Genomic DNA, 71,053 nt, shown 5'->3' with positions numbered 1-71,053 from the left:
CCCAAAGCTTCCCTGGAAATGAACCGTGACATTGGATTTGCATTTCATAGAATCATAGAACCATAGAGCTGGAAGAGACCTCAGGAGGCATCAAGTCCAGCCCCTGCCCAAGGCAGGACCAATCCCAACTAAATCAACCCAGCCAGGGCTTTGTCAAGCTGACACTTAAACACCTCGGCTGTGTCTAGACTGGCCGCTTTTCCGGAAAAACTTGCCAGCTGTCGACACTGGCCGCTTGAATTTCCGCAAAAGCACTGACGATCTCATGTAAGATTGTCAGTGCTTTGGCGGGAATACTATGCTGCTCCCGTTCGGGCAAAAATCTTTTTCTGAAAAACGTTTGCGCAAGAGGGCCAGTGTAGACAGCAGAGATTTGTTTTCCACAAAAAAGCCCTGATCGCGAAAAAGTGCTTTTGCGGAAAAGCGTCCTGCCAATCTAGACGTGCTTTTCCGAAAATGCTTTTAACAGAAAACTTTTCCGTTAAAGGCATTTCCGGAAAATCATGCCAGTGTAGACGTAGCCCTCTAGGGATGGAGACTCCACTACTTCCCTAGGTAACCCATTCCAGTGCTTCACCACCCTCCTAGTGAAATAGCTTTTCCTAATATCCAACCTGGACCTCTCCCACCACAACTTGAGCCCATTGCTCCTTGTTCTGCCATCTGTCACTACTGAGAACAGCCTCTCTCCATCCTCTTTGGAACCTCCCTTCAGGAAGTTGAAGGCTGCTCTCAAATATCCCCTCACACTTCTGCAGACTAAATAGATCCAACTCCTTCAGCCTCTTCTCGTAGGTTATATGCTCCAGCCCCCTTATTTTGGTTGCCCTTCACTGGACCCTCTCCAATGCGTCCACTTCCTTCCTGTAACTGGGGCACAGAACTGGACACAGTACTCCAGATGTGGCCTCACCAAAGCCGAATAAAGGGGAATAATGACATCTCTGGATCGACTGGCAATGCTCCTCTTAATGCACCCTAATATGCCATTAGCCTTCTTGGCTACAAGGGCACACTGTTGACTCATCTCCAGCTTCTCATCCACTGTAACCCCCAGGTCCTTTTCTACAGAACTGCTACTGAGCTAGTTGGTCGCCAGCCTGTACCAATGCTTGGGATTCTTCCGTCCCAAGTGCAGGACTCTACACTTGTCCTTGTTGAACCTCATCAGATTTCTTGTGGCCCAATCCTCCAATTTGTCTAAGTCACTCTGGACTCTATCCCTGCCCTCCAGCGTATCTACCTCTTCCCCTAGCTAAGTGTTATCCACAAACTTGCTGAGGGTGCAATCCATCCCCTCATCCAGGTCATTAATAAAGATGTTGAACAAAACAGGTCCCAGAACCGAACCTTGGGGCACTCCACCCATTTCCCTGGCTGCTGGCCAGGTGCAGACGGGATTCAGATGTACAGAAGAAAAGCTCTTTGAAAAGCTCTCCTCTCCCCCTTCACATTTGTAGCAGAGCATCCTGGCTTAGATTGGACCCCTTGCAAAAAACCATAACAACCGACCATCCACGCTCCATTACACTACCCGGTCAGTTACAGCAAGAGCTGCCTGTTCCCGCTTCCTTGCTCTCTCAACAGCCTCCAGTTTGCCTGTCTCTCTCTGGCTGGAACGCACTGACTAGAAGTGACTAGACATTCCCAGGCCGGGACGCAGCAGCACTCCCTTTGGGCCGTGTGAACCAGCACAAGTATGTTTACACATGGATTGGGATGTGCTCCTGCTCTGGGATGGCTGGGCTTTCAGGCTGGGGAGGCAAGGGTTAATAGCAACTGCCCATCAGCCTCCCAAGCAGCTGTAGGGGAGAGGAAGTCGCTGGGGGCTGGATGGGTCAATAGCCTGGCTGGCACCTAGAGGGCAGCTGCTTCTGTAACCCACACACCTAGGGTGGGTCACAGTCCGGTGCAGTGGCACTTAGAACACAGATAAGATGGAGAGACCCCTACAGCATGGGCTGGGAGCCAGCTGACTTTCAGCGGAAAGGGTAAAGGCTCCTATACCAGGCTCCAGAGGTCCCAGGTTCAGATCCACCCCAGGCCCTGTGGGAGCCGTCTCAGCCATCCCGTGGATGGGTGCCAGAGTGGCCAGCAGGATTACTGGGGGCTGCGGGGTGGCAGCAGGCGTTGCCGCTCTCACACTCACCACAGGGCCAGGATACTGTTGCCATGGTGAAAGCACAGCAGGCTGGAAGAAGGCAGTGGGGCGGGGCAGGGCAGACCGCAGGGTTGCTCCAGCTCCTGCCGCCATGGTGAATTCAGGAGGGGGCGACCCTGCTGCTCCCCCACATCAGGCACCCAGAAACCCCCCGGCTCACATTGCTCAGGGAAGGGGGCTTCGGGCAAGGGGGCCAGTGATGGTGAAGCAGAGGCTGGAGGGGGTGGGACGGGGCAGTGCTGTATGGTGTGTGTGTGGGGGGGTTACCCTAGGCCCTGTGGTCCCCTAGGAAGTGCTCTGTACCTGGGTGTTCCTGGCCAGGCAGGAGCTGGGCGAGTGCTCATCTCCCATCTGTGCTGACCTCTCCCCTCTCTGCAGGCCCCTTTCCGAGTGGTGCTGGGCAGCCACAGTGGCTGCAGGGGGCCATGCTGGGGACAAGGCCTGTGAGAGATGAATACAGCAGCAGCTCCCAGCCTGCACCACCTTCTGCCTGGGCCACGCTGGCCACCACATCCCCCAGCAGGGGCGGATATAGGGCAGGGCGAGTGGGGCAGCCGTCCCGGGCCCCGTGCTTCAAGAAGCCCCGCGCATGCTCCATGTCAAAGGGGGGGGGCCCACAAAATTGTGCTGCCCTGGGCCCCGCAAAATCGTCATCTGCCCCTGTTCCCCAGCCTGGCTAGGACAGGCCCTCCCCAGCAGCGATGACTCCCACAGTGACACACCTCATTGCCCAGGCATGTCCTCTCCAGAGCTTCAGCCAAAAGGTCTCCTTCCCTCTGGTCACCCCTCCCCAGCATTGCTGAGAAAACCCCACAAGGAGGGTGCTGCCATAGGCAGGCATGATGCAGACACAGCCTCACTGCAGAGACTTTATTTAAAAGAGAGAGGAGTTCACCTGTGGAACTCACTGCTACTAGATATTACTGATAGGTAAAACTTGGCAGTTTCAAACTCCAACACACCATAGATAGTTATGGGAATGACAACAACATCCACAGTTCCACCACTGGATCAGAGTCAACAGCCCCATCACCAGACCCAGTGTTTCTGCTTCTCTTCCCACTTGATGACATGAACCCTTTGTCATCACCTACAACCCCCAACTTAAACCTGTCCAACACATTATCAATAAACTACAGCCTATATTGGAACAGGATACCATACTCAAAGAGGCTCTGGGAGACAAACCCATAGTCTCCTATAGACAACCACCTAACCTCAAGATGATTCTTACCAACCACCACAGGACATACCACACTAATACCAACCCTGGTACCTTCCCTTGCAACAAACCCCGTTGCCAGCTTTGTCCACATATTCATTCTGCTGATACCATTATTGGACCTAACCAAGTGAGTTATAAGATCAAGAACACATATTCCTGCGCATCCAGAAATATAATCTATGCTATCATGTGCCGAAAGTGTCCGTCTGCTATGTACATTGGACAAACATCTCAGACACTTCGCCAAAGGATTAATGCCCACAAAACAGATATCAGACAAGATCACAAAGAGAAAACAGTTTCTTGCCACTTTAACCAGAAAGGACACTCTCTAAATGACTTAGCCACCTGCATTCTGCTACAAAGACCTTTTACATCTGCACTTGAAAGGGAATCCTCTGAACTGTCATTCATGTTAAAATTCGACACTTCCAACAAGGACTTAACAAGAATTTGAACTTTCTCATCCATTACCAAGACAGTTTCCCCAATTATCACCTGTAATACCATTAACTCACAAACATCCCACTCTCCCTACCTTTAATATCAGCAATTCACAGACACTTACCTTCCTTCCTCCCCCTTCCCCCCCCCCACCCGCATCCCCCTTCTGTTCTGCAATGTGATTTGTCCTTTTCATATTTGTTCATTTTTTTAATTGTATCCTTTGGTATATATGGTTGTGACTACTTTCTTCCACTATTTGATCTGAGGAAGTGGGTCTGGCCCACGAAAGCTCATCATCTAATAAACCATCTTGTTAGTCTTTAAAGTGCTACATTGTCCTGCATTTTGCTTCAACTACCCCAGACTAACATGGCTACATTTCTATCACCTTTGGAGGCTGTGAGCTTGGGCAGTGAGTGAAGATAGGGCTGGGAGAGGAATGCTACTAGTCCCACCCCTTCTGCCTAGGCCCCGCCCTCTTACAGGAGCCAAGTCTTCTCACCTCCCGCCACAGCCTCAAGGGGAGGTGGCGCAGCATGCAGCCCCAGCTTCTCCAGCCCGGAGCACTGGAGAGGGAGGAGGCCACGTGGCCCCAGCCTGCCCGACCCTGGAGCACTGCGGAGGGAAGCCACGTGGCCCCAGCCTGCCAGATCCCGGAGCACTGGGGAGAGAGGCCACGTGGCCCCAGCCTGCCCGACCCTAGAGCACTGGGGAGAGAGGCCACGTGGCCCCAGCCTGCCCGACCCTGGAGCACTGGGGAGAGAGGCCACGTGGCCCCAGCCTGCCCGACCCTGGAGCACTGCGGAGGGAAGCCACGTGGCCCCAGCCTGCCCGACCCTGGAGCACTGGGGAGAGAGGCCACGTGGCCCCAGCCTGCCCGACCCTGGAGCACTGGGGAGAGAGGCCACGTGGCCCCAGCCTGCCTGACCCTGGAGCACTGCGGAGGGAAGCCACGTGGCCCCAGCCTGCCAGATCCCGGAGCACTGGGGAGAGAGGCCACGTGGCCCCAGCCTGCCCGACCCTAGAGCACTGGGGAGAGAGGCCACGTGGCCCCAGCCTGCCCGACCCTGGAGCACTGGGGAGAGAGGCCACGTGGCCCCAGCCTGCCCGACCCTGGAGCACTGGGGAGAGAGGCCACGTGGCCCCAGCCTGCCCGACCCTGGAGCACTGCGGAGGGAGGCCACGTGGCCCCAGCCTGCCCGACCCTGGAGCACTGCGGAGGGAGGCCACGTGGCCCCAGCCTGCCCGACCCCGGAGCACTGGGGAGAGAGGCCACGTGGCCCCAGCCTGCCCGACCCCGGAGCACTGGGGAGAGAGGCCACGTGGCCCCAGCCTGCCCGACCCCGGAGCACTGGGGAGAGAGGCCACGTGGCCCCAGCCTGCCCGACCCCGGAGCACTGGGGAGAGAGGCCACGTGGCCCCAGCCTGCCCGACCCCGGAGCACTGGGGAGAGAGGCCACGTGGCCCCAGCCTGCCCGACCCCGGAGCACTGGGGAGAGAGGCCACGTGGCCCCAGCCTGCCCGACCCCGGAGCACTGGGGAGAGAGGCCACGTGGCCCCAGCCTGCCCGACCCCGGAGCACTGGGGAGAGAGGCCACGTGGCCCCAGCCTGCCCGACCCCGGAGCACTGGGGAGAGAGGCCACGTGGCCCCAGCCTGCCAGATCCCGGAGCACTGCGGAGGGAAGCCACGTGGCCCCAGCCTGCCTGACTCTGGAGCACTGCGGAGGGAAGCCACGTGGCCCCAGCCTGCCCGACCCCGGAGCACTGGGGAGAGAGGCCACGTGGCCCCAGCCTGCCTGACCCTGGAGCACTGGAGAGGGAGGAGGCTACATGACCCCAGCCTGCCAGACCCTGGAGCACTGGGGAGAGAGGCCACGTGGCCCCAGCCTGCCCGACCCCGGAGCACTGGGGAGAGAGGCCACGTGGCCCCAGCCTGCCCGACCCCGGAGCACTGGGGAGAGAGGCCACGTGGCCCCAGCCTGCCCGACCCCGGAGCACTGGGGAGAGAGGCCACGTGGCCCCAGCCTGCCCGACCCCGGAGCACTGGGGAGAGAGGCCACGTGGCCCCAGCCTGCCCGACCCCGGAGCACTGGGGAGAGAGGCCACGTGGCCCCAGCCTGCCCGACCCCGGAGCACTGGGGAGAGAGGCCACGTGGCCCCAGCCTGCCCGACCCTGGAGCACTGGGGAGGGAGGAGGCCACGTGGCCCCAGCCTGCCCGACCCCAGAGCACTGGGGAGAGAGGCCACGTGGCCCCAGCCTGCCCGACCCCGGAGCACTGGGGAGAGAGGCCACGTGGCCCCAGCCTGCCAGATCCCGGAGCACTGCGGAGGGAAGCCACGTGGCCCCAGCCTGCCTGACTCTGGAGCACTGCGGAGGGAAGCCACGTGGCCCCAGCCTGCCTGACTCTGGAGCACTGCGGAGGGAAGCCACGTGGCCCCAGCCTGCCAGATCCTGGAGCACTGGGGAGAGAGGCCACGTGGCCCCAGCCTGCCTGACCCTGGAGCACTGGAGAGGGAGGAGGCTACATGACCCCAGCCTGCCAGACCCTGGAGCACTGGAGAGGGAGGAGGCCACGTGGTCCCAGCCTGCCCGACCCCGGAGCACTGGGGAGAGAGGCCACGTGGCCCCAGCCTGCCCGACCCCGGAGCACTGGGGAGAGAGGCCACGTGGCCCCAGCCTGCCCGACCCCGGAGCACTGGGGAGAGAGGCCACGTGGCCCCAGCCTGCCCGACCCCGGAGCACTGCGGAGGGAGGAGGCCACGTGGCCCCAGCCTGCCCGACCCCGGAGCACTGGAGAGGGAGGAGGCCACGTGGCCCCAGCCTGCCCGACCCCGGAGCACTGGGGAGAGAGGCCACGTGGCCCCAGCCTGCCCGACCCCGGAGCACTGGAGAGGGAGGAGGCCACGTGGCCCCAGCCTGCCCGACCCTGGAGCACTGGAGAGGGAGGAGGCCACGTGGCCCCAGCCTGCCCGACCCTGGAGCACTGGGGAGAGAGGCCACGTGGCCCCAGCCTGCCCGACACTGGAGCACTGGGGAGAGAGGCCACGTGGCCCCAGCCTGCCTGACCCCGGAGTACTGGGGAGAGAGGCCACGTGGCCCCAGCCTGCCCGACCCTGGAGCACTGGAGAGGGAGGAGGCCACGTGGCCCCAGCCTGCCCGACCCTGGAGCACTGGGGAGAGAGGCCACGTGGCCCCAGCCTGCCCGACCCTGGAGCACTGGGGAGAGAGGCCACGTGGCCCCAGCCTGCCTGACCCCGGAGTACTGGGGAGAGAGGCCACGTGGCCCCAGCCTGCCCGACCCTGGAGCACTGGAGAGGGAGGAGGCCACGTGGCCCCAGCCTGCCCGACCCCGGAGCACTGGGGAGAGAGGCCACGTGGCCCCAGCCTGCCCGACCCCAGAGCACTGGGGAGAGAGGCCACGTGGCCCCAGCCTGCCCGACCCCGGAGCACTGGGGAGAGAGGCCACGTGGCCCCAGCCTGCCCGACCCCGGAGCACTGGGGAGAGAGGCCACGTGGCCCCAGCCTGCCCGACCCCGGAGCACTGGGGAGAGAGGCCACGTGGCCCCAGCCTGCCCGACCCCGGAGCACTGGGGAGAGAGGCCACGTGGCCCCAGCCTGCCCGACCCCGGAGCACTGGGGAGAGAGGCCACGTGGCCTGCACCTTTCCGGCCCACAGGACAGGGCTCAGGGGCAGCTCACTCCGCCCACCTGTACTGTTACAGCAGGGGTTCTGGGGGCTGGTTGTGGCAGGGCCAGGCTGGTTGTTTGGGAAGAGCCGCCCCTCCCATCCCCTCACACACCCGCCGCCCACGCCTGGCAGGCTGGAGGATGCTGGCACTAGGCGGGATTAGCAGTCACAGCAGCAACTCCTCTGCTCTCGGTCCCGTCTCTGCTCGCGGTTGCTGGGGCGGCTACGCCACGACCCCGGTGCCCAGGACCAGCACCAGCAGCAGGCCCACGTGGCCGTAGAACAGTGACGAGGCCAGGGATGGTTGTGATGCGAAATCTAAACAAAGAAATGCGATGGGTCAGTCTCTGTAGGGGCACCCTGGGGCATGGCGGGGGCTGGGTTACCCGGGGGTTGAGCAAACAGGGCTGGGCCCGGGCAAGACTGTGCCAGCCCAGGCGCCGGTGTCTCCTTTGGGGAATTGGAGTCAGTTCCGCCCATGCGCCCTCCGTCCCGGGAGCTCGGTGCTTGAGGGCTCCGACACGGAACAGGAGGAGGAAAGGGCGGTGAGGGGGCTCAAACCTGCCCCTCAGTTCCTCCATTTCCGTCCCCTTCTCTGCCGGATCCTCCCCACAAGCAGCTCATCAAGCAACACTACAGATGTGACCCCTTCCCCGGCCCTGCCATGCTGAGGTTCCAGACCCTCCCCTTGGGCCCTCCCCCAGGCCGGAGCCTCCTCAGAGCAAAGACGGGGGCAGGAGCAGCTCGCCATGCTGGGCAGCCCTTCACTGGCGAGGGGGTTACCTGGACACAGCTCCATGGAGGAGACGGTCCTGGAGCTGTTACTCGCGGGGTGCCGGGCTGTGCAGGTGACGGCCGGGAGATCCTCGAAAGGTCTGAGAGAGAATTGTAGAACAGGTCCGGTGGATACGACCGCCCCGCGGGGGCCCCGAGTCCAGGTGTAGCCTACGTTTCCCCCTCGCTCCCTGGCAATGCAGCGCAGCGTGTAGTTACAGGCTCCGTGGGCACAGCGCACTGAGTCGCAAATGATCATAGTCTCCGGCACTTGCTCTGCACGGGAAGGACAGAAGCAGGATAAACCCCTGGCGCGACTTCCTAGCCACTGCAGGGAGCCACTGGAGGAAGCTGAGTTGAGGTAGCCCTCTGCATCTGGGGTGGGTGGAGCAACTGACCAGTCCAGAGACGCTTGATCAATGGACCAGTCAAAACTGGTCACATATCGTCAAAAATAGTGTAAAGCATGGATAGATCGGCACAGGAGCACCGGGAACAAAGCAAGGTAAGACCTCATGGTCTCCAGCAGGCTGAGCCTTAGAGATCTCTGCTCAATTTCCAAAACAAAACCCCCTCGTTACTGAACTGTACGCCAATGCATTGGGGTTTGCATTTTTATGAGTTAAAATAACTGAAGCTGGAAACAAGGAAAGACTAATGATTGCCATGACCTTTACCAGCGACATTCGGTCACCACTGACAAGGGAATGGCATCCAAGACCGAACAGTTACAAAAGCAAAGGAAAATGAAATGGAAATAAAAGAACCAAAGGAATACAAACAAATAACAGAAGTTTTCAGGGGGGTAAATTAGAAAGGCCAAGACACAAAATGAGCACAAATTAGCTAGAGACAAAAAGGATAACAAGAAAATATTCAATAAATATATAAGAAGCAAAAGGAATGTAAGCAGAGGCTGAACTGCTGCTTGCTATCAGCCAGCTAAAAGCAGGGGTGGGTGCGCCCGCTACAGGGCTACGTCTAGACTGGCATGATTTTCTGCAAATGCTTTTAACGGAAAAGTTTTCCGTTAAAAGCATTTGCGGAAAAGAGCGTCTAGATTGGCACGGACGCTTTTCCGCAAAAGCACTTTTTGTGGAAAAGCGTCCATTCCAATCTAGACGCGCTTTTGCGCAAAAAAGCCCCGATAGCCATTTTCGCGATCAGGGCTTTTTTGCAGAAAACAAATCTGAGCTGTCTACACTGGCCCTTTTGCGCAAAAGTTTTGTGCAAAAGGGACTTTTGCCCAAACGGGAGCAGCACAGTATTTCCACAAAAAGCACTGATTTCTTACAACAGGAAGTCAGTGCTTTTGCGGAAATTCAGTGGCCAGTGCAGACAGCTGGCAAGTTTTTCCGGAAAAACTGGCCAGTCTAGACACAGCCGTACAGTCTATAGCTTTGGAGGTGTGACTTAGCCCTGTGTTTGTTTTGCAGCAGGTTAGTTTATATGACTCTACAAGGCAGGGCGCTGGGGACCCAAGCTGGCAGGAAAAACAGGCTAAGTGAGGATCTCAGCACATGGGTAGTAGTTCAAGGGGTGTCCTAAATTGTCACGGTGGTATTGTCTGTCTTAAGCTGTCTCGATGTCTGTCTCGATGTCAGGATGGCGGTCGGTTTCTAGCGGAGTGCCCCAAGGTTCGGTTCTAGAACCGGTTTTGTTCAATATCTTTATTAATGATCTGGATGAGGGGATGGATTGCACCCTCAGCAAGTTTGCAGATGACACTAAGCTGGGGGGAGAGGTTAAGGGCAGAGATAGGGTCCAGAATGACTTAGACAAATTGGAGGATTGGGCCACAAGAAATCTGATGAGGTTCAACAAGGACAAGTGTAGAGTCCTGCACTTGGGACGTGTGAGGGGGTCACTCACCACCGTAGCGGGGGTCCGTCATCTGTCCCCGGAATCAGTCCATTCCGCCCGCACAGGCCTCCGCTCACGTGGCGTTTCCCCTCTGGAATCTTCTAGTCGCGTTGCTCTCTTCGCCACACTGCCCTCCGGCAGTGCCCAAGTCACTCGCTCTGAGCCTCCCTTCCGGGGGTTTGGTGTCTCTCCAGCAGGCCTGTCCACAGGCCTAGCAGGCTGGCCGATTGGCTGTCCGAGCCCCTGGCCCAGCCTAACTCTCTAGCCCTGCCCTAGCTCCAGAGAGCGTCCTGCTCCCTCGGCAGCCAGGCTCACAGCCTTGACGCAGGCCTAGCAGGCTGGCCGATTGGCTGTCCAAGCGTCCTGGCCCAGCCTGACTCTCTAGCCCTGCCCTAGCTCCAGAGAGCATCCTGCTCCCTCGGCAGCCAGGCTCACACTGCCTTGGCTGAAGCAGCCCTGCCCTTTTATAGCCCCCAGCTGGGCCTTAATAGGCCAATGCCGCCCAGCTGGGCTGAACTCCCCCCCGGCCTGCTCCAGGCTGGGGTTTGGCTCTTAAGGGGCCAGTACAGGGCAGCTGCCCTGTTACACACCCTCCCCCTTAAATATCTCCGGGGGGGGGGGGTTTCCCTGCTGCCTGCCCTGTTCCGCAAGCCCCAGCCCCCATCTCGCTATGAGGCAGGGCCACAGTTCCCGGCGTGTCCATATCAAGTCCTCCTCCCGGAGTGAACCCGGGACGGCCCGGCCGGGGGTGAGGGGGGGGGGAGGGGGCGCAGGCCCACCCGTCTCACTGCGCCCCGGCCCAGGGACCCTGAGTGCAGCCGCGTCGCTGCGATTGGCTCAGTCCGGGCCTTGCTGGCCGTGGCGGCTCTCCCGCCTGAGCGATCCCTGGGCCCCTTCTTCTCCCCCCCTTCCCGGGTACCTGTTCCTCTGAGGGCTCGTCGGGCTGTCGCGCTGTCCCAGTCATCCTAGTAGGGTCCGGGTGGCCCACTCCAGGGGTCCAGGGTTGGGTCCTGCGAGGTCCCGCCGGTGGGTCGGCCGCGGCGTTCCAGCACCCATCGGGGATCGAGCTGGTCCAGCCCATCGGGGTCGTCCTCGGGATCCAGGGGTGCTCCGGCCGCTGGTCTGGGCCAGGTCTCCGTGCCCCAGTCTGGGGCGTTTCGGCCGGCCTCCAGGAACTCAGCTGGGTGCCGCCCAGCCCGGACCTCGGCCTCCCCGGGCAGGAGTTTGGGGTCTGCCTCCAGCTCCTCCAGCGGCTGGGCCCTGACTGCCCTCTCCCGCCGTCTTCTTATCCTCCCCGCCCCACCCTCTGGGTTCCGGCCAGGTGACGGGGTGGGGTCCGCCTCCGCCCACCCGGGTGTCCTGAGGGGTTCCTCCTCCTCTGGGTCAGTGGGCGGCCAGTCCGCCCTGCTACTTGCCCTCCCCCACAAGTCCAGGTCCCCCACCTCGGGATTGGATCCCGGCTCCTCGGCCAGGCGGGACAATGCGTCCGCATTGGCGTTGGCTTTGCCTGCCCTGTGGCGTATGGAGAACACATAGGGTTGAAGGGCTAAATACCACCTCATGAGGCGGCTATTGGTGTCCCGCATAGTGTGTAGCCACTTTAGCGGGGCATGGTCTGTCCATAGCGTAAACTCCCCCCCTAGCAGGTAGTACCTTAGGGCTTCAACCGCCCATTTGATCGCCAGGGCCTCTCTTTCTATTACGGAGTACTGGCGTTCTCGGGGAAACAGCTTACGGCTGATAAAGACCACCGGATGCTCTTCTCCATCGACTTCCTGGGAGAGTACGGCGCCCAGCCCAGTGGCGGAGGCGTCTGTCTGTAGACAAAAAGGTTTATCGAAGTCTGGGCTAAGCAAAACGGGCTCGCTACACAGGACTTCTTTAAGTTGTTGAAAGGCCGAGTCACACTCTGTGTCCCACCTCACTCTCTGAGGTTTGTCCTTTGTGAGCAGAGAGGTGAGCGGCGCCGCTATGCTAGCAAATTGGGGAACAAATCGGCGGTAATACCCCGCCAGTCCCAGAAATTGTCGGACCTTCCTTTTCATGGTCGGTGTGGGGTAACTTCGTATGGCCTCTACCTTCCCCACCAGGGGCCGGACTAGCCCACGCCCCAAACGATACCCCAGATAGGTGGTCTCTTGCACGCCGATTTTACACTTTTTGGGGTTGGCCGTGAGACCCGCGTCGCGGAGCGTCCGTAACACGGCCGCCACTTGGTTTATGTGGTCCTCCCAGTCGCGACCATAGATGACCACGTCATCCAGGTAAGCTGCGGCATATTCCAGATGAGGGGCGAGCAGGCGATCCATCATCCGCTGAAAGGTGGCGGGTGCCCCATGGAGGCCGAATGGCATGCGCACGAAGTGGAAGAGCCCGGACGGGGTGGTGAACGCTGTCTTCTCCTGGGACTCCCGATCCAGCGGGATCTGCCAATAGCCCTTGGTCAAGTCGAGGGTTGTTATGAACTTGGCTTTTCCCAGGCGCTCCAGCAGTTCATCCGTCCGGGGCATCGGATAGGCGTCAAACTTCGATATCGCGTTCACCTTTCGAAAGTCGATGCAAAACCTAATGCTTCCATCTGGCTTAGGGACCAACACGACTGGGCTCCTCCACTCACTTCTGGATCGCTCGATCACTCCCAGCTCCAACATGGTGCGAACCTCTTGTTCCACGACGTCGCACATCCGTCGGGGAAGAGGTCGGTTTCCCTCGCGAACAACCTGTCCGGGCGGGGTTCGGATGGTGTGCGTTATCACCGAGGTTCGGCCCGGACGCGAAGTAAAGGTCCTGGTGAACGTTTCGATGAGCACCTGGGCTACCCGCCGTTGGTCCTTAGACAGGGTATCCGCGAGCTGGGGTATCTCCTCCTCCTTGGCGTCAGGGACCCGGGGACCTAACACGGGCTCCGACGGGTAGGGCGCGACCAACATGCCTTCTCGCCCTCGCCAAGGTTTGAGGAGGTTCACGTGGTAGATTTGGTTTTTCCTTCGCCGGTCTGGCTGATGAATTTCATAGGTAACCGGGCCCACTCGTCGGGAGACCTCATACGGCCCCTGCCAGCGGGCCAGCAATTTTGACTCCTCTGAGGGGAGTAACAGCAACACCCGATCCCCGGGTTCAAACACTCTTTCCTGGGCCCCCCGGTTATACGCTCGCTCCTGCGCTTCCTGGGCCGCCTGTATGTTTTCTTGAGCCAAGGCCCCCACCTGCGTGAGTCTCTCCTGAAGCCGGAGTACGTACTGCAGAAGCCCAACCGAGGAGGAGGGGGTCCGTTCCCAGGTCTCTCTGACCAGATCGAGGACGCCCCGAGGTCGTCTGCCGTACAGGAGCTCGAAGGGGGAAAATCGAGTGGAGGCCTGTGGCACCTCCCGCACCGCCATCAAGAGCAAGGGGATGAGCTGGTCCCAGTGCTTCATGTCCGGTGGCGGAAATCTTCTCAGCATCCCCTTCAGGGTGCGGTTGAACCGCTCTACCAGCCCGTCGGTTTGGGGGTGGTAGACGGAGGTCTGTAGTTTGTGAATACCCAGGAGGTCGCAGACCTGACGCAGCAACCGGGAGGTAAAGTTCGTTCCTTGGTCGGTCAGTAGTTCCCGAGGTAGCCCCACCCAGGCAAAAATCCTCACCAACTCATTCGCGATCGTGCGGGCACGGGTGTTTCGAAGGGGGACGGCCTCAGGGAACCGGGTTGCATAGTCCATGATCGTTAAAATATATCGAAATCCCGCCGCGCTCCGCGGAAAGGGCCCCACTATGTCCAAGGCGATCCTTTCGAAGGGGGTCCCTACCACAGGCAAAGGGACGAGGGGAGCCTTCGGCACCCCGGGGGCTGCGGCGAGCTGGCAGGCTGGACATGACTGGCAATAGTCTTTGACCTCTTTGTACACCCCGGGCCAGAAGAAGCAGGCCAAGACTCGGGCCAGGGTCTTCTCATGCCCGAGGTGCCCGGCGGCCGGAAGGTCGTGCGCCAACCTCAGCACGGTTCGTCGATGGACCCGGGGTACCAACAACTGGGCCTCTTCTTCCTGCGTCTGCGGGTTCCGCCCGACCCGATAGAGCCGGTCGGCTCGTAGCTCAAACCGGGGCCAGTGAGCCGCCCTCTGTGGATCCACCACCGTCCCATCCACACAAGCAAGCTGGACGTAGGCCTCCCGCAGGGTGGGATCCTCCCGCTGGTCACGGGGAAAGTCTGCCGAGTCCAGTGTAATCGGCACGTCCTCCATGTCTGAGCGCCCTGGGTCGGCCGGGTCAGATGCATTGCGCTTGGCGGGGCCTTCCCGGTCGAGCGACCCCTGCGGTCGGACTGCCTGGAGTTCCTCCCCTAGGAGTTCCACATGGGGCTCGGTCGGCGCTGGTGAGTCTGTAATGAGAGCTGTAAGACCTGGCCAGTCGCGACCCAGCACCATAGGGTATGGTAGGCGCGGCACCACACCCACTCGCATCATTCGGGTGACTCCCCGCACCCTCAAGGGGAGCCGGACCTGAGGATAGGTCTTCACATCCCCATGGACGCACCGCAGCTGCATCTCCCCCTCGGGCACCGCGGTGTCAGGCAGTACATCGGGGCGGATAAGCGTCTGGCTGCATCCCGAGTCGAGGAGGGCAAACACCGCGGGGTCCCCCGCGGGTCCCCGCGTGGTCAGGGATGGGGAGCTAGCCGGTGGAGTCGGGGCGGCCCCCATACCGGCCTGGTCCAGCTCCGCCACCTCCTGAAGAGCCTGGCGGTACTGCGCGTCCAGCTGCTGTACCAGCCTCTGCTGTTGTCGGAGCTGCGCCGCCAATCGTTGGGCTCGCAGCTTCACTGGCGGCAGTCGCCCCTTAGTCAGTCCTTCGGGCATTGCCTCTCCCACCATGGCCCTCCCGCCCGAGCTCACCAAGAGGGGAGGAGGGAACCCCGCAAACTTCTCTCTCTTTGCGTGAGGGGTTTTTTTTTTTTTTTTTTTTGTATTAGGGTCCACTGAGGCACACGCGGAGCCCTTACGTCAGGGCCAGGATCGCGTATCTTCAAGTGTCCACATTCTCCACCATCTGTGAGGGGGTCACTCACCACCGTAGCGGGGGTCTGTCGTCTGTCCCCGGAATCAGTCCATTCCGCCCGCACAGGCCTCCGCTCACGTGGCGTTTCCCCTCTGGAATCTTCTAGTCGCGTTGCTCTCTTCGCCACACTGCCCTCCGGCAGTGCCCAAGTCACTCGCTCTGAGCCCCCCTTCCGGGGGTTTGGTGTCTCTCCAGCAGGCCTGTCCGCAGGCCTAGCAGGCTGGCCGGTTGGCTGTCCGAGCCCCTGGCCCAGCCTAACTCTCTAGCCCTGCCCTAGCTCCAGAGAGCGTCCTGCTCCCTCGGCAGCCAGGCTCACAGCCTTGACGCAGGCCTAGCAGGCTGGCCGATTGGCTGTCCAAGCGTCCTGGCCCAGCCTGACTCTCTAGCCCTGCCCTAGCTCCAGAGAGCGTCCTGCTCCCTCGGCAGCCAGGCTCACAGCCTTGCCGCAGGCCTAGCAGGCTGGCCGGTTGGCTGTCCAAGCGTCCTGGCCCAGCCTGACTCTCTAGCCCTGCCCTAGCTCCAGAGAGCGTCCTGCTCCCTCGGCAGCCAGGCTCACACTGCCTTGGCTGAAGCAGCCCTGCCCTTTTATAGCCCCCAGCTGGGCCTTAATAGGCCAATGCCGCCCAGCTGGGCTGAACTCCCCCCGGCCTGCTCCAGGCTGGGGTTTGGCTCTTAAGGGGCCAGTACAGGGCAGCTGCCCTGTTACAGGACGGAAGAATCCCAAGCATAGTTACAAGCTGGGGACCAACCGGTTAAGTAGTAGTTCTGCAGAAAAGGACCTGGGGGTTACAGTGGATGAGAAGCTAGATATGAGTCAACAGTGTGCCCTTGTAGCCAAGAAGGCTAATGGCATATTAGGTTGCATTAAGAGGAGCATTGCCAGCAGATCCAGAAATGACATCATTCCCTTTTATTCGCTTTGGTGAGGCCGCATCTGGAGTATTGTGTGCAGTTCTGGGCCCCCCACTACAAAAAGGATGTGGACGCATTGGAGAGGGTCCAGCGGAGGGCAACCAAAATGATTAGGGGGCTGGAGCATATGACCTACGAGGAGAGGCTGAGGAACTTGGGTCTGTTTAGTCTGCAGAAGCGAAGACTGAGGGGGGATTTGATAGCAGCCTTCAACTCCCTGAAGGGAGGTTCCAAAGAGGATGGAGAGAGGCTGTTCTCAGTAGTGACAGGTGGCAGAACAAGGAGCAATGGTCTCAAGTCGTGCTGGGAGAGGTCCAGGTTGGATATTAGGAAAAACTATTTCCCTAGGCGGGTGGTGAAACACTGGAATGGGTTCCCTAGGGAAGTAGTGGAGTCTCCATCCCTAGAGGTGTTTAAGTCTCGGATTGACAAAGCCCTGGCCGGGTTGATTTAGATGGGATTGGTTCTGCCTAGAGCAGGGGGCTGGACTTGACGACCTTCTGAGGTCTCTTCCAGTTCTATGATTCTATGCTCTGTCCCTTTCTTCATGTTTCTCAACAGTCTCTTGGCATTTTTTACTCGACTGCACACGAAGTGGATATTTTCAGAGAACAATCCACAATGACTCCAAGGTCTTTCTTGAGCTAATTTAGATTCTACCGTTTACATATAAAGTTGGGATGACGTTTTCCAATGATCATTATTAGTTTGCATTTATCAACAGTGAATTTCATCTGCCATTTCGTTGCCCGGTCACCCAGTTTTGTGAGATACTTTTGTAACTCTTTGTAGTCTGGGACTTAATTGTCTTGAGCAGTTTTGTATCATCTGCACATTTTGCCACTTCACTGTTTGCCCCTTTCGCCAGATCATTTATGGTACGGTCCCAGTACAGACCCCTTACGAACACCACTATTTACCTCCCTCACTGTTCTGAAAACTCATGCTGTTTGCTTTTTCTTTTCCAATAGCTTTATTCTGGTAACAAACCTTACAAATGCTCTATGAGAAGATAAAAATCTCTTATTTCCTATAACTATATAACCATGGAACCATTCAGTATAATGTAGAAACTGACACTTTACATTAAAGTGAAGACACTGGCTTTGATGTTTAATTATTCCTGCTCCCAGCAATAAAACTTTCAGGGAAACTCCAAGTTACTGATACATTGTTTATAAAATACATATCCAATGTAATCTGCATTCAAGCAATAATCAAAGTGTTTTCATATTTACTATTGTAACCCTTCTGCCGGGTAGGCCTGGCAGTAACCAGGGCTGGGTTCAATATCTTGGGGTCCATCTCACATAGAACCGGCTTGAGCCCCCACCCAGTAATCTGGGAAATTCACGCACCCCTGGGCGCCTCTGAGAGGCGATGCTTCCCCACTCGCAAGCACTGGAAAGAAACATTGAATGAAACAGAGAGAGAAGTCACACAGCATTAACTTGGGGAAAACACCACAGAGTTCATAACCCAAACATGAGCCAAGCCCCCACCCCAGCCAAGAATCGCCCGAAGTCCACAGAGTCTGACACCCCAAAAGTCTCTGTCCCTGGTCCGTGCCACCCAGAGTCCCAAAGTTCACCCGCAGGGTTTCACCTCCCAACCTGGGTAGAAATGGGGGTGGGGAGATAGATCGCAGGCACCTTATACGACACTCCGCCACGCTCCACCAGCTGTCTCGTCCCATGCCACTGGACGCTCCGCTGGGCACCTGCTGCTGCTCGTCTGCTGCTGCCACTGGTCGCCGCTCCTCGCCTGCTGCCGCTCCACGCTACGCCGCTGGTCACCGCTCCTCGCCTGCTGCCGCTCCACGCCACGCCGCTGGTCACTGCTCCTCGCCTGCCGCCGCTCCTCGCCACGCCGCTGGTCACCGCTCCTCGCCTGCCGCCGCTCCACGCTACGCCGCTGGTCACCGCTCCTCGCCTGCCGCCGCTCCTCGCCACGCCGCTGGTCACCGCTCCTCGCCTGCCGCCGCTCCACGCCACGCCGCTGGTCACCGCTCCTCGCCTGCCGCCGCTCCACGCCATGCCGCTGGTCACCGCTCCTCGCCTGCCGCCGCTCCACGCCACGCCGCTGGTCACCGCTCCTCGCCTGCCGCCGCTCCATGCTACGCCGCTGGTCACCGCTCCTCGCCTGCCGCCGCTCCACGCTACGCCGCTGGTCACCGCTCCTCGCCTGCCGCTGCTCCACGCTACGCCGCTGGTCACCGCTCCTCGCCTGCTGCCGCTCCACGCCACGCTGCTGATGGCCGCTCCTCGCCTGCCGCCGCTCCACGCCACGCCGCTGGTCGCCACCACTTCACTGGCTGCAATAGGTCTGGTTCTCAGCCAAACCAGTGATTTCAGTTCTCAGTGATTTCAACTCTTTAGCCACCAGCTGGACTGGCAAATGAATCCAGCTTTCACTGGACCAGCAAAAGAAAAGACTCCTCAGGGAGTCTGCTTTAGGTCTGTCCTTAAAACAAAGGGGCTACGTCTACACTGGCATGATTTTCCAGAAATGCTTTTAACGGAAAAGTTTTCCGTTAAAAGCATTTGCGGAAAAGTGCGTCTAGATTGGCAGGACGCTTTTCCTCAAAGCACTTTTTGTGGAAAAGTGTCCGTGGCCAATCTAGACGTGCTTTTCCGCAAAAAAGCCCCGATCGCCATTTTCACAATCGGGGCTTTTTTGCAGAAAACAAATCTCTGCTGTCTACACTGGCCCTTTTGCACAAAAGTTTTTCAGAAAAAGACTTTTGCCCGAACGGGAGCAGCATAGTATTCCCGCCAAAGCACTGACAATCTTACATGAGATCGTCAGTGCTTTTATGGAAATTCAAGCGGCCAGTGTAGATGGCTGGCAAGTTTTTCCAGAAAAGTGGCTACTTTTCCGGAAAAAGTTGCCAGTCTAGACCCAGCCTAACTGAGTACAGTCCAGTGAAATACCTCTTTCCAGCACTCAAGTACCCTGCTACTTTGGGAACCGAACCGTCTTGTGTTGTATAAAGATCTGTACAGCATAAATTTATGAAATTATTTATTGAAAAATAGCTCCCTTGCCCCTTCCTAGAAAACAATTATTTACACTGGGGCTGCGTCTACACTGGTGCAATCTTCGCAAAAGCGGCCACTCTTGCGCAAAAACTTGCTGCCTGTCTACACTGGCCGCGTGTTCTTGCGTAAGTAAACTGACATTCTAATGTGTGAAATCAGGGCTTCTTGCACCAGAACTCTGACACTCCCGCTCAGGAATGAGCCCTTTTGCACAACTGTTCTTGTGCAAGAGGCCAGTGCAGACAGGCAACAGGAATTTCTTGCGCAAGAAAGCCCTATGGTTAAAATGGCCATCAGAGCTTTCTTGCGCAAGAGAACGTCTACACTGGCAAGGACGCTCTTGTGCAAAAGCACATGCCAGTGTAGACGCTCTCTTGCGCAAATACTTTAATGCAAGAACTCTTGCGCTAAAGAGCTTTTGTGTAAGATCACGCCAGTGTAGATGTAACCTGGGTTTAGTAATAAACAGAATTGATTTCATTAAATGTGAAAGGTAGGAGATAAGTGATCATAAGAAATAGCACACAGAACAATGTAGGGCCGTGTCCAGACTCAGGGGTTTTTTCGGGAAAAGTAGCCTTTTCCTGAAAAAACTTCCCCTGCGTCCAGACTCAAGCCGCGTTCTTTCAAAATTATTTCGAAAGAACGCGGCTTTTCTTTAGATGGCGATAAACCTCGTTTCACGAGGAAGAACGCCTTCCTTCGAAAGTTCCTCTTTCGAAAGAAGGCATTCTTCAATGTAAAGAGGCCGTCTTCGAAAGAGAGCATCCAGACTCGCTGGGTGCTCTCTTTCGAAAAAGCGGATTTCTCTTTCAAAAGATCCGCCTGCAGTCTAGATGCGATCTTTCGAAAGAGGCTCTTTCGAAAGATGCTTTCGAAAGAGCCTCTTTCGAAAGAAGCCTGCAGTCTAGACATAGCCTAGGTTACTCAGCCAAATAGAAACAACACTCATAAGAACATAAGAACGGCCGCACTGGGTCAGACCAAAGGTCCATCTAGCCCAGTATCCTGTCTACCGACAGTGGCCAGCACCAGGTGCCCCAGAGAGGGTGGACCGAAGACAATGGTCAAGCGATTTGTCTCGTGCCATCCTTCTCCAGCCTCTGACAAACAGAAACCAAGGACACCATTTTATCCCCTGGCTAATAGCCTTTTATGGACCTAACCTCCATGAAATTATCTAGCTTCTCTTTAAACTCTATTATAGTCCTAGCCTTCACAGCCTCCTCTGGCAAGGAGTTCCACAGGTTGACTACACGCTGTGTGAAGAAGAACTTTCTTTTATTAGTTTTAAACCTGCTCCCCATTAATTTCATTTGGTGTCCTCTAGTTCTTCTGTTTAGGGAACTAATAAATAACTTTTCTTTATCCGCCCTCTCCACACCACTCATGATTTTATAGACCTCTATCATATCCCCCCTCAGTTTCCTCTTTTCTAAACTGAAAAGTCCCAGTCGCTTTAACCTCTCCTCATATGGGACTCGTTTCAAACCCCTAATCATTTTAGTTGCCCTTTTCTGAACCCTTTCCAAGGCCAAAATATCTTTTTTGAGGTGAGGGGACCACATCTGCACACAGTATTCAAGATGTGGGCGTACCATAGTTTTATACAGGGGCAGTAAGATATTCTGGGTCTTATTTTCTATCCCTTTCCTAATAATTCCTAGCATCCTATTTGCCTTTTTGACCGCCGCTGCACACTGCGTGGAAGTTCTCAGAGAACTGTCCACGATAACTCCAAGATCTCTTTCCTGATTTGTCATCGCCAAATTAGCCCCACTCAAGCTAAGCTTAATATGCTATAGAAACTAGCTCTATGTAATATCTCACCCTCCAAGTTGTTCCAATAAGCGTTCTTTCACAGACTGGAGACCCTTCCAGCCTAGACCCAATCCTTTTCCTAGTTCAAGCTTAGATGTTTCCAGCAGTCATCTTGGATGGGGCAGTCAGGGAGAACTGATGATCTAAATTACCTCACTCTTCACTCTTAAATAGGTTTTGCCTAGAAGGCTAGAATCCTTTGTGTTTACTTTAACTTTTCCTCTGCTCTTGTGCAAAAATACAATGTCCAGGATGGATCCCAGCACCTGGTGACATGGCCACATGTCTTGGTAGAAGCTACTATATCCCCTCCTGCAAGGCTTACAGGAAAAACAAGTCCATTCACAGGTCATTATCTTGACTATTGGGCCATTAAGTTCCTTGAGTATAACTAATGGCCCTCACTTAGCACGATTATCTTAGTGACACAGGTTTCTACTACCAATTTCTAACATCAAATGCCAGAATGATACATGCATACTAATGGGATAATCATATTCAGTAGATTACAAGCTTTCCAATGATATCTCACATGGAGCATTTCACATAAAGCATATTCCTGATAAGCTTATTTCCATAAAGCATATGCAATAAATAAACTCATGGATAAAGCATATGGAATGCCCTGAAACAAGGGGGGCCTCGGAATGGCCAGCCCCCATGGGCAGCCCTCAGCTGCTGCAGGCAGCCAGGGACTGCACAGCTCCCAGCCACAACGGAAAGACTCTGGAGAGCCCAGCAGCCATCAGTGGCAGGAGGATCTGTAGTTGCAGACACAACCCGTAACTCTCAGCTGACACGTGCAGACCCCACACTTCTCAGCTGCTGCTAGGGACGTAAAATCCTGGTTAATCAGCTAACCAGCTAAACCTTAGGCTTAACTGTTTAACCGATTAAATGGGATCCTGACTGGGCTGCTGCTACCAGGACCCCCGCCCAGAAAGGGGGGGCCCTGCATGAGTGGGCCAGTTGGCTCCTGATCCAACTCTCCTCCACCACACGTGCGCCAGCCGGCCCCTGCTTCCGCCCACACCCTCCAGCCGGCCCCTGCTTCCGCCCCCTCTCCCCAGTCACCTGCCTGAGCTGCCGCAGTTACTGATGAACAACAGAAGCACCCAGAGATACAAACCCAAAGGGCAGTCGTGTTAATGGGAAGCAATGAGCTGCCACCTAAAGTACCTAGTGAGGGGCTGCGAGCAAGCAGATGAAGTGGGGAAAATCACAATCCACCAGGGAGAAAAACTGACTCCACTAGGAAATCAAACCAGCTCCAGCCAGCCTGGGATTCCCAGCAGTTCGGGCCTGGAGCAGGAATTCTCCCCCTCCCCTGCCTGTTTATCATCTGGCAATTTCCAGGGAAGGGGAAGTCTAGGCAGATCTGCCAAACACCCCAGCCCACTGAGACCCGAGGAACCCCTGAATTCACACCCCACACACACTAGTAACAGGTGAGAGAGCATCTGAACAGTAATAACTCAGTGACATGGATGTAGCCACAGGCTGTGTGAAGTTATGAAATTCCCCACCATAGGGTGCTAAAGGCACAAGTCCCAATTAGGTGGAACTGGTCAAGTAGGCCTGTCCTAAAGAGAAGGTGTGTTTGCCTCAATTTGCATATCAGTTGTAAACAAAGTTCAGGGAGGACAAAGAGGGAGACGAAGCATTTCTGCATACATAAGTGAAAAGAAACAGCACAGCGCCTCCTTCTGCCACCAGGCTCCATGTCTCCTTGCTCTCAGCAAGACAGAGCATTACCTAGGGGAATGCTTGGGAAATACTTTAGAGGGTGACTGAGCTATAGAAAAGAGGGCACCCCATGTGCTCTCTCCCTTCCCATCCCCCTTTCGGTGAGCCTGACCAGAGAGCCTGGGCAGCAATCTCACTGGCTCCTGGGGGAAAGGACTTTGCAAGCCTAGTTTATGAAGGTTAGAAAGCCTTTCATCTTAATTGATCTTGTAACCATTTCTTTCTTTATGCCTCATTTCTTTTACTCACGTAAAACCTCTCTCTGTAGCTAAATACACTGGTTCTATTCTTGAATGAAAACTAATCCAGTCTGTGAACTGTGTGGATAATTCCATTTAAAGGGGCAGATTTTTGTATATTGACCTCCTGAAGGTACCACTGACCTAATGTGTCTGGCCTGCCCAGGAGAGGACATGTTTTGAGGGTAACATTCCGAAGGGAGAGTATGTTGGGTCACCCTGCATATGGCAGCCAAGGCTGATGGAAGCTAGAGTGTGCCTGGTAGAGCTGACAGACTACCTTTGCCTAGGTCTGGTCTGCAAGCAAGGGCTCTACAAATATGTTCTTTGCATTTCTGTCTTTCCTGAATCACTAGCAGCGAAGAGGGAAGCTGCTAACAGTCCTGGCTTGGTGGTTTGTGAAACTACACTGGTGTTGCCACAGCTCATTTCTTTGTCATTTAGCAGATACTGAAACACAAATCACAAACCACAAAGAGGAAAAAACAAAAGCTCAGCAGCTGTGTCTGCACAAAGGTGTGAAAATAATACTAGTGTGTATGCTGTGCAGCTTTCCTGCTGAGGGCCTCAGACGGGAGAGGAGGCCTCAGCAGGTGCTAAGATGAGATGATAACAAGCCACATGTTGATAAAGTAAAAACATTTCACACTCTGAGGTCAGAGTTGATGCCTCTGACTCAGCTGCCAGCAGCGTTCCCATTATTAATGAGTTCTAGCACTGCGCCATGGCGCTTTTGGGCAGTTAGCAAAGCCAGCCCACGTTCTGCATCAGGGTTAGCCTGGAAATTACATTGCTACCTCAGTACTGAGACCCACTCAACCTTCAACCCCCAAAACTGGAAGGCGTTTATAAAACTTGCCATCGTTTTACAGTGTGATAGCCCATTTCGTTCTAAAAGAGCCATTCTTAATCAACCAGTTATTGGGCTGCATGCAGGAATTGCTGGCTGTGAGGCTCCAGCCTGGGTTATGATGGAAAACTGATTATCTGGGCAGATCTCGATCTACTGGCTGGTGACCATTGCCCTATAGGAAGAAATGCCCAGATGTGTCTTCCTAAGTTCTTGGGTGGTAGCAGTGTACCAGCCAAGATCAGGGAATCTGTGACCTTGGGGAGCTTTTAATCAGAAGCCTTTAGCGGCAGGGGATTTTAAAGTCTCTTGAGGGACCCCACATTCTACACTAGAAGTGCAAGAAGGGGAACAGTCTTGACACAGGACAATACAACACAGACCAGACACCTCTCCACAACTCAGTACAAAACCATCCCTTCTCTCTGGTACCTTGTGCTTCAGTCCACATGACAACTGAAGCCTGACATCTTTCTAAACGCATGTTGCACCATAGCCACAACCATGCTGGATACAGGAATCATCGAGAGAGTCACTGAGCTGGGCAACGCAGGAAGTCAGATTAGATTATGCAGAGGTGAAAGTGACACACGTGTCTTACAGGTACCATATGGCACAGGTATCATATGGCAACCTCCCTGCAGGGGAGGGGCTTCAGGACCGGAGGTTGGGGGTGTGATATGACAGGATCTGTGTCACCGAGGGGTGGGGAGTCACCAGGCCCTGCCCCCCATCCACAGCCAGAGGTGATACTCAGGCAGCAAGGAGAACAGAAGGATACAGCATAGCACAGATTCATCAGCACAGGGACCGGAAGCAGTCAGTACAATTCCTCTTGGGGAGAAGGGGGTCCAGAGCCCCAGACCCTGTTCCCCATTTCTATCCCTCAAGCCAACGAGACTCACTCACACACCCCAGCAGCTCATCTTTGTCTGCCATAAGTCCCACTTCCAGCTTTTGTCCAGTTTCCTAGGCAAAAAGTTTCACCTGGTGTCACATCCTGCCCAGGCTCAGATTACCAGATGAGCCTGGGCCACTGTGAACATGCTTGCCTGAGCATCCACCCTCAGTGAGTCACACCCAGAATTCCCATCCCCATCTTGCTAATAGTGTAGTGCCCAGGGAAACTGAGGCACACATATGGGGTTACTACAGGACAGTGGAAATCACATGCAACATAATAAAGTGAGCAGAGTCAATACAATCCCCACTTTGTCACAATCTGTAAGAAATTTAAGTGTGGAGTGGAGTGGGGGAGGGGGTATCAAGGCAGAAGGTTGAGGAATGTCGGAGGGTGTATGAGTCAGGGTTGGGGGTGAGTTTAGGCTCAGGACAGGGAACTATGACTGTGTGAGGGTGCAGAAGTTAGGATTGGTGGGGTAAGAAGGGACTGGAGGTATGGGGCAATGTTCCTTCTAATCTTTCCATCAATATGCATATTTTTCCACCCATGTACAGATTAAATTTTATATGCACCAAAGTATGTGCAAATGTGCACCATCAGTAGAAACAAAAACCTAGCTGTGGACATTCTGCTAATCATCTGGGTGGTATCTGAACCTCTTCTTAGTGGCAGCACAAACACAGCTTACAGGAAACATTGGTGGGGGGTGCAAGAGTCAGAGCAGGGGGCTGGGAGCTCAGGGCAGGGTTAGGATTTGAGGGGTGCAGGAGTTAGGGTTAGGAATGTGGGGGTTCAGGGCAGGGGACTCGTGTGTGTGTGTAGGGTTGCACAAGGCAGAGCAGGGGGGGCTGAAGCTGCCCAGAGATTCATACCAGGATGCTGCTTGCTCTTCCCCTTTCTGTCACTGTCGGGGAGTGAGAGGCAAGTGTATAGCTTGTCTGGCCCCTTCATTCCCCAGCCAGAGCGAGAGGACTGCAGCAACTTGCACTTTCCCCTTGCTCCCTGACAATGACGGGAAGGGGAACAGCAAGCAGTGTCCTAGTATGAATCCCTAAATGTTGCCTTGGGAGGCAGCCCTGACCCAGTGAGGGGCACACCCCCAGCCAGCCCCCTTCACCTGCCAGCTGCTTAGTGCGGCAGTCTGCAGGACAGCCCTGGAAGCCAGGTTGAAGTGTTTCACCTCCTCCTGTAGCCAGGGCCAGCCCGAGCCATTTGTGCGCCCCGGGAGTGCGACATGCTCAGCCCCACCCCTGGGCGCCCAGCGCATGCGTGGCCCTGCCCTCAGGTGAGTGGCACACGCGTGGCCCCGTCCCCACCCGGCCCAGCAGCCCCACGTGGCACCCTCTACAATGGGGCGCCCCGGGCGGTAGCCCAGTCAGCTGGTAGCTTGGGCCGGCTCTGCCCGCAGCCGAACACCCCAGCCAGCTGGCACCTCCTTACCATCCGGCTTACTTTCACCTCTGAGATTATGCTAATTGTCCCTCCTGGTCTTAATATCAATGCTGCAGGCAGCTGTGCAGACGTTTCGGGTGAAGTGGGAAACGTTCCTGGCAGCAGGGAGTTTGGCACCTCCTTGCAGGAGGCATAAGGGATCTGTCGAAAAAGGCTTTCTTTCTTTCTTTCTTTCTTTCTTTCTTTCTCGACAGATCCCCCCCTAGACTGCCGCTCTTTGCCGACAAAGTGCTGAGTTGGCAAAATGCGGTGGCCATTTTTATGCAAATTAGGCACAGGATATTTAAATCCCTGCCTCATTTGCAATGTCGACCTGCCTAATCTGCATCCCTCTGCCGACAGAGGGATGCAGTCTAGACATACCCCCTGAGACAGGACCCAACAGCTACCTATTGGTTGAAACCATAGTAAAGAATAACATTGTCAGAGACAGAGATGAACATCATTTGTTGGGGGAAAGTCTACATGGTTTCTGTAAAAGAAAATCCTGCCTTACTAATCTACTAGAGTCCTTTGAGGGGGACAACAAACATGTGATGTGGACAAAGGGGGATCCAGTGGATATAGTGGACTTAGATTTCCAGAAAGCCTTTGACAAGGTCCCTCACCAAAGGCACTTAGTAAAGTAAGTTGTCATGGGCTATGAGGGAAGGTCCTTTCATGGACTGATAATTGGTTAAAAGAAGGAAACAAAGGGTAGGAATAAATGATCAGTTTTCAGGGTCTGTCCTGGGACCAATCCTATTCAACCTATTTATAAATGATCTAGAGAAAGGAATAAACAGTGAGCTGGCAAAATATTCTGATGATACTAAATTTGCTCAAGATACTTAAGACCAAAGCAGACTGTGAAGAGCTTCAAAAAGATCTCACCAAACTAAATGATTGGGCAACAAAATGGAAAATGAAATTTAATGTTGATACATGTAAATTAATGCACATTGGAAAAAAATAATCTCAACTATACATACAATATGATGGGGACTAATTTAGGTACAACTATTCAAGAGAGAGATCTTGGCTAGTTCTCTGAAAACATCCACTCACTGTGCAGTGGCAGTCAAAAAAACAAACAGAATATTAGGAATAATTAAAAAAGGCATTGAGAATAAGACAAAGAACATCTTATTGCCTGTATAGAAAACCATGATACACCCACATCTTGAATACTGCATACAGATGTGGTCACCTCATCTCAAAAAAACACGTGAGGATTGCCTGTTCGGTTCACTCCCTCTGGGGCATCTGGAGCTGGCCACTGTGGGCAGACAGGACACTGGGCTAGATGGACCTTTGATCTGACCCAGTCTGGTCGTTCTTATGTATCTCCCCAGATCACAGGCTTCTACATCCCACAGAAAGAGGTTATATTCGGTGAATCACTCTGCCTCCCTCTCCCTGCATTCTGCAAGATCATCTTTCAAACAGAAAGTTCCATGAGCAGCTTGAATGTTTCATTGGCCCTGGAAATGCCAGCAAGACAACTGGAAAATGCTAACACAAGCAATAGTCACGATGCCAACTTCAGGAGAGGGGCACTCAGAGCAGTCAGTTAGGGTTAGGATTAGTCACCCAGCATCAATTACACAGCTGACTACGGAAGAGGAACCTGCACTTCACAGAAATGAAGTTTCATTTCCCTTCACACTAGGGTTTTATGCTATTGTTTAATTATATAGTCAACTGTTTGACCACACTTTGATTCATTATGAAATATATTCAAGAGACAAACAACCCATGTTAGCCAGGTGTACTGCTATAAGTCAACAATAACAACAACATTCAGGAAAATGGTTCAATATGAAACCAGTCTCCAGGGAGCTGTCCCATGTAGCATTGTTACAGTCACGTTAAACACAAGGTGTGGTCCCAGGGCTACATCCCTAAACCCATCTATTTCTAAGAACAAAGAACAGTGAACATCATCTGAAATTGCATTTAACTAGTCAGATTTCTACTAGGGAAGTTAAGAAGCGTGTAATTAGTAAGTTGTGTACTCAACAAAACTTTTGTCGACTACACATTTAGTCGGTAAGGGGTCCCAGCTCCTGCCAGATTTGGCAACTACCCCCACGGTAGCTCTGCACTATAAGCACTAAGAGCCAGTGCAGGGGTTGATGCCAAGGCCTGGCATACGCTGGGACTGAGCCAGCCTGCCCATGCACAGGCTCTTAGTGCCAGACCGGCATCAACTCCCACTGTGGCTCTGCAGTATAAGCTCTAAGACCCAGCACATGGACAGACTGTCTCAGTCCCAGCTCGTGCTAGGACTGGCATCAACCCCCATGCCGGCTCTTCATGCTTATAGTGCAGAGCCGCAGCAGGGGCTGATGGCAGGTCTCAGAGTGAACCAGGACTGAGCTAGCCTGGCCACATGCCGTCTCCAAAATGGACTTGGGGAGGGAGTATTGCGTGTAGCCAATAACATTAAATTATAAGCACCCGCTTATTGGTTAATCGTTTAATTAAGTACACTATTGCATCCTTTGTTTCTACCTTGTTTTTCTGGTACCGGGGTGGACCCTTTATCAAGGTGTTTTGAACACATGCATTCCATATATCCTGGGGTATGAGGACTCCTCTTGGTTTTATACAAACGCAGAGCAATTGTATGTCTTGTCCTCTTCCTTTCAGACATCCCATGAGTGGCCTGGGAGAACAATTCCCTAGATTTGCTATGGTAAAATAATCATATGTCCTAATCCTGATATATTCCCCATCTACTTAAGATAAACCATATTTCGGCTAATTCAAAGGATTATGGGACACAGCATAAATAAAGGGATTATTTATCAAATTGTAGTCCCTCTTAGGCTCCACATAATAGTTGTGATTAATCCTATTTGTACTTAATGCAGAATAATATCTTCAGATCACTGGGGCCTCATCCATTAGCAATTGTCTTCAGGCCCAACTTATCCATTAGGCACAGTAGGCACAGTGCCTAGGGCCCACGATACTTTTAGGGGCCCATGAAAATGTTTTAATTTCTTTTAAAATCAGAAGAAAAAAATGAACTTTTAGGGTAGAAGAAAATGTTTTAATTTTTTTCTCACATCAGAAAAAAATGAAATTTTTAGGGCTCATGAAAATCTATTAAATTTTGCCTAAAACAGAAAAAAAATGTTGAAGTATTTAAAGTTATATCAAAAATAATGTTTAATATTGATATTATTATGGTGGGAGGGGCCCACGAAAGTCACAATGCAGCCCTGATTATCTTTGATAGATCATGGAAGATGGGAGAGATTCTGGAAAAGGGGAAATATAGTCCCGATCTATAGAAATGGAAATAAAGACAATCTGGGGACTTACAGACCAGTCATCTTAACTTCTGTACCCAGAAAGATAATGAAGAACATAACTAAGCAATCAATTGGCAAATACCTAGAAGATAATAAGGTGATAAGTAAAAGTTGGCATGGATTTGTCAAGAACAAATCAAGTCAGACCAATATGATAGCTTTCTTTGACAAGGTAACAAGCCTTGTGGATGGGGGGGGGAGGGGGGGGAAGCAGTACACATGGTATATCACACATCTTGACTTTAGTAAAGCTTTGGATACCTTCTCACACGACCATCTCATAAACAAACTAGGGAAACACAACATAGAAGGAACTACTATAAGGTGAGTGCAAAAAGTATTCGGAAAACTGCTCCCAAAGAATAGTTATTAATGGTTCACAGTCATGCTGAAAGGACATAATGAGTGGGGTTCCACAGGGATGAGTTCAACATTTTCATCAGTGATTTAGATAACGACATAGAGCGTACGTGAGCGGGGAGGGGTTGCAAAGTGCTTTGAAGGATAAGGCTAAAATTCAAAATGTTCGTGACATACTGCAGAAATGGTCGGAAGTAAACAGGATGAAATTCAATAAGAACAAATGCAAAGTACTCAGTTTAGGAAGGAACAATCAGTTGCACCCATACAGAATGACTGTTCAGGAAGGAGTACTGTAGAAAGGGATCTGGGGATCACAGTGGACCACAAGCTAAATATGAGTCAACAATATAACACTGTTGCAAAAAAGGCAAATATTATCCTGGGATCTATTAGCAGGAATGTTGCATTGATCAGGGTTAGTATCGTGTCCAGTTCAGGGCAGGGTTGTAAGCAACTCGTCGAGTAGACTACTCGACTACTCTCATTCGTCCCCCCTTTGCTGCCTCTATATCAGAGGCAGCAAGGGAGGAGACAGAACTAGTGTTGGGGGGAGCCAGCTTAAAAACCAGTTCTCCTCAGCACCATCTCCACAGTGCCACCTGCCTCCCCCACCCTACGCTGCTGCCTAGAGGCAGCAGCACAGGGGGCAAAGCAGGGGAGGCTACTGCGAAGCAGCCTCTGCCTGCGGTGGGCCCAGGTGTGCCACGAGTAGAGGTTGCTCCGCATCCTGCGAAGCAGCCCCTGACTGGGGGGGGGGGGGTCCCAGCTTCCCACAAATATCAGGACTGGGGCTGCTGTAGCTGGCACGAGCCGGGACTGAGCAAGCCTGGCTCAGTCCCAGCTTGCGCTGGGCCCAAGACCTACCCCTGCTGCAGCTCTGCTGTTTAAACGTAGTAGGAACTGGGCTGGCTGTGCACCGGCTCCTGCTACATTGAAAGTGAAGAGCTGCAGTGGGAGTAGCTCCTAGACCCAGTGTGAGCCAGGACAGAGCACCTCCCTTTATCCACTCATTGTGTAGTCGATGCGTGTAGCCGTTGGCACGGAGTTCGGACTGGGGGGGCCTTCAAAATGGCAGCGCTCGGGAACGTGCAAATGAAGCCCGGAATATTTAAATCCCAGGCTTCATTTGCAACTCCGCTTGCCCTCATTACCCTACCTAGCTCTAACTAACGAGCTAGGGTAGACATACCTTTAGTAACATAGGTTTATACTATGTATTTCTAATGTCATCTATAGCAGTGGGCCCCAACCTTTTGGGGCTGCCGGGGACCCGGGGGCGGGGCCACTCACGCGCCGGGCACCCAGGGGCAGGGCTGCGCACATGCCTGGGGGGGGGGCCACCCATACGCCACGGGCCCGGTGTTGGCGCCACCCATGCACCGCACTCCTGGGGCCAGCGCCGCTCCTGTGCCGCACGCCCAGGGGTGAGGCAGCCCACATGCCACACGCTCGGGGCCAGCACCGCTCCTGTGCCGCACGCCCAGGGGTGAGGCAGCCCACATGCCACACGCTCGGGGCCAGCACCGCTCCTGTGCCGCGTGCTCAGGCTGAGGACGCCCATATGCTGCATGCCCGGGGCCAGAACAGCCCATGTGCTGCATGTCCGGGGCCAGAACAGCCCATGTGCTGCATGCCCGGGGCCAGAACAGCCCATGTGCTGCATGCCCGGGGCCAGAACAGCCCATGTGCTGCATGCCTGGGGCCAGAACAGCCCATGTGCTGCATGCCTGCGGCCAGAACAGCCCATGTGCTGCATGCCCGGGGCCACAACAGCCCATGTGCTGCATGCCTAGGGTCAGAATAGCCCATGTGCTGCATGCCTGGGGCCAGAAGAGCCCATGTGCTGCATGCCTGCGGCCAGAACAGCCCATGTGCTGCATGTCCGGGGCCAGAACAGCCCATGAGCTGCATGTCCGGGGCCAGAACTGCCCATGTGCTGCATGCCTGCGGCCACAACAGCCCATGTGCTGCATGTCCGGGGCCAGAACAGCCCATGTGCTGCATGCCTGCGGCCAGAACAGCCCATGTGCTGCATGTCCGGGGCCAGAACAGCCCACGTGCTGCATGTCCGGGGCCAGAACAGCCCATGTGCTGCATGCCTGCGGCCAGAACAGCCCATGTGCTGCATGCCCGGGGCCAGAACAGCCCATGTGCTGCATGCCCGGGGCCAGAACAGCCCATGTGCTGCATGCCCGGGGCTAGAACAGCCCATGTGCTGCATGCCCGGGGCCAGAACAGCCCATGTGCTGCATGCCCGGGGCCAGAACAGCCCATGTGCTGCATGCCCGGGGCCAGAACAGCCCATGTGCTGCATGCCCGGGGTCAAAACAGCCCATGTGCTGCATGCCCGGGGCCAGAACAGCCCACGTGCTGCATGCCCGGGGCCAGAACAGCCCACGTGCTGCATGCCTGCGGCCAGAACAGCCCATGTGCTGCATGTCCGGGGCCAGAACAGCCCACGTGCTGCATGCCTGCGGCCAGAACAGCCCATGTGCTGCATGCCTGGGGCCAGAACAGCCCATGTGCTGCATGCCCGGGGCAAGAACAGCCCATGTGCTGCATGTCCGGGGCCAGAACAGCCCATGTGCTGCATGTCCGGGGCCAGAACAGCCCATGTGCTGCATGCCTGCGGCCAGAACATCCCATGTGCTGCATGCCTGCGGCCAGAACAGCCCATGTGCTGCATGCCCGGGGCCAGAACAGCCCATGTGCTGCATGCCCGGGGCCAGAACAGCCCATGTGCTGCATGCCCGGGGCCAGAACAGCCCATGTGCTGCATGTCCGGGGCCAGAACAGCCCATGTGCTGCATGCCTGCGGCCAGACCAGCCCATGTGCTGCATGTCCGGGGCCAGAACAGCCCATGTGCTGCATGCCTGCGGCCAGAACAGCCCATGTGCTGCATGCCCGGGGCCAGAACAGCCCATGTGCTGCATGCCCGGGGCCAGAACAGCCCATGTGCTGCATGCCCGGGTCCAGAACAGCCCATGTGCTGCATGCCTGGGGCCAGAAGAGCCCATGTGCTGCATGCCTGGGGCCAGAAGAGCCCATGTGCTGCATGCCTGCGGCCAGAACAGCCCATGTGCTGCATGCCTGCGGCCAGGACAGCCCATGTGCTGCATGCCCGGGGCCAGAACAGCCCATGTGCTGCATGTCCAGGGCCAGAACAGCCCATGTGCTGCATGCCTGCGGCCAGAACAGCCCATGTGCTGCATGTCCGGGGCGAGAACAGCCCATGTGCTGCATGTCCGGGGCGAGAACAGCCCATGTGCTGCATGCCTGCGGCCAGAACAGCCCATGTGCTGCATGCCTGCGGCCAGAACAGCCCATGTGCTGCATGCCTGCGGCCAGAGCAGCCCATGTGCTGCATGCCCGGGGCCAGAGCAGCCCATGTGCTGCATGTCCGGGGCCAGAACAGCCCATGTGCTGCATGCCCGGGGCCAGAACAGCCCATGTGCTGCATGCCTGGGGCCAGAACAGCCCATGTGCTGCATGCCCGGGTCCAGAACAGCCCATGTGCTGCATGTCCGGGGCCAGAACAGCCCATGTGCTGCATGTCCGGGGCCAGAACAGCCCATGTGCTGCATGCCTGGGGCCAGAACAGCCCATGTGCTGCATGCCCGGGGCCAGAACAGCCCATGTGCTGCATGCCCGGGGCCAGAACAGCCCATGCGCTGCATGTCCGGGGCCAGAACAGCCCATGCGCTGCATGTCCGGGGCCAGAACAGCCCATGCGCTGCATGCCCGGGGCCAGAACAGCCCATGTGCTGCATGCCCGGGGCCAGAACAGCCCATGTGCTGCATGCCTGCGGCCAGAACAGCCCATGTGCTGCATGCCCGGGGCCAGAACAGCCCATGTGCTGCATGCCTGCGGCCAGAACAGCCCATGTGCTGCATGCCTGCGGCCAGAACAGCCCATGTGCTGCATGCCTGCGGCCAGAACAGCCCATGTGCTGCATGCCTGCGGCCAGAACAGCCCATGTGCTGCATGTCCGGGGCCAGAACAGCCCATGTGCTGCATGCCCGCGGCCAGAACAGCCCATGTGCTGCATGCCCGGGGCCAGAACAGCCCATGTGCTGCATGTCCGGGGCCAGAACAGCCCATGTGCTGCATGCCTGGGGCCAGAACAGCTCATGTGCTGCATGTCCGGGGCCAGAACAGCCCATGTGCTGCATGCCCGGGGCCAGAACAGCCCATGTGCTGCATGCCCGGGGCCAGAACAGCCCATGTGCTGCATGTCCGGGGCCAGAACAGCCCATGTGCTGCATGCCTGCGGCACCCCTCCTGTGCAGCGCACACAGGGGCGGAGACACCCATACGCCGCATGCCCAGGAGCCAGCAGCGCCCATGCGCCGCACGCCGGGGCTCGGCGCCGCTCCTGTGCCCAGAGGCCGGCACAGCCCTTGCGCCGTGCACCCGGGGGCGGGGCCGCCCATATGCTGCGTGCCCAGGGTCCTGCACCACCCATGCGCCTGGAGGCAGGGCTGGCCCCGATTGCTCGGTGGGCGCACAGAAATGGCCCGGCAGGCGCCATGGCGCCCGCAGGAACCGTGTTGGGGACCACTGATCTATAGGAATGTTACATGCACACAAATGGGATAATCATATTCAACAGATTATAACCTTTCCAAATTACATATCACAAAGTATTTTGCCTAAAGCATCTTGCCTAAAGCATATCCAGTTATAAAGCCTATGGAATGCTCCAGAAGTACCTAAACGTTTGTTACAAGGAGGAAGGAGAAAAATTGTCCTTCTTAACCTCTGATAATAGGACAAGAAGCAATAGGTTTAAATTGCAGCAAAAGAGGTTTAAAATGTGGGATATTAGGGAAAACTTCCTGCCGCTGTTATTCCAGTGGTTAAGAACTGGAATACATTGCCTAGGGAGGTTGTGGAATCTCCATCTTTGGAGATATTTAAAAGCAGGTTAGACAAACTTCTGTCAGGGATGGTCTAGACCAGGGCCACTCAACTTTGGAAGGCCCAGAAGCCTCAGTGATACTCACAGCACATGCCAAGGGCCGCAACTTAAGTGTGATTGCATACATGTGCAAATACATATGCAAATATATGCAAATAGCTTCTCTCACGCTGATAGGCATGAATACAAAGATTAAAGCAAGGCTACACAACACGCAGGCCCCGTTTAATGTCAGTTCTGCTGATATTAATAAAATGCAACATTTACCCGATTTTCACCCATATGACAGCACTTTGAATGAGCAGTGACAGTCCAGGAATTTAACTACTACAACTCATATCAACAGAAGCCCTTCTATTGACTCCTTTTTTGTTTTGGCTCCCACCCGCAGGGGGTGTGTTGAGCCCTGTATAAATCCAAACTGCACTGCAGGCCACAAACAAACAGGCCGCAGGCCGCATGTTGAGTAGCCCTAGTCTAGACGATGCTGACTCCTGCCGTGAGGGCAGAGGGCTGGATTAGGTGAGCTTTCAAGGGTCCTTCCAGTACTACAATTGTATGAGTCTATTATGCTAATATGTATAGGTGTGGCTCACACATATTATATATATCTATGTGCTAGCCAGCATATAATGGTCTATAGTCTTATAAGTCTCTCACCTGCACTGAGAGTCTGCACATCTTTTAGTGCAGTGACTTCACAATGTCGTTATAGTACAAATGATGACATGGTTAAGTGTTTTACTACAACTCAAACACCATTACAATAAGGAGAATCATGTCTGAGCAGATATTTCTCCTTTTAAGAGAGACAGCCCCAGGAAGGGTCCAATATGCATAATATGGACTTCAATTTATGACAAATGTAAAGCAATCCTGCAAACATGGATGCACACCCTTCATTAGCTGCATTATACCATTCCGCCACTAAGTGGCACTGTGGAAAATAACTTATTTAAAGCTAACTTTAACAGCACTAAAGGATCTTACAATGAAAACATCTGCGCTACCAGAGATATGCAAATGAGGCTAAGCATGGAATATCGCCGAGCCTCATTTGCATATTTAATGAGCTGCCATTTTGCGGAAGAGGCTCTTACGCCAAAAGGAGCGTCTACACTGCCCCTTCTTGTGCAAGAAAATCCCTTTTACGCTGATTATTTTCAGGAATAACGGCATTGGGCAAGAGGGTTTTTCTTGCGCAAGAAGGGGCAGTGTAGACAGCTCCTTCCGGCGCAAGAGCCTCTTCCGCAAAAATGGCAGCTCATTATATATGCAAATGAGGCTCGGCGATATTCCATGCTTAGCCTCATTTGCATATCTCTGGTGCAAGATCGCGCCAGTGTAGCCATAGCCCTGGTGTATAGTATTAGAAGGGGAGCTGTGTTAGTCTGTATCTGCAAAAACAATGAGTCCTGTGGCACCTTAGGGTTTGTGTACACAGCAGTATTATTTTGGAATAACTCATGTTATTCCGAAATAACAAAGAGCACGTCTACACAGCAAGCCATTATTTCAAAATAGTGGTGAGCTGGGGGACTTCTTACTATGACTCCTGTAACCATCATTTCACAGGGAGTAAGGGAAATCAAATGAAGAGTGTTCTTCCTTTGACTTCCTGCTGTGTAGACAGCGCCAAAAGCCGAATTAACCTATTTCGATGTCAGCTACGCGATTGACACAATTGAAGTTGTGTATCTTAATTCAAGTTTTGCCCTGTTACGTAGACGTGCCCTCAGAGACTAACAGATTTATCAGGGCACAAGTTTTTATTGTGTAAACCCACTTCAGCGTGTGGAATATAAGATCTGGGTAAAATCAGATGAGAAACTTCAAATGTAAGAGTCCCATTCAATCACATCAGAAAATGGCAGAAAGTTAAATAGTGACAAGTTTTTAAAGTGCTTATATACAAACACAAGAAGTCTAAATACTAAAATGTGTGAACTAGTGTGCCTCGTTTGGAATGAGGATATTGATATAATAGGCATCACAGAAAGTCGGTGTAATGAGGCTAATTAATTGGACACACTCATACCAGAGCACAAAGTATATCAGAAGGCCAGACAGAACAGGTTGTGCTGGTGGGAGAGTGGCACTATATATGAAAGAAAACATAGGATCAAATAAAGTAAAAATTTTAAATGAACTTAACTGTACCATAGAATCTTTATGGATAATAATTCTATGCTCTAATAATATGAATATAGCAGTAGGAATATATTACTGACCACTTGACTAAGATAACGACAGTGACTATGAAATACTATGGGCGATAGAGAGGCTATAAAAGTTAAAAAAAATAATAATGTGGAATTTCAACTATCCCCATACTGACTGGGTACATGACACCTCAGGACGGGACACAGAGATAAAGTTTCTTGACACCTTAAATGACTGCTTCTTGGAGCAGCTGTTTCTGGAATCCACAATTCTTGATTTAGTCCAATGTGGAGTGCAGGATCTGGTCCAAGAGGTGAATATAGCTGGACTGCTTGGAAATAGTGACCATAATGTAATTAAATTTAACATCCCTGTGGTGGGAAAAACACCTCAGCAGCCCAGCACTGTGACATTTAATTTCATAAAGGGGAACGACACAAATATGAGGAGGCTAGTTAAACAGAAATTAAAAGGTACAGTGCTAAAAGTGAAATTCCTGCAAGCTGCATGGAAACTTTTCCAAGACACCATAACAGAGGCCCAACTTAAAAAACACAGTAAGAGAAGAAAAAAGTGCCACTATGACTTAAAAACCAAGTAAAAGAAGCAGTGAGAGACAAAACGTGTGCTTTAAAAAGTGGAAGTTAAATCCTAGTAATGAAAATAGAAAAGAATATAAACTCTGTCAAGTTAAGTGTAAAAATATAACTAGGAAGGCCAGAAAGGAGTTTGAAGAACAGCTAGCCAAAAACACAGAAAGTAATAGCAAAACTTTTAAAAGTACATCAGAAGCAGGAAGCCAGCTAAACAAGCAGTGGGCCACTACCAAAAGAGATGCTGAAGGAGCACTCCAGGACCACAAGGTCACTGCAGAGAAACTAAATGAATTTTTAGCATTGGTCTTCACGGCTGAGGATGAGAGAGAGATTTCCAACCCTGAGCCATTTTTTTTAGGTGACAAATATGAGGAATTGTCCCAGACTAAGGTGTCATTACAAGAGGTTTTGGAACAAATTGATAAACTAAACAGTTACAAGTCACCAGGACCAGATGGCATTCATCCAAGAGTTTGGAAAGAACTCAAATGTGAAATTGTAGAACTACCAACTGTGATTTGTAACCTATCCCCTAAATCAGCTTCTGTACCAAATGACTGGAGGGTAGCTAATATGACTCTAATCTTTAAAAAAGGCTCTAGAGGTGATCCTGGCAATTACAGACCAGTCAGTCTAATGTCAGTATTAGGCAAATTAGTTGAAACTATAGTAAAGAATAAAATTGTCAGACACAGAGATGAACATCATTTGTTGGGGGAAAGTCTACATGGTTTCTGTAAAGGGAAATCCTGCCTTACTAATCTACTAGAGTTCTTTGAAGGGGTCAACGAACATGTGATGTGGACAAGGGAGATCCAGTGGATATAGTGTACTTAGATTCCAGAAAGCCTTTGACAAGGTCCCTCACCAAAGGCTCTTAAGCAAAGGAAGCTGTCATGGGATAAGAGGGAAGGTCCTCTCATGGATTGATAACTGGTTAAAAGACAGGAAACAAAGGGTAGGAATAAATGGTCAGTTTTCAGAATGGAGAGAGGTAACTAGCGGTGTTCCACAGAGGTCCATACTGGGGCCAACCCTATTCATAAATGATCTGGAGAAAGGGGTAAACAGTGAGGTGGCAAAATTCGCAGATGATACTAGCCTGCTTAAGATAGTTGAGACCAAAACAGACTGAAAAGCTTCAAAAGGATCTCACAAAGTAGGTGACTGAGCAACAAAATTGCAAATGATTGTTAATGCTGATAAATACAAAGTAATGCACAATCTCAACTGTACATACTAAAGGATGGGGACTAAATTAGCTATTTCCACTCGAGAAAGATTGTGGATAGTTCTCTGAAAACATCCACTCGATGTGCAGCATCAGTCAAAAAAGCAAACAGAATGTTGGGAATCATTAAGAAAGAGATGGATAATAAAACAGAAACATCATAGTGCCTCCCTATATAACCATGGTACGATCATATCTTGAATACTGCACAAAGATATATTGGCATTGGAAAAAGTTCAGAAAAGGGCAACAAAAATGATTAGGGTTTTCAAATGGCTGTCATATGAAAAGATATTAAAAAGACTGGGACTTTTCAGCTAAGAAGAGAGGAGACTACAGGGGGATATGATAAAGGTCTATAAAATCATGACTGATGTGGGGGAAGTGAATAAGGAAAAGTTATTTACTTGTTCTCATAACATAAGAACTAGGGGTTACCAAATGAAATGAATAGGTAGCAGGTTTAAAATAGACAAAAGGAAGTTTTTCTTCATGCAATGCACAGTTATCCTGTGGAACTCCTTGCCAGAGGATGTTGTGAAGACCAGGACCTTAACAGGGCTCACAGAAGAGCTAGATAGATTCATGGAAGTTAGGTTCATCAAAGGCTATTAGCCAGGACAGGCAGGAATGGTGTCAGTAGCCTCTATTAGAGGCTGGGAAAGGGTGACAGGGGAGGGATCACGTGATGATTACCTGTTGTGTTCCCTTCCTCTGGGGCATCTGGTATTGGCCGCTGTTGGCAGCCAGAACAGTGGGCTAGATGGATCTTTGCTCTGACCCATTCTGGCTATTCTTATGTTCATATGTTTTCTCAACTGCTGAATTTGCAACTCAAAGCACACTGGAGGAAGGAACAAAAAGCCCTAAAGGACAAATCTGTTGCTTGGATTGCCAGGGGCAAGGATTACTAAGAATAAACTAAAGAGCCCTGTGGCTTATCCTGATTTGCCCTAAAGGACATATGCAGATGAGCTGAGAAGTGACTATCTGGGGAGCTGGCTCTGAGATGCCTATCCTCGCTTGAGATGGGTCGCTGCTCTTTGTGCCATAGTGTGCCTGGGATAGGAACTGCCAGCGTGGATTGTGAGCAGTGCAAAAGGGCTTTCAAGGCCTTGGGTATTGCTGGACATAGCATCTGTAGTGTCCTGGAAGACGGCTGGGTATCTCCTAGACTGCTCTGGTAGACACTCCCCCTGCTGCTCCTGGTGGCTGTAATTTCCAGCCAATGGGAACGGCGGGAGTGGGACCGGCAGGTGAGCCCAGCTAGTGGCAATGCTTGCAAATTCAGCCAGGGAGAAGGAGAGGGGGAACAGTAGCATGTGGCACTACTCCCCCCCCTCCTGCCAGGCAGAGCTGCCCCCGTTAGTCTGAGACCCTGGGCTGCAGCCACTAAAGCCACTTTCATAATCTGGTCCTTGCCAGCAGACAAGTCGGGTGCATCTAGACTGGCAAGATTTTGCGCAAAAGCAATTGCTGCCTGTCTACACTGGCCGCGAGTATTTGCGCAAGAGCCCTGACTGTGTACTGTACAAAATCAGTGGTTCCTGCGCAAATACTCCAACGCTCCCGCTCAGGGATACGCCCCCTTGCGCAAGGGGCCACTGTAGATAGCCAAGTTAATTTCTTGCACAAGAAAGCCCGATGGCTAAAATGGCCATTGGAGCTTTCTTGCGCAAGAGAGCGTCTACACTGGCACTGATGCGTTTGTGCAAAAGCAAATCTTTTGTGCAAAGGCACATGCCAGTATAGACGCTCTCTTGCGCAAATACTTTTAACGGAAAAACTTTTCCATTAAAAGTACTTGTGTAAAATCATGCCAGTCTAGATGCAGCCGTCAAGTTTCACTCATTGGGCAAGACTCCCTCATTTGCATGCTCCATCGCTCTCACACAGATTCCTGCTTCTCTCACTCAGTCGGGGTAAACACATTTACTCAAATGCTGAAATGGGAAACTATCTAGCTGGTGTCTCAGCCACGGGGCTTAGAGTTAGGAGCCACTTCCCAAGCTTGTGCACTGTGGTACCCACAGAGACTGCAGGCACGAGTGATAGAAGGGCTTTGTGTGTACGTGTGAATACTCGAGAGCCAGAAAAACATGAATTTTCCACAAAAATGTACAGGTCTCGATCAAATGTTTGCAGGCTCTGTAAAATACTGTTCAAAATTTGAACCACACTGGACAAATTCATGGCCCTTCATTGTCTTGCTGACAATGACTCTTTTTGAAATATACACCGTGTCTCTGGGAACTCTCTTAGTTTGCACTACACAGAGAATTCACGTGCCCTAGACTTTAGTGTGAATAAGGACATTTACGTGCCACATGTGGAGTAATTAGCTGTGTACATTTAAAACCAGTGAAGTGCTGGCTGGATTAAAATCTGGACTACTGGATGTGGCCAAGGTCCAAAGAGGAGAATCCCTATCTTAAATAATGACTACCACACCACAAGGAAAGTCTCGCTCTTTGGCCTTGAATCTCATGCTTTGTGGCTGAAAATCTCACTTTTAAGGCTGGTCAGTTTGGACTCTCTGGACCAGTGCAATTGGAATTTGCATGGGTTGGTCCATTCTATTCCTCTGTGGTGAAGAGAAAGACCCCAGGCTCCTTGACCATCAATCCAGCGATCTTCCTGCGCACTACAAATGCTATGTCCAGACTCCAGCAACACTCAAGGCCTTGAAAGAACTTTGCACCCTGGCAGTTCTTATTCCACACCCACTATAGCACAGAGAGCAGGGGCCCTTCTCAGAGGAGGGCAGTTACCCTAGTTCTCTGGATGGTCACTTCTGAGCTCATCTGCATGTCATTGAACAGCGAGAACGAGAGCACGGCTTCCTTCCAGGCACTCCGAGAAGAGAGACTGTCAGTCAAACTCAAACCACAGATACCTGAAGTTTACGCAGAATCAAAGACCACTTCAGTTCTCTCAGAAGCTCGACACGTCCAACGCTTTATGCTAGGAAGGTGCTACATCCCCAGGCATGGTTGATTTTGTGAGTTTCCTTTTGATAAAATCATTAGGAGTGTCTATTTTATTTACAAAAGGCGGGGTGTGGGGGGGACAGGGAAATGTTTGAACCCTCAAGGGATTTTGGAGGGGGGCTTGTATTAGGAGAGACACTTAAGTCAGAAATGTTGTGTTATGTCAAGTTATCAGTATGATTTTTTCAAAAAGGCTAATTCTGAAAGTGAACAAATATTTAAAATCTTTATTTTCAGATAGATAGCACAATATAAGCACCCGGAGTAGAGGACTGAATCTAATGCTGATTTGGTTACACAGACAAGTCAATTAAATGCTGGAATTAACTTTTGAAATCGCAATCTAAAATTATTACAAAAGTGAATAAATGTATAAACCCTTTTATCCCTGGCATGGCTGGAAATATTAATATTCATGGACAGAAGAAAAATGCTCCTAAGTCATTTAATCTAAACAATAATGTTGAGAAGCTGATTTCTCTGAACAGAGATGTTCAAGTGATAGGCATAAATCTGAGAAAAAGTAAAAATTCTAACCTCTTTTTTTTACTGACTTGCCAAAACATTTCCTTTCAGGCTCTAATTTTCACTGTTTGTCATTAGCCAAAATCTGGGAGGACTTTTTGTTTTGCTTTTTGGAATGTTGGAGGGAAAATAGCTTACTCTTTCTGAATAATTATGAAATGAGAAATTAAATTTCTCAGCACTTAAGAAATGAATTTAGCTTATTTGCTGTAACTCAAAGGAGACGAATCTCTAAAGTTAAACCACAGTATTTAAAATGAGTCCCCTCTAGAAGGGACTCGCGTTAGCTATGGACAGTCTGAAAGCATCCTAACCAAACAGAGGCAGAACATAGCTTCAGCCCTTCTCACCCCTGCTTTGAGGCAGTGCCAGGACTGCACTTGGGGCGACTTTCACCGGGCTATTAAAGTCAGGGAGCCATCAGACTCGGAGGGTACTTAAGTGTGCTCAAAAAGTGGCAAGTCCAAGAGCACAAAGAGAGGCTGTGGCAGAGCTGGGAAGTGAACTCCAGGCTAACACACACATTCCTTGGCTGAGCCACCAACGGGCTTCTCTTTCCCATCCCCACGGCTCAAGTGCAGGGGAGGACAGGGTAGGGAAGGGTGCTAGACTCCAGTCTAATCTGGCTCCTTTCGGGAGTACTGCACTTCCGTGAGTCCGAGGAGATGAAATGCCAGCCGCTGCACCAGCACAATGGCTGAAGGAAAGTTCTCCTGAGGCACTGACATTGTCCACTTCTAGGGGGATAAGAAACCTTAACTGCGTGGCAGACAGGTAGCATGTGCTGTGCCAATGAGTCAGAGTCCCAGTGCCAGCAAAACTACCCGGGCTTTGATCTTCCTTGCAGCCCGTGCCTTGAAGGGTGTCTGCAGAAAAGTCACCACTGGGGCAAACAGGTGCCAGACCATTAGATACGCACATCGCTGTTAATCTCCTCTATATTTGAGAGAGTTTGTCTGTCTGCCTCCCAGACGGTAAGAGCTAGGACCCCCACATTTGGCATGCTGCTTCCTCTGGTCACGACTTAAAGCAAGATAACAGTTCGGTTGTGCCAGGACAATGGGATGTGCCTAGAATGAGACTGTTTCTCATAAAACCGTACAGAAGGCAGGTGAAAGGAGCTGGCCGGGGACCCCTTACCCCTATCTGGGACTGTCTCAGACCCAAACCTCCCACCCCCAGGCACCTTTTAAGGATGGTGGGGGGACTAAAGCCTCCTCCCCCCTCCCAATCGTACAGGGGGCATTGCTGGATGTTCACCTCCCCAGGGAGAGAAAGGGAAAGTGTACAGTTTGCTGCATTCCTTACTCGGGCTGGGAAACGCAGGGGGCAGACAAACCTGGACCTGTCCCAGGTGAGGGACATAGAACCCTCCCCCGGCTGTGCCCACAGGATCTGCAGTGGCCATGGAGAGGCACTTCTCACCTGGCCCCAATCTGCTGGGGCTAAGCGCGCACACTAAACCCCTCATCCGCAGCCCCACCCCAGAGCAACGATTTCAATGAAGCATGCACATTCTCATTCCCTTTTCCAAAAACAAACGTTAATGGAGTTAAAGACTCAAGCAGCATTGGGTAGATCTAGTATCCATAAATAGGTACTTCTGCAAGAACACACGGGCTTGTTTATCCCAGTGCAGCAGCGCCAGTACACTGCCAGACAGGGCATTCGCTCAGCAGCTGTGTTCACTCAGACAGAGCTGGGTCCTGCCGGGAGGGCAGAGGGCTGGACTTGATGGCTCTCGAGGTCCCTTCCAGTCCTAGCGTTCTAGGATTCTGTGCACTTGGGGATACAGGGAAAGTGATGTGGGCTCCTTATCAGTTGAGACAAGCTCTCGCCTGGGCTCTGGGGAAGGAGTATGCACATCCCTCAGCAAGGACAGACCGCTAGGAATGAACTCAACCCGTGGGAGACAGCAGAGAGACCCGCTGATGTAGGGCGGGTGTGAGGCTGTGTCGAGACAATTACAGTTCCAGCCCAGGGCATTGTGCAGGGTGGCTGGAGGCTCAGGGGTTATGCAGTTAGAGAGGGACATTGCCTCAGTCGCTGGACCAGCTGTGCAAGTGGGGAACCATCCAGGCCCCTGTGTTATGACTCTGCTCTCTCAAAGAGCAGGGTGACGCAACGGAATTAAGGGTACGGGGCTGGGATGCAAAAGGCAGTGTCAAGCAGCATCCTGAAGGGGGAGCTCCTGGCTCCAGTGTACAGGCTACTGCTCTTGCAGATACAGGCATCAGCCCATCAGTAACAATCACTTCCCTTAAGTTGCCACTTGGCTGAAGGAGCAAGTTAAATCCCTGCGACCTGAGCCATCAAAGTCAGTGCACATGTTATGACTCCTGGGGACCACCCCATGTGCCCAAGATCACCAGCCAGAGAGAAAAACAAAGATCTGAGGCCAGATTTCCTAGGTTTTCTGTGCCCAGCAGTTCCCAGTAGGGAGAGAGAAAAGGGGACAGCCAGTGGGGGAGGAACTGCCTGGCGGTGGACACAGAATTAGGGGGACGCTCCCCAGATCTCAACAGCAGATGGAGCAATGGGGGAGAAGTTTGTCCTGCTCTGGCTGAGAGCTGCTGGGTGCCAACTTCTTCTTGTGCCTATAGAAAATATCACCGCGCTTATGCAAACGCACGGCAACAGCGCCCATTATGCCCTGCACTGCCGGGGGCGTGCCGGAGTGCACACAAGTGGAGAGTGTTTAGCTGCACCAAGAGAAAGGGCTTTTCACCCACCTCTACAACCTGCATTGCTATTGGGCAGAACTGTCTCGCCTTTTGAAAAAAATCCCATTCCAGACCTGAACCAAAAGCGGCTATTTCAACATTTCTTATTAAACAAATTAGGACAAAATGTCTATTTGGGACCTTCAGCATGGTTTGTATTATATTACAGCACTAAATATTATATACCTATCCTATTTGAATACAAAAAGCAACACAAAATATAAAGATTTTTTTCAAAAATAATTCATGCAAATTGGTAGGTCCCCTATAACACTGCCAACCAGATTTTTCAGTCTAGTTGGTGGTGCTGACCAGAGCCACTAGAGTCCTTTTTCAACCAGGCATTCTGGTCAAACACTGGGGCTAGTCTAGACTGCATCCCTCTGTCAACAGAGGGATGCAAATCAAGCATGTTGAAATTGCTAATGAAGCAGAGATTTAAATGTCCCATGCTTCATTAGCATAAACATGGCCACCACTTTTTTTCAAAATGGAGTTTTTCGGAAAAAAAAAAGAACGGCAGTCTAGACGTGGATCTGTCGAAAATAAACCGTTTTTCGAAAGATCCCCTAAACCTCATTTTTTGAGGAATACAGGATCTTTCAAAAAAGGGTTTATTTTCATCTAGACTGCCACGGGGTTTTTTTCAAAAAAACTCCGTTTAAACAAAAAAGTGGCGGCCATGTTTATGCTAATGAAGCACGGGATATTTAAATCCCTGCTTCATTAGCAATTTCGATGTGCCTAATCTACATCTCTCTGTCGACAGAGAGGTGAAGTCTATACACACCCTGGGAGGAGATGATTTGCCCACGGTCTAGCAGAAAGCCAATGGCAGGCTAGAAACAGAGCCTAGGAGTCCTGCTCCCAGCCCACCATCTGATCAATGAAGTTAAATGCTGGGTAAAGCAATGCTGGGTAAAGATTAAGTGGGACTGGTACATAAAAGCACTGCAGATTTCACCTTTGCCCATTGTACCCTGGGAATAAGTTGCAGTATCCCAAAGTTTCTACCCCTTGGGGACCAATTGCAGAGAAGAGAGCTACTGCAGGCAGCCTCAGACATCCCAGCCAGGAGCAGAGTAACCGAGATGAGCAACATGAGAATAGCCCTTTGATTTTCACCTGTCCCCTGGCTCTCTAGGATGCATATATCCTCAGTGGAGAAGAGGCCTTTGACCTGCTGGAGAACATTAGCTTCTCCTCCGACTACTACAATGGGAGTGACACCTGCTGTTCAGTGCCGCCCTGCACCTCCAAGAGTATCCAGGCCTTTGACAGGGTCTTCCTGCCAGTTTTCTACAGCCTGCTCTTCCCACTAGGGCTGTGCGGGAACTGCATGGTGATGGCTGTGCTGCTGCAGTGCAAGAGGTCCCTGGCTGGGACTGACGTCTTCATCCTCAACCTGGCGCTCGCTGATGTGCTGCTGGTAGTGACACTCCCTTTCTGGGCAGTGCAGGCTGTGAATGGCTGGGTTTTCGGCACTGGCACCTGCAAGCTGGTTGGCTCCATCTTCAAGATCAATTTCTACTCCAGCATCTTCTTCCTGGTGTGCATCAGCTTTGACCGGTACCTCTCCATCGTCCATGCTGTGCATATGTACAAGAGGAACAAGTCACATCTGATGGTGGCCAGCTGCCTGGTGGTGTGGGGCATCTGTGTCCTCTTGACAATGCCGGATTTCCTATACCTAGAAGTCAAGCAGGACTATCGCCTCAACATCACTTTGTGCTCCCACAACTTCTCCTCCAACACCTCCCTACGCTGGAAAACAAGCCTGCGCATCTGCTACCACATGCTGGGTTTCTTCCTGCCCCTGGTAGCCATGCTGTATTGCTACACCTGCATTGTCCGCACTCTGCTGCGCTCCCATGGCTTCCACAAGCACAAGGCCATGCGGGTCATCCTCATAGTGGTGGCTGTTTTCTTCCTGTGCTGGACACCCTACCACCTGGCCCTGGTAGCAAACACCCTGATTGACTTGCAGGTGGTGGGGCGGGACTGTGACAGGGAGGCCGTGCTGGACATCATCTTGTCTATCACTGCCAGCCTGGGCTACTTCCACTGCTGCCTCAACCCCTTGCTCTATGCATTTGTTGGCATCAAATTCCGCAACAAATTCCTGGAGTTGCTGGGCCACATAGGCTGCGTGAGCCACGACTTCCTGCACAGACACGTCCAGACACCGAGCCAGCGCAAGGACTCCACCTGGTCAGAGACCACCGAAGCCTCCTACTCAGGGATTTAGGGGGGAGCCTGGGCAGCAGGGGGCAACCCCTCCCCAAAGGGTGTGGGGGGTGAAATGCTCCCCAAAGGGGCAGAGGAGACAAGCAGTCCATACAGTCATAGCCAGACAGACACCTGCAGTTTCACAGCCTCTTGTGCGGGAGTTGCATGACTGAGACTGAACTGGAAAGAAAGAGCAGCAGATTTCTGAGCGCCTGGCATAATCGCTGACTCTCTGCAGCTTGTGGGTGCAGGTGCCAGAGATTGTACACGTGGTTTCCTGGAAGATCATGGGTCCATCCCTTCCCCTAAGTCAGTTGCCAGGTGCTGAGCTGTTTCAGTCAGGCTACGTCTAGGTGTCCCGGAACGTCTCTGCCACATCCAGGGAACACGTTTGCTCTTCTGCTTTCTGTCGCGGAAGAGAAAACGCGCTCTTTCGGGGCAGGGCCAGCTTGAGCCATTCCTGCGCCCTGGGCAGCAGGCACGCCCCGCCCCTCGGCACACTGCGCACCTTACAGCTGCAACCAGGCGAGTGAAGCATGCACGCCCCGCCCCTCGGCACACTGCGCACCTTACAGCTGCAACCAGGCGAGTGAAGCATGCACGGCCCCGCCCCTCGGCACACTGCGCACCTTACAGCTGCAACCAGGCGAGTGAAGCATGCACGCCCCGCCCCTCGGCACACTGCGCACCTTACAGCTGCAACCAGGCGAGTGAAGCATGCACGGCCCGCCCCTCGGCACACTGCGCACTTTACAGCTGCAACCAGGCGAGTGAAGCATGTGCACCCCGCCCCTCGGCACACTGCGCACCTTACAGCTGCAACCAGGCGAGTGAAGCATGCACGGCCCCGCCCCTCGGCACACTGCGCACCTTACAGCTGCAACCAGGCGAGTGAAGCATGCACGGCCCCGCCCCTCGGCACACTGCGCACCTTACAGCTGCAACCAGGCGAGTGAAGCATGCACGGCCCCGCCCCTCGGCACACTGCGCACCTTACAGCTGCAACCAGGCGAGTGAAGCATGCACGGCCCCGCCCCTCGGCACACTGCGCACCTTACAGCTGCAACCAGGCGAGTGAAGCATGCACGCCCCGCCCCTCGGCACACTGCGCACCTTACAGCTGCAACCAGGCGAGTGAAGCATGCACGGCCCCGCCCCTCGGCACACTGCGCACCTTACAGCTGCAACCAGGCGAGTGAAGCATGCACGCCCCGCCCCTCGGCACACTGCGCACCTTACAGCTGCAACCAGGCGAGTGAAGCATGCGCGGCCCCGCCCCTCGGCACACTGCGCACCTTACAGCTGCAACCAGGCGAGTGATGCATGCGCGGCCCCGCCCCTCGGCACACTGCGCACCTTACAGCTGCAACCAGGCGAGTGAAGCATGCACGGCCCCGCCCCTCGGCACACTGCGCACCTTACAGCTGCAACCAGGCGAGTGAAGCATGCACGCCCCGCCCCTCGGCACACTGCGCACCTTACAGCTGCAACCAGGCGAGTGAAGCATGCGCGGCCCCGCCCCTCGGCACACTGCGCACCTTACAGCTGCAACCAGGCGAGTGAAGCATGCACGCCCCGCCCCTCGGCACACTGCGCACCTTACAGCTGCAACCAGGCGAGTGAAGCATGCGCGGCCCCGCCCCTCGGCACACTGCGCACCTTACAGCTGCAACCAGGCGAGTGATGCATGCGCGGCCCCGCCCCTCGGCACACTGCGCACCTTACAGCTGCAACCAGGCGAGTGAAGCATGTGCGGCCCCGCCCCTCGGCACACTGCGCACCTTACAGCTGCAACCAGGCGAGTGAAGCATGCACGGCCCCGCCCCTCGGCACACTGCGCACCTTACAGCTGCAACCAGGCGAGTGAAGCATGCACGCCCCGCCCCTCGGCACACTGCGCACCTTACAGCTGCAACCAGGCGAGTGAAGCATGCGCGGCCCTGCCCCTCGGCACACTGCGCACCTTACAGCTGCAACCAGGCGAGTGAAGCATGCACGCCCCGCCCCTCAGCACACTGCGCACCTTACAGCTGCAACCAGGCGAGTGAAGCATGCGCGGCCCCGCCCCTCGGCACACTGCGCACCTTACAGCTGCAACCAGGCGAGTGAAGCATGTGCGGCCCCGCCCCTCGGCACACTGCGCACCTTACAGCTGCAACCAGGCGAGTGAAGCATGCACGGCCCGCCCCTCGGCACACTGCGCACCTTACAGCTGCAACCAGGCGAGTGAAGCATGCACGGCCCCGCCCCTCGGCACACTGCGTACCTTACAGCTGCAACCAGGCGAGTGAAGCATGCACGCCCCGCCCCTCGGCACACTGCGCACCTTACAGCTGCAACCAGGCGAGTGAAGCATGCACGGCCCCGCCCCTCGGCACACTGCGCACCTTACAGCTGCAACCAGGCGAGTGAAGCATGCACGGCCCCGCCCCTCGGCACACTGCGCACCTTACAGCTGCAACCAGGCGAGTGAAGCATGCGCGGCCCCGCCCCTCAGCACACTGCGCACTTTACAGCTGCAACAAGGCGAGTGAAGCATGCACGGCCCCGCCCCTCGGCACACTGCGCACCTTACAGCTGCAACCAGGCGAGTGATGCATGTGCGCCCCGCCCCTCAGCACACTGCGCACCTTACAGCTGCAACCAGGCGAGTGAAGCATGCACGGCCCCGCCCCTGGGCACACTGCGCACCTTACAGCTGCAACCAGGCGAGTGAAGCATTCACGGCCCCGCCCCTCAGCACACTGCGCACCTTACAGCTGCAACCAGGCGAGTGAAGCATGCACGCCCCGCCCCTCGGCACACTGCGCACCTTACAGCTGCAACCAGGCGAGTGAAGCATGCACGCCCCGCCCCTCAGCACACTGCGCACCTTACAGCTGCAACCAGGCGAGTGAAGCATGCACGGCCCCGCCCCTCGGCACACTGCGCACCTTACAGCTGCAACCAGGTGAGTGAAGCATGCACGCCCCGCCCCTCGGCACACTGCGCACCTTACAGCTGCAACCAGGCGAGTGAAGCATGCACGGCCCCGCCCCTCGGCACACTGCGCACCTTACAGCTGCAACCAGGCGAGTGAAGCATGCGCGGCCCCGCCCCTCGGCACACTGCGCACCTTACAGCTGCAACCAGGCGAGTGAAGCATGCACGCCCCGCCCCTCGGCACACTGCGCACCTTACAGCTGCAACCAGGCGAGTGAAGCATGCACGGCCCCGCCCCTCGGCACACTGCGCACCTTACAGCTGCAACCAGGCGAGTGAAGCATGTGCGGCCCCGCCCCTCGGCACACTGCGCACCTTACAGCTGCAACCAGGCGAGTGAAGCATGCACGGCCCCGCCCCTCGGCACACTGCGCACCTTACAGCTGCAACCAGGCGAGTGAAGCATGCACGGCCCCGCCCCTCGGCACACTGCGCACCTTACAGCTGCAACCAGGCGAGTGAAGCATGCACGCCCCGCCCCTCGGCACACTGCGCACCTTACAGCTGCAACCAGGCGAGTGAAGCATGCACGGCCCCGCCCCTCGGCACACTGCGCACCTTACAGCTGCAACCAGGCGAGTGAAGCATGCACGCCCCGCCCCTCGGCACACTGCGCACCTTACAGCTGCAACCAGGCGAGTGAAGCATGCGCGGCCCCGCCCCTCGGCACACTGCGCACCTTACAGCTGCAACCAGGCGAGTGATGCATGCGCGGCCCCGCCCCTCGGCACACTGCGCACCTTACAGCTGCAACCAGGCGAGTGAAGCATGTGCGGCCCCGCCCCTCGGCACACTGCGCACCTTACAGCTGCAACCAGGCGAGTGAAGCATGCACGGCCCCGCCCCTCGGCACACTGCGCACCTTACAGCTGCAACCAGGCGAGTGAAGCATGCACGCCCCGCCCCTCGGCACACTGCGCACCTTACAGCTGCAACCAGGCGAGTGAAGCATGCGCGGCCCTGCCCCTCGGCACACTGCGCACCTTACAGCTGCAACCAGGCGAGTGAAGCATGCACGCCCCGCCCCTCAGCACACTGCGCACCTTACAGCTGCAACCAGGCGAGTGAAGCATGCGCGGCCCCGCCCCTCGGCACACTGCGCACCTTACAGCTGCAACCAGGCGAGTGAAGCATGTGCGGCCCCGCCCCTCGGCACACTGCGCACCTTACAGCTGCAACCAGGCGAGTGAAGCATGCACGGCCCGCCCCTCGGCACACTGCGCACCTTACAGCTGCAACCAGGCGAGTGAAGCATGCACGGCCCCGCCCCTCGGCACACTGCGTACCTTACAGCTGCAACCAGGCGAGTGAAGCATGCACGCCCCGCCCCTCGGCACACTGCGCACCTTACAGCTGCAACCAGGCGAGTGAAGCATGCACGGCCCCGCCCCTCGGCACACTGCGCACCTTACAGCTGCAACCAGGCGAGTGAAGCATGCACGGCCCCGCCCCTCGGCACACTGCGCACCTTACAGCTGCAACCAGGCGAGTGAAGCATGCGCGGCCCCGCCCCTCAGCACACTGCGCACTTTACAGCTGCAACCAGGCGAGTGAAGCATGCACGGCCCCGCCCCTCGGCACACTGCGCACCTTACAGCTGCAACCAGGCGAGTGATGCATGTGCGCCCCGCCCCTCAGCACACTGCGCACCTTACAGCTGCAACCAGGCGAGTGAAGCATGCACGGCCCCGCCCCTGGGCACACTGCGCACCTTACAGCTGCAACCAGGCGAGTGAAGCATTCACGGCCCCGCCCCTCAGCACACTGCGCACCTTACAGCTGCAACCAGGCGAGTGAAGCATGCACGCCCCGCCCCTCGGCACACTGCGCACCTTACAGCTGCAACCAGGCGAGTGAAGCATGCACGCCCCGCCCCTCAGCACACTGCGCACCTTACAGCTGCAACCAGGCGAGTGAAGCATGCACGGCCCCGCCCCTCGGCACACTGCGCACCTTACAGCTGCAACCAGGTGAGTGAAGCATGCACGCCCCGCCCCTCGGCACACTGCGCACCTTACAGCTGCAACCAGGCGAGTGAAGCATGCACGGCCCCGCCCCTCGGCACACTGCGCACCTTACAGCTGCAACCAGGCGAGTGAAGCATGCACGGCCCCGCCCCTCGGCACACTGCGCACCTTACAGCTGCAACCAGGCGAGTGAAGCATGTGCGGCCCCGCCCCTCGGCACACTGCGCACCTTACAGCTGCAACCAGGCGAGTGAAGCATGCACGGCCCCGCCCCTCGGCACACTGCGCACCTTACAGCTGCAACCAGGCGAGTGAAGCATGCACGGCCCCGCCCCTCGGCACACTGCGCACCTTACAGCTGCAACCAGGCGAGTGAAGCATGCACGCCCCGCCCCTCGGCACACTGCGCACCTTACAGCTGCAACCAGGCGAGTGAAGCATGCACGGCCCCGCCCCTCGGCACACTGCGCACCTTACAGCTGCAACCAGGCGAGTGAAGCATGCACGCCCCGCCCCTCGGCACACTGCGCACCTTACAGCTGCAACCAGGCGAGTGAAGCATGCGCGGCCCTGCCCCTCGGCACACTGCGCACCTTACAGCTGCAACCAGGCGAGTGAAGCATGCACGCCCCGCCCCTCAGCACACTGCGCACCTTACAGCTGCAACCAGGCGAGTGAAGCATGCGCGGCCCCGCCCCTCGGCACACTGCGCACCTTACAGCTGCAACCAGGCGAGTGAAGCATGTGCGGCCCCGCCCCTCGGCACACTGCGCACCTTACAGCTGCAACCAGGCGAGTGAAGCATGCACGGCCCGCCCCTCGGCACACTGCGCACCTTACAGCTGCAACCAGGCGAGTGAAGCATGCACGGCCCCGCCCCTCGGCACACTGCGTACCTTACAGCTGCAACCAGGCGAGTGAAGCATGCACGCCCCGCCCCTCGGCACACTGCGCACCTTACAGCTGCAACCAGGCGAGTGAAGCATGCACGGCCCCGCCCCTCGGCACACTGCGCACCTTACAGCTGCAACCAGGCGAGTGAAGCATGCACGGCCCCGCCCCTCGGCACACTGCGCACCTTACAGCTGCAACCAGGCGAGTGAAGCATGCGCGGCCCCGCCCCTCAGCACACTGCGCACTTTACAGCTGCAACCAGGCGAGTGAAGCATGCACGGCCCCGCCCCTCGGCACACTGCGCACCTTACAGCTGCAACCAGGCGAGTGATGCATGTGCGCCCCGCCCCTCAGCACACTGCGCACCTTACAGCTGCAACCAGGCGAGTGAAGCATGCACGGCCCCGCCCCTGGGCACACTGCGCACCTTACAGCTGCAACCAGGCGAGTGAAGCATTCACGGCCCCGCCCCTCAGCACACTGCGCACCTTACAGCTGCAACCAGGCGAGTGAAGCATGCACGCCCCGCCCCTCGGCACACTGCGCACCTTACAGCTGCAACCAGGCGAGTGAAGCATGCACGCCCCGCCCCTCGGCACACTGCGCACCTTACAGCTGCAACCAGGCGAGTGAAGCATGTGCGGCCCCGCCCCTCGGCACACTGCGCACCTTACAGCTGCAACCAGGCGAGTGAAGCATGCACGGCCCGCCCCTCGGCACACTGCGCACCTTACAGCTGCAACCAGGCGAGTGAAGCATGCACGGCCCCGCCCCTCGGCACACTGCGTACCTTACAGCTGCAACCAGGCGAGTGAAGCATGCACGCCCCGCCCCTCGGCACACTGCGCACCTTACAGCTGCAACCAGGCGAGTGAATCATGCACGGCCCCGCCCCTCGGCACACTGCGCACCTTACAGCTGCAACCAGGCGAGTGAAGCATGCACGGCCCCGCCCCTCGGCACACTGCGCACCTTACAGCTGCAACCAGGCGAGTGAAGCATGCGCGGCCCCGCCCCTCAGCACACTGCGCACTTTACAGCTGCAACCAGGCGAGTGAAGCATGCACGGCCCCGCCCCTCGGCACACTGCGCACCTTACAGCTGCAACCAGGCGAGTGATGCATGTGCGCCCCGCCCCTCAGCACACTGCGCACCTTACAGCTGCAACCAGGCGAGTGAAGCATGCACGGCCCCGCCCCTGGGCACACTGCGCACCTTACAGCTGCAACCAGGCGAGTGAAGCATTCACGGCCCCGCCCCTCAGCACACTGCGCACCTTACAGCTGCAACCAGGCGAGTGATGCATGTGCGCCCCGCCCCCTGCACGCTGAGCACCTTACAGCTGCCATTGGGCGCACGGCACCTGATTGCACTCTAAAGGGTGCCGCACGGCCCCTGGGCGCACTGCGCCTGATGGCACCTCTAAGGGGCACCGAGTGGACCCTGGCCCCATGCGCACAGTGCCCGATTGCAGTTCTACGGAGCGCCACATGGTACCCGATTGCAGTTCTACGGGGCGCCACGCGGTGCCCGATTGCAGTTCTACGGGGCGCTGCACAGCCAGGTGCGCAGTGCCCCTTACAGCTGCCATCGGGCACCCACCATAGGTTGGAGCCTTGGGCAGCTGCCCAGCTCGCCCCCCCCTTAATCCGGCCCTGTTTCGGGGAGCCCTGTGTACCTTGTTCTATGAGGAATAAGGGCTCCTCTGAAAGAGGAGGCTGTTTCGCCATCTGGCCAAATGATGGGAAAGCCTCTTCTGAAAAAGCAATTGGAAAAAGCTTTTTCCAAAAAAAGGCTCTAATGTATCTACCATGTGCAGAGGTTCAGAAAGTCTGGGCGGTTTCCACTGAGGACATTAGTCAGGCTGGGGCAGACAGGTCCAGTTCCAGCAGCAAGGACAAGCCGATGCTGCCCTGAGAGAGAGGGTCCATTCTGGCTGCATGAAATGAAGGAACCCATTGAATGCCCCCAAACCAGAACATTTCAGAGTTCCTGACCCTCAGCCAGTGCTCACTCCTCCCATGCCTTCCGTGCCCTGTGCCCCGCCTGCTACCACAGTAACCTCAGTAGGTGTGCTCTGTAGCACCGAGGACGTTAATCCCAGGCTAAACCGGAACAGAACCAGGCAGTGACTCGTCTCTTCCAGTTCCAGTCCTTGTCGAGATGTCACAACCAATGAGACTCTCAGCTCCATAGAACCTACTCTCCACTCTCACCTCCTCCATCTTCTGTGCCCCCTGCCCCTCAGTATGCAGTGAGGGGCAAGCCCCAGGCTGCTTGACAGTGCAACAGCACCTGGTGCATCTAGCTGAGAAGGCCAGGTCTGCATTTGTGGAGCCCCCATACTCTGCTTACGGTGTCTGGGTGCAGCCTCCCCAGACTGCCCCACACCAGCAACCGCCCTCCTGCATTAACAGTTAAGTGAAGCTTCTTGCTGCAAGACCAGCCTGTGTTCTCTAGCCAGGCTGGGTGCTATTCCCTTCTCTGTCCCTCATCCCACCAGGGCTGGGTTACTTTGCACAGGCTCCGGCATCGGCTTCTAGCCCAGGCAACAGTGACTTTGTATTTCATTGACAAATGCTAATTGAACCCACCACCCTTCTGGGTGAGGTGCATGCAGCAGGCGTCAGCCTGTGCCGAGCCCCGAGCCCCTGCAGATGCCTCTCCAGAGGTGCACAGGGATGGTTCTCACTGTTTGCCCTGCCCTAGGAAGGATGCAGAAAAAGATGACTTGGGGTTGCCAGTTTGGGCAAATGTCTCCCGCTGTGGGGAAAGGATCCCGGAGTGGCCAGTGTCAGGGACCCTGCATCACTCATGGATGTGGGAAGACAGGGCTGCACTAGCATGTAAGAAGAGCGGGGGGGGGTGAAGCAGCTGCCCAAAGTGTGTCCCCGCTCTCCCAGGGGTCCACAGTGCTTGGCGGCATGAGCGCAGGCTTGGAAGGCCAGTTTATAAGACTGACCTTGCATGTTCACAGATGTTTATATTTTGTTCTGCATTTTATTCCCAATAAAAATGACTGATCATCTGAGACGGTGCGTTTTCTAGAACACATTTACCAGCTTGGGAAAGGATGTAAGGAGCATGGCTCTGCAGGCGCGTGAGGCAGGAAAGGTGAATCCTCCTGGTTCCCACTTCAGGCTCATTGCAGAGAGTGGAGTCTGCAGGTTATACATGCGGGTGCTGCTGCAAAAGAAACGTCTCCTGGCTGGCAGCACTGGGGCCATGTGGGGCAAGGCCGGGTGACAGGGTGGCTAAAGCACCCCAGGTCCCATCTCAGCCCACACTCCAGGAGCAATGCCGAGTTGTGGGACCAATGAGGGGCACCTTAGCCAAACAAATCATAGGAGGAGCAGCGACTCGAGCTGCAGCTTGGCACCCCCTTGCTTCCCTGCTCAAGAGCGTGTCAGTGGGACATCCCACCCTGGGCCTTGCTTCCCTGCTCAAGAGCCAGCACGAACTCTGGCAACATTGCCCCAGTTCCCAAACGGCTCCCGATGAGAGTCAGGACTGGGCAGCAAGCAGGGACCCAAGACAGGCCTCCCTTTCCGGGGTCCTATATCGCCATCTTATGGGCAGCCTCAGGCGCGCCATTGCCAGCTGTGTCTGCCAGGCGCCTGCACCCAGAAGAACCAGAGCCTGCTCTGGAGAGGTTACCATCAGCAAGCGCCGTGCTGCACACATCATGGCACATCCCTGGCAGGACAGCAGACCCAAACCCCTCCCAGTCCCAGGAGGAGGAGCCCAGCCAGACCCACAGCGGGAACCATATGGTTTGTTTCAGGCTCTTGGGGTATGTCTATCCGAACTAGCTGTACGCCTCGTGGAACAAGGTGTACAGCTAGTTCGGATAGGAAGCCTAATCCAAACTAGCTAGTCCATGCCACGTGTAGCCGCGCGGCATGGGGTCCGACCTAGCCGGCATTTAAAAATGGTGCCGGCCGGCTTTATGCAAATGAAGCCCGGGAAATTCAAATCCTGGGCTTCATTTGCAACTCCATATGACTACATTACCCCCCTAGTTCGAACTAGGGGGGTAGTGTAGACATACCCTTAGGGTATGTCTACACTACAGCACTATTGCGAATGAAGTTAATTAAGCTAATTCGAAATAACACATCTAGACACAAATCTATTTCGAAATAGCGTTTTGCTATTTCGAAATAGCACGCCCACACTGAGTGGACCCTGAACCGAAGTTAAGGCTGCCAGAACCAGTGCCGGCAGGGCATCAGGTTGGGACTTAGTGTGTGGGGCAGCTGCCTGAGGCTAACTGAGCTCTGTGCTTAAAGGGGCCCTACCCCCACCCCGGACAGACAGTCCTCAGGGTTCCCCGCTTGCTTGTCTACCTCGATGAGGGACAGCAAAGCAGTCCTGTCTTGGAGTGCCCTGAGTGCCCGCACTCGGGACACCACAGCACTCGGCCACATGGAGCCAGAGCTGCCCCTGGACACGCCAGTGCATCTCGTGGGGTCGTTGTCATCAGCCCGGCTGCACTTGCTGCAGGCTGCCATCTGGGGAGTCCATCGGGGGGCTGTCAGGATCCAGGAGGCCCTGAGGGAGAGCGTCCACCCCAAAGAGCCCTCAGAACCTTCCCTGTCCTCCCCACCGGGGGCTCGTGCCCCATTCCTCCCTCACGTCCTTCCACTTACCCCTCGTTAGCCCCCTTCCTGATGTCAAATAAAAGACAGGTATGTTCAAAAATAGAAACTGGGTTTATTGAACAAAACTGGGGGGGAGGGATGAACCTCTGGGGAGACTGGGAAAAGGAGGTGGGGGAGGGGAAGAGAGAGGATGGAAGAGGGGAAGGGGAAACCTGGGAGGAGGGAGCTGGAAGGGGGAAGCAAGGGGAAGAAGGGGGAGGGGAAGCTCAGGGCTCAGGGTTGGGGGTCGCGCTGGACGAACCTGACTTTCATGCTAACCTGCTCCTGGGTTCGCATGTGGCCTTTGGTGGCCAGGCTGGCAGCTCTCCTGCCATAGACGGCTGCATTCCTCTATCTAGTGCGGAGATCATGGATGTTGGGGGCATCCCCCCCAAACCTGAAGAAGGTTCATGATCTCCACCCTGGACCAGGAAGGCACCCGCCTTCTCCAGCCCGTCAGGCTCCTGGGAGCTGGCACATTGCTCCTGGGGAGTGGTGGAGGGCTGGCTGGCTCATGTTTTGGGGCCACTGAGTCTGCTGGCTCTGGGCTGGCAGGCTTGGAGCTGGCACAGGACCTGTGGCCAGGGTCTACCCCTTTAATGGCTCCGGGGTTGGGGGAGAGAAGAGTAAGGTTTCCTGGTTGTGCCCAGAGTGGCCACCAGGGCTCCCTGGGAAGGGCTGGAGGCCCCCTATTTCTGCACAGCACTTAATTCCAAATAGCTCTTTCCAATTTGACGTTACTCCTTGTAGAATGAGGTTTCCCAAATTTGAAATCAGGGCTCCACTATTTCGAATTTATTTTGAAATAGCGGTTTGCCTGTGTAGACCCAATTAAAGTTAATTCAAAATAACTGCTGTTATTTCAAATGAACTGTGTAGTGTAGACAGACCCTTAGTGACATTTTAACAGCTTCATAAGCATCACAATCTGGAGCCAATGGCTGTGGGGCAGACAGGGCTGCAGGGCACAGGACACAGTGGGGGCTCTGGGTGGGAGCAAAGTCTGACCCAGCGAGGAGCATTAGGCAGGAAGCAGGATGCGTGGGGCACAGGACACAGACAGATGGGGGAGAGGGAGGAGTCCATACAACATGCTCCCCTGAGCTTTCGACTGTCCCCTCTGGGGACTAGTTTGTGCTCACAGGAGGGTGACATCAGAGCCAGCTTGGGGGGGGGGGCAAGATAGAGAGAGGAAGGAGTGTGGGCACCCTCTTCCCCCACCACAAAACGTAGCAATGCCCTCTCCTGACCCATGCCTATACCACTGCCAGCACGCTGTGTGGGAGCCAAGAGCAGCGCAGACCAGCACTGGGCAGAGAGAACCAGGGAAGGTTCAGATACCTCCAGCACCAAGCAACATGCAGCTCTACCGCTAAACCCGTCAGGAGCAACAGTCGCCTGGGCAGCATCCTGAGAACTGATGTAACCTGACTCTCGCTCTCTTGCATGAGCTAACAGTGACCGCATCAGCCACAACTAGCCAACTGTTCTATAGTTAACTCCCCATGTCACCCACAAGCCACCGTGCCTGTGTCAGCACATTTCCTCTCCCGCGGTTCAAACCTGTTAGTGCAGGACCAAGGCAGGAGTGGGGGGAAGGGAGAGGACAGGGCTGCCACTCCCCCTTCTCCTCAGGGCTATGCTGCGACACAGGAACTAGTGGGGGCTGGGAGGACAGCAGCACAGAGTCGTGCCTGCCGTTAATAGCAATTTAGGACAGCGCAGAGAAGTAGCAGCCCATCTAGTCAGGGGTCCGCACTTCGGCGAGAGGCCAGAGGATGGGCTGTACGTCTGGGACATCGCAGCATTGGGACACGATGGGTATGTCTAGACGACAGGCTTTTGTAGACAGATACTGTCGACAAAGAGCGTCTAGACTACAGCCAGTTGTCGGCGAAGCGGCTCGCCTTGCCGACATGACAGTGTAGGTGCAAAGGACAGTGTAAATGCAATAACGCCTGTCAACAAAAAGCGTTATTCCTCGGAGAATGAGGTTTACAGCCGTTGACAACGCTGCTGAGTTCTGTTCATGTTATGTCGACAGAACTCAGCGGCAGTGTAGACGAAGGCCTAGTTTTGTTGACAAAACCCTGTAGTCTAGGCACACCCTATGGGAGCACAAGTCTAGCATTGCCCAGCAGGCTACATGGGGCATGGAAATGCTGAGAATGGTGCCCAGTCCTCACCACTGCTCGCTCCCTCAGCGTAAGGAACAACACTGTGATGACTTGTCTACCCGAGAAGCATTCCAAGCGAACCCATCCTGCCCATCTGTCAGCAGCACCATCGACCAACAGCCTCCCACCTCGCCAATGGGGACCCTTCCCAAACACCCTGAGGGGCTCCAAACACACCAGACACGTGGGCAGCATCCCCCCCAGGGCTCTCCTGACGTTCCCTGCACGACCCACTGACACGTCAGCAGCATCCCCCCTCCCCCAAGGGACCCTTCCCTCTGAACTCAGCATGTCCGCAAAGGTACGCAAGCAGCATTGCCCCCGGGCCCTCCCACCAATCCCAGCATGTCCCACTGCCACGTGATAAACATCCCAGCCAGGGCCCCTTCCACCAATCCCAGCATGTCCCACTGCCACGTGAGAAACATCCCGCCCCGGGCCCTTCCCACCAATCCCAGCATGTCCCACTGCCACGTGAGATACATCCCACCCTGGGCCCCTTCCACCAATCCCAGCATGTCCCACTGCCACGTGAGAAACATCCCACCCTGGGCCATTCCACCAATCCCAGCATGTCCCACTGCCACGTGAGATACATCCCACCCCGGACCCTTCCCACCAATCCCAGCATGTTCCACGGCCACGTGAGAAACATCCCACCCTGGGCCCTTCCCACCAATCCCAGCATGTCCCACTGCCACGTGAGAAACATCCCACCCTGGGCCCCTTCCACCAATCCCAGCATGTCCCACTGCCACGTGAGAAACATCCCATCCTGGGCCCCTTCCACCAATCCCAGCATGTCCCACTGCCACGTGAGATACATCCCACCCTGGGCCCTTCCCACTAATCCCAGCACGTCCCACTGTCACGTGAGAAACATTCCACCCTGGGCCCCTTCCACCAATCCCAGCATGCCCCACTGCAACATGAGATACATCCCACCCTGGGCCCTTCCCACTAATCCCAGCACGTCCCACTGTCACGTGAGAAACATTCCACCCTGGGCCCCTTCCACCAATTCCAGCATGTCCCACTGCCATGTGAGAAACATCCCACCCTGGGCCCCTTCCACCAATCCCAGCATGTCCCACTGCCACGTGAGATACATCCCACCCTGGGCCCTTCCCACCAATCCCAGCATGTCCCACTGCCACGTGAGAAACATCCCGCCGCGGGCCCTTCCCACCAATCCCAGCATGTCCCACTGCCACGTGATAAACATCCCACCCTCGGCCCCTTCCACCAATCCCAGCATGTCCCACTGCCACGTGAGAAACATCCCACCCTGGGCCCTTCCACCAATCCCAGCATGTCCCACTGCCACGTGAGATACATCCCACTGTGGGCCCTTCCCACCAATCCCAGCATGTCCCACTGCCATATGAGAAACATCCCACCCTGGGCCCTTCCACCAATCCCAGCATGTCCCACTGGCACGTGAGATACATCCCACCCTGGGCGCCTTCCACCAATCCCAGCATGTCCCACTGCCACGTGAGATACATCCCACCCTGGGCCCTTCCCACCAATCCCAGCATGACCCACTGCCACGTGAGAAACATCCCACCCTGGGACCCTTCCACCAATCCCAGCATGTCCCACTGGCACGTGAGATACATCCCACCCTGGGCCCCTTCCACCAATCCCAGCATGTCCCACTGCCACGTGAGATACATCCCACCCCGGACCCTTCCCACCAATCCCAGCATGTCCCACTGCCACGTGATAAACATCCCAGCCAGGGCCCCTTCCACCAATCCCAGCATGTCCCACTGCCACGTGAGAAACATCCCGCCCCGGGCCCTTCCCACCAATCCCATCGTCGGGGGACGGTGACCAAAACCCTGAGGGGAGTGGGAAAGTCAGATACCGGGAAGAAATGCATAGAGCAAGGAGCGAGAAAGGAGGACCCCAGTTTCGAATGGAGAAGATAGTGCAATCAACTGGTTACCTGAAGTGTTTGTACACTAATGCGAGAAGCCTGGGCAACAAGCAGGAAGAACTGGAGGCCCTGGCCCAGGCCAAGAAATATGATTTAATTGGGATAACAGAGACTTGGTGGGATGACTCGCATGACTGGAGCGCTGTCATGGAAGGGTATAGATTGTTCAGGAAGAATAGGCAGGGGAGAAAAGGAGGAGGAGTTGCACTATATGTAAGAGAGCACTATGATTGCTCTGAACTCCAGTATAAAGAGGGAGAAAAACTTGTTGAAAGTCTATGGGTCAGGTTTAAAGGAGCAAACAGCAGTGATGTTGTGGTTGGTGTCTGCTACAGGCCACCGAACCAGGTGGATGAGGTAGATGAGGCTTTCTTCGAACAACTGAGCGAAGCTTCCAGATCGCAGGCCCTGGTTCTCATGGGGGACTTTAATCACCCTGACATCTGTTGGGAAACCAATACGGCAGTACACAGGCAATCCAGGAAGTTTTTGGAGAATGTTGGGGATAACTTCTTGGTACAAGTGCTGAAGGATCCGACCAGGGGCCGTGCACAGCTTGACCTTCTCCTCACAAACAGGGAGGAACTAATAGGGGACGTAGAGGTGGGTGACAACCTGGGAAGCAGTGATCATGAGATGGTAGATTTCAGGATCCTGACCAAAGGAAGAAAAGAGAGTAGTAAAATACACACCTTGGACTTCAAAAAAGCAGATTTTGACTCCCTCAGAGATCTGATGGAAAGAATCCCCTGGGATGTTAACATGAAGGGGAAAGGAGTCCAGGACAGCTGGCAGTATTTTAAAGAAGCCTTATTGAAGGCACAGAAAGAAACCATCCCGACACGTAGCAAGAGAGGCAAACCTGGTAGGAGACCGGATTGGCTTACAGGGGAAATCCTTGGTGTACTTAAGCACAAAAAGGAAGCTTACAGAAAGTGGAAACTTGGACAAATGACTAGGGAGGAGCTTAAATGTATAGTTCGAGAATGCCGGGGGGTTATCAGGAAGGCGAAAGCGCAAATGGAGTTGCGACTGGCTAAGGATGTGAAGGATAACAAGAAAGGTTTCTACAGGCATGTCAACAAAAAGAAGGTGATCAGAGAGGGTGTGCAGTCCCTAATGGATGAAGGAGGTAACCTAGTGACAGAGGATGTGGGGAAAGCTGAAGTACTCAATGCTTTCTTTGCCTCTGTATTCACGGACAAGGTCGGCTCCTGGACTCCTGTGCTAAGCGACGCAAGATGGGAAGAAGATGGACAGCCCTTGGTGGGTAAAGAACAGGTTAGGAACTATTTAGAAAAACTAAACGTACACAAATCCATGGGTCCAGACTTAATGCACCCAAGGGTACTGAAGGAGTTGGCAAATGTCATTGAGGAGCCTTTGGCCATTATCTTTGAAAAATCGTGGAGATCGGGCGAAATCCCGGATGATTGGAAAAAGGCAAATGTAGTGCCCATCTTCAAAAAAGGGAAGAAGGACGATCCAGGGAACTATAGGCTGGTCAGTCTTACCTCGGTTCCTGGAAAAATCATGGAAGGGATCCTAAAGGAATCCATTTTGAGACACTTGAATGAGAGGAAAGTGATCAGGAATAGTCAGCATGGATTCACAAAGGGCAAGTCGTGCTTGACCAATCTGATTAGCTTCTATGATGAGGTAACTGGCTCAGTGGACATGGGAAAGTCAGTGGATGTTATATACCTTGACTTTAGCAAGGCTTTTGATATGGTCTCCCACAATATTCTTGCCAGCAAGTTAAGGGAATGCGGATTGGATAAATGGACGGTAAGATGGATAGAAAGATGGCTAGAAGGCCGGGCCCAGCGGGTAGTGATCAACGGTTCAATGTCAGGATGGCGGTCGGTTTCTAGTGGAGTGCCCCAAGGTTCGGTTCTAGGACCGGTTTTGTTCAATATCTTTATTAATGACCTGGATGAGGGGATAGATTGCACCCTCAGCAAGTTTGCAGATGACACTAAGCTAGGGGGAGAGGTAGATACGCTTAAGGGCAGAGATAGGGTCCAGAGTGACTTAGACAAATTGGAGGATTGGGCCACTAGAAATCTCATGAGATTCAACAAAGACAAGTGTAGAGTCCTGCACTTAGGACGGAAGAATCCCAAGCATAGTTACAGGCTGGGGACCAACCAGTTAAGTAGTAGTTCTGCAGAAAAGGACCTGGGGGTTACAGTGGATGAGAAGCTAGATATGAGTCAACAGTGTGCCCTTGTAGCCAAGAAGGCTAATGGCATATTAGGATGCATTAAGAGGAGCATTGCCAGCAGATCCAGAGATGTCATTATTCCCCTTTATTCGGCTTTGGTGAGGCCACATCTGGAGTACTGTGTCCAGTTCTGGGCCCCCCACTACAAAAAGGATGCGGACGCATTGGAGAGGGTCCAGCGGAGGGCAACCAAAATGATTAGGGGTCTGGAGCATATGACCTACGAGGAGAGGCTGAGGGACTTGGGTCTGTTTAGTCTGCAGAAGCGAAGAGTGAGGGGGGACTTGATAGCAGCCTTCAACTTCCTGAAGGGAGGTTCCAAAGAGGATGGAGAGAGGCTGTTCTCAGTAGTGACAGATGGCAGAACAAGGAGCAATGGTCTCAAGTTGTGGTGGGAGAGGTCCAGATTGGATATTAGGAAAAACTATTTTACTAGGAGGGTAGTGAAGCATTGGAATGGGTTCCCTAGGGAAGTAGTGGAGTCTCCATCCCTAGAGGTGTTTAAGTCTCGGCTTGACAAAGCCCTGGCCGGGTTGATTTAGATGGGATTGGTCCTGCCTAGAGCGGAGGGCTGGACTTGACGACCTTCTGAGGTCTCTTCCAGTTCTGATTCTATGATAAGGGGATGGTTGGATGAAATAACATGATCTTGGTAACTAATTGACCATTCATTTCCAGTTGGAAATAGGTCAATGGAGGGATGATAGGAGTTGCTATAGGGAACTTTCTGGGTGTCTGGCTGGTGAGTCTTGCCCACATGCTCAGGGTTTAGCTGATCGCCATATTTGGGGTCAGGAAGGAATTTTCCTCCAGGGTAGATTGGCAGAGGCCCTGGAGGTTTTTCGCCTTCCTCTGTAGCATTGGGCACAGATCACAGCTGAAGGACTCTCTGCATGTTGGGGCCTTCAAAGTATTGGAAGGCTTCAATATCTGAGACATAGGTGAGAGGATTATTCTAAGAGGGGTGGGTGAGATTCTGTGGCCTGCACTGTGCAGGGGGTCAGACTAGATGATCATAATGGTCCCTTCTGACCTTAAAGTCTATGAGTCTATGAGTCTATGAGAATCCCAGCATGTCCCACTGCCACGTGAGACACATCCCACCCTGGGCCCCTTCCACCAATCCCAGCATGTCCCACTGCCACATGAGAAACATCCCACCCTGGGCCCTTCCACCAATCCCAGCATGTCCCACTGCCACGTGAGATACATCCCACCCCGGACCCTTCCCACCAATCCCAGCATGTCCCACGGCCACGTGAGAAACATCCCACTCTGGGCCCCTTCCACCAATCCCAGCATGTCCCACTGCCACGTGAGAAACATCCCGCCGCGGGCCCTTCCCACCAATCCCAGCATGTCCCACTGCCATGTGAGAAACATCCCACCCTGGGCCCCTTCCACCAATCCCAGCATGTCCCACTGCCACGTGAGAAACATCCCACCCTGGGCCCCTTCCACCAATCCCAGCATGTCCCACTGCCACGTGAGAAACATCCCACCCTGGGCCCCTTCCACCAATCCCAGCATGTCCCACTGCCACGTGTGATACATCCCACCCTGGGCCCTTCCCACTAATCCCAGCATGTCCCACTGTTACGTGAGAAACATCCCACCCTGGGCCCCTTCCCACCAATCCCAACATGTCCCACTGCCACGTGAGAAACATCCCACCCTGGGCCCTTTCACCAATCCCAGCATGTCCCACTGCCACGTGAGAAATATCCCACCCTGGGCCCCTTCCACCAATCCCAGCATGTCCCACTGCCACGTGAGAAACATGCCACCCTGAGCCCCTTCCACCAATCCCAGCATGTCCCACTGCCACGTGAGAAACATCCCACCCTGAGCCCCTTCCACCAATCCCAGCATGTCCCACTGGCACGTGAGATACATCCCACCCTGGGCCCTTCCCACCAATCCCAGGATGTCCCACTGCCACGTGAGAAACGTCCCACCCTGGGCCCCTTCCACCAGTCCCAGCATGTCCCACTGCCACGTGAGATACATCCCACTCTGGGCCCTTCCCAACAATCCCAGTAAGTCCCACTGCCACGTGAGAAACATCCCACCCTGCGCCCTTCCACCAATCCCAGCATGTCCCACTGCCACGTGAGAAACATCCCGCCCCGGGCCCTTCCCACCAATCCCAGCATGTCCCGCTGCCACGTGAGAAACATCCCACCCTGGGCCCTTTCACCAATCCCAGCATGTCCCACTGCCACGTGAGAAACATCCCACCCTGGGCCCTTCCCACCAATCCCAGCATGTCCCACTGCCACGTGAGAAACATCCCACCCTGGGACCCTTCCACCAATCCCAGCATGTCCCACTGCCACGTGAGATCCGTCCCACCCTGGACCTCTTCCACCAATCCCAGCATGTCCCACCGCCACGTGAGAAACATCCCATCCTGGGCCCCTTCCACCAAGCCCAGCATGTCCCACTGCCACGTGAGATACATCCCACCCTGGGCCCTTCCCACCAATCCCAGCATGTCCCACTGCCACGTGAGAAACATCCCACCCTGGGACCCTTCCACCAATCCCAGCATGTCCCACTGCCACGTGAGATCCGTCCCACCCTGGACCTCTTCCACCAATCCCAGCATGTCCCACCGCCACGTGAGAAACATCCCATCCTGGGCCCCTTCCACCAAGCCCAGCATGTCCCACTGCCACGTGAGATACATCCCACCCTGGGCCCCTTCCACCAATCCCAGCATGTCCCACTGCCACATGAGAAACATCCCACCCTGGGCCCTTCCCACCAATCCCAGCATGTCCCACTGCCACGTGAGAAACATCCCACCCTGGGCCCCTTCCACCAATCCCAGCATGTCCCACTGCCACGTGAGAAACATCTCACCCTGGGCCCCTTCCCACCAATCCCAGCATGTCCCACTGCCACGTGAGAAACATCCCACCCTGGGCCCTTCCCACCAATCCCAGCATGTCCCACTGCCACGTGAGAAACATCCCATCCTGGGCCCTTCCCACCAATCCCAGCATGTCCCACTGCCACATGAGAAACATCCCACCCTGGGCCCTTCCCACCAATCCCAGCATGTCCCACTGCCACGTGAGAAACATCCCACCCTGGGCCCCTTCCACCAATCCCAGCATGTTCCACTGCCACGTGAGAAACATCTCACCCTGGGCCCCTTCCCACCAATCCCAGCATGTCCCACTGCCACGTGAGAAACATCCCACCCTGGGCCCTTCCCACCAATCCCAGCATGTCCCACTGCCACGTGAGAAACATCCCATCCTGGGCCCTTCCCATCAATCCCAGCATGTCCCACTGCCACGTGAGAAACATCCCACCCTGGGCCCTTCCCACCAATCCCAGCATGTCCCACTGCCACGTGAGAAACATCCCATCCTGGGCCCTTCCCATCAATCCCAGGTCTTCCCACTGACACCTGAGCAGCATCCCAACCTGGGCCCTTCCCACCAATCCCAGCATGTCCCCACTGACACGTGAGCAGCATCCCCCCGTGGCCCTTCCCACCAATCCCAGCTCTGGCGGCACATCAGGTGTCCCCCAGTCCTGCACCCTGTCTGCAGCAAGATGAGACTTTGCTAGCCAGTAGACTAGAGAGGGTTCACTGCTTCTCCCGTATGCAGCACAGAATAGACGTGGTGTCGACATAAGGAGTCAGGGGCTGGCAGCCCCAGACCCCTCAAGGTAGGGGTCCCCTGAACCCTCAGTACTCAGCTTGGTCTCTTTTCTTCATGTTTTCCCAGCCAAGACTGCCTCTCCCAAAAGCACCGAACACACATCCCCCAGGTAGCCACACCCCTTCCTTTGTTCAGGTGAGAAGCCCTGGCCGGCCACTGTCTACATGCTGGAGCTGAGGGGTGCCCCCCCGCTGGGCAGTGCTCACAGACACAGGCTGGTGGGGGTCACCCACAGCCCAAGCATAGCGCCCAGCGAGTGGACAGCACCCACTGCATCTCATCTCTTCCCCCTCCGAGAGTGAACTGAGCAGGGCCACTCTGCCTGTGGCCTGGGGAAGTTTGGGCACCCCCACTATGGGACAGCGCATCGGCGATGATGGTGGCACTCCCCTTGACGTGGGTCACTTCCATGTCGTAGTCCTGCAGGAGCAGGTTCCATCTCAGCAGCTTGGCGTCGGTCCCCTTCATCTGGTGCAGCCAGGTCAGGGGGCAGTGGTCGGTGAACACCGTGAAACGCCGGCCAAACAGGTACGGCTGCAGCTTTTGAAGGGCCCACCCCGTCACCAGGTGTCCTTCTCTATGGCTGCGTAGCTCCGCTCCTGGGCAGCAGCTTCCTCCTCAGGTACATGATGGGGTGTCGCTCCCCCTTCTCGTCCACCTGCATCAGCACCGCTCCCAGCCCGGTGTCCGAGGCATCGGCAAACACTATCAAGGGTTTGCAAAGTCTAGCTTTACCAGCACTGGGGCCTTGACCAGGGCCTCCTTCAGTGCACAGAGAGCCCCCTGGCACTGCTCCATCCAGACCACCCTGTCTGGCCTCCCCTTCCTGCACAGCTCTGTGATCAGGGCAGCGATGGAGCTGAAGTTGGGCACAAACCTCCAGTAGTACCCCGCCATCCCAATGAAAGCCTGGACCTGCTTCTTGGTCAGGGAAACAGGCCAGTCCCGGATGGCCTCCACCTTAGCCTTGGCATCAGGTAGGCATTGGACACCGTGATGGTGTTGAGCTTCCCATAGTCCACGCAGAACCAGATTGACCTGTCCTTGGAGACCAGAACTACTGGAGAGACCCAGGGGCTGGCCGACGGCCTGATCACCCCTAGTGCCAGCATGTCCCGGCCCTCTCTCTCCAGGTCCTGGGCCATCTTCCCCATGACTCTGAATGGGGAGCAGCGCTCCAGGGGGTGAGAGCCCGTCTCTACCCAGTGGACAGCCAGGTTGGTGAGACCAGGCTTGTTGGAGAACAGCTGCTGGCGGGAGCGTAGCACCTCTCGGATCTCAGCCTGCTGGGCCGGGGTGAGCTGGTCTGAGAGGGGAATTGACTCCAGCAAAGAGTCTGCTCCAGTCCCAGGGAACAGGCCTACTAGGCCTCCCCCCTGCTCCTCCCAGGGCTTATACATGGCCAGCACCAAGTTCTCCCTGTCCCAGTACAGCTTCATCATGTTAACAGGATACACCCGCTGGCCGCGCATCCGGCCCGTCAGCTCCACCACGTAGTTCACCTCGTTCAGCTGCTTAACCACCTTGAAGACGCTGTCCCAGGCTGCTTGCAGCTTGTTCTTCCGCACGGGGATTAGGACCATCACCTGGTCCCCGGTAGCATTGGCACAGGCCCGTGCATTGCTGTCATACCACAACTTCTGCTTCCTCTGGGCCCTGCTCAGGTTCTCTCTGGCCAAACCCGTGAGCTCAGTGAGTCTTTCCTGGAAAGCCAGGATGTATTCCACCACCGACTCACCCTCCGGGTAGGCCTCCCCCTCCTACTCATTTCTCAGCAGGTCCAGGAATCCCCTCACCCGCCTCCCGTACATCAGCTCGAACGGGGAGAACCCCATGGACTCCTGGGGCACCTCCCTGTATGTAAACAGCAGGTGGAGTAGGAACTTGTCCCAGTCCTGCGGGTGTTTGTGCATAAAGGTCCTTAGCATCTGCTTCAGAGTCCCATTGAACCACTCCACCAACCCATTGGACGGGGTGATACGCCGAGGCCCAGGTGTGCTGGACCACGCACTTCCCCACAAGCACCGGAGCGGGGCTGACATGAAGTTGGATCCCTGATCTGGGAGGACTCCGGGGGGAACCCCACCCTGCTGAAAATGATCAGCAGTGCATGTCACCATGTCCTCTTCAAGAGAGGGCAGAGCCATGGCCTCAGGGTAGCGGGTGGCGAAATCCGCCACCACCAGGATGTATTTCTTCCCCATCCGGGTCGCTCTGCTGAAGGGTCCCACCATATCCATCGCCACCTTCTGGAAAGGCTCCTTTATAATGAGTTGGGGCCTCTAAACAGCTATCCTATCTTGGGCCTTCCCCACCCTCTGCCAAGAGTCACAGACCCAGCAGTACCGCTGCATGGCCGCAAATATCCCCGGCCATCCGGGGTCCTTCCTGCTGATCCCAGCACATTCCACTGACACGTGAGCAGCATCCCCCCCCCCCCCGGGCCCTTTCCACCAATCCCACCAAATACCATTGACGTGTAAGTGGCATCCCCCCGGGGCCCTTCCCACCGATCCCAGCATGTCCCCAATGACACATGAGCAGCATCCCCCCCGGGGCCCTTCCCACCGATCCCAGCATGTCCCCAATGACACATGAGCAGCATCCCCCCTGGGGCCCTTCCCACCGATCCCAGCATGTCCCCAATGACACATGAGCAGCATCCCCCCCAGGCCCTTCCTGCCATTCCCTTCACATCCCACTAGTACGTGAGCAGCATCCCCCCCGGGGCCCTTCCCATGGATCTCAGCACGTCCCAATGACACACGAGGGATGGTCTGGACCAGTGGTCCCCAACACGGTGCCTGCAGGCGCCATAGTGCCCACCGGGCCATTTATGTGCACCTGCGGAGCAATCTGGGCTGGCCCCGCCTCTGGGCGTACAGAACGTGCCAGCCCCGGGCGCATGGGTGGCCCCTGCCCCGGGTGCGTGGCACATGCTGGTGCCGGCCCCGGGCACGCGGCGCATGCTTGGCCCCGCCCCCAAGCACGTGGCCCATGAGCGGCCCCGCCCTCATACGCACAGCGTGTGAGCGGCCCCGCCCCCAGGCGCCCGGCAGCCCCAAAACGTTGGGGACCACTGGTCTGGACAGTGCTTGGTCCTGCCATGAGGGCAGGGGACTGGACTCAATGACTCTCGAGGTCCCTTCTAGTCCTAGTGTTCTATGAACAGTGTCTCCCCACCAATCCCAGCACGTCCCACTGACACGTGAGCGGCATCTTCCCCTGGGCCCTTCCCACCGATCGCAGCACATCCGCAAGGATATGTGAGCAGCATCCCCCCCGGGGCCCTTCCCACCGATCCCGACACGTCACGCTGACACGTGAG

At 55.1% G+C, this 71,053-nt stretch overlaps 2 protein-coding genes across 2 annotated transcripts; one reads left to right on the top strand and one right to left on the bottom strand.

The window, feature by feature from the left end:
- Positions 1–7,444: 7,444 nt before the first annotated feature.
- LOC149521903 (SLAM family member 5-like) lies at positions 7,445–10,593 on the bottom strand. The gene is made up of 3 exons (XM_089772517.1): positions 10,170–10,593; positions 8,307–8,573; positions 7,445–7,841 (listed from the first exon to the last, which is right to left on the bottom strand). The coding sequence occupies exons 1-3, from the start codon at positions 10,189–10,191 to the stop codon at positions 7,747–7,749; spliced, it is 384 nt and encodes a 127-aa protein (XP_089628643.1). The 5' UTR covers positions 10,192–10,593; the 3' UTR covers positions 7,445–7,746.
- A 31,013-nt stretch (positions 10,594–41,606) lies between these two features.
- On the top strand, positions 41,607–48,068 carry CXCR3 (C-X-C motif chemokine receptor 3). The gene is made up of 2 exons (XM_006128722.4): positions 41,607–41,741; positions 46,123–48,068. The coding sequence occupies exons 1-2, from the start codon at positions 41,730–41,732 to the stop codon at positions 47,224–47,226; spliced, it is 1,116 nt and encodes a 371-aa protein (XP_006128784.3). The 5' UTR covers positions 41,607–41,729; the 3' UTR covers positions 47,227–48,068.
- The last annotated feature ends 22,985 nt before the right edge of the window (positions 48,069–71,053 follow it).

This window comes from Pelodiscus sinensis, chromosome 22 (genome assembly GCF_052426305.1).
Source record: "Pelodiscus sinensis isolate ZL-2025 chromosome 22, ASM5242630v1, whole genome shotgun sequence".
Classification (NCBI taxonomy): Eukaryota; Metazoa; Chordata; order Testudines; family Trionychidae; genus Pelodiscus; species Pelodiscus sinensis.
This window is presented reverse-complemented; position numbering and strand designations above follow the sequence as displayed.

Bases quoted from the DNA above. Each gene is read 5' to 3' on its own strand.
- LOC149521903 (XM_089772517.1), bottom strand. From the start codon at position 10,191: ATGACGGACCCCCGCTACGGTG. The intron at 8,574-10,169 runs GTGAGTGACCCC...CTTCCCGTGCAG, and splicing joins GACGGACCCCCGCTACGGTG to AGCAAGTGCCGGAGACTATG. The intron at 7,842-8,306 runs GTAACCCCCTCG...TTCTTTGTTTAG, and splicing joins CTCCATGGAGCTGTGTCCAG to ATTTCGCATCACAACCATCC.